This window comes from Phaseolus vulgaris, chromosome 7, assembly GCF_000499845.2.
Source record: "Phaseolus vulgaris cultivar G19833 chromosome 7, P. vulgaris v2.0, whole genome shotgun sequence".
Lineage (NCBI taxonomy): Eukaryota > Viridiplantae > Streptophyta > Magnoliopsida > Fabales > Fabaceae > Phaseolus > Phaseolus vulgaris.
In genome coordinates, this window is record NC_023753.2 from 20,702,672 (window position 1) to 20,755,532 (window position 52,861).

At 31.5% G+C, this 52,861-nt stretch overlaps 1 protein-coding gene across 1 annotated transcript; it reads left to right on the forward strand.

Annotated features, from left to right (window-relative positions):
* The first annotated feature begins 29,219 nt into the window (after nucleotides 1-29,219).
* LOC137828365 (uncharacterized) lies at nucleotides 29,220-32,532 on the forward strand. The gene is made up of 3 exons (XM_068634902.1): nucleotides 29,220-29,692; nucleotides 29,858-30,074; nucleotides 31,990-32,532. Exons 2-3 carry the CDS (start codon nucleotides 29,883-29,885, stop codon nucleotides 32,347-32,349), a joined length of 552 nt encoding a protein of 183 aa, XP_068491003.1. The 5' UTR covers nucleotides 29,220-29,692; nucleotides 29,858-29,882; the 3' UTR covers nucleotides 32,350-32,532.
* Nucleotides 32,533-52,861: the final 20,329 nt, after the last annotated feature.

A 52,861-nucleotide genomic window follows, 5' to 3' on the forward strand; every position in this document is an offset into this window, starting at 1 on the left:
TAAGTCTAGAATGAAATTACTTCGGGAAATACTTGATTAAGAAATCAGTTTGCCAAAACACAAAGCAAATAAGCACAACACCAAAAAAACAATCGGTTGTTTATACCAGTTAACAAAATATAAAACTGAAATTAAAGAGTTTTAGGATAGAGAGAATGCACACAGAGGTTTATACTGGTTCACTCTTAACCAAGAGCTACATCCAGTCTTCCCAGAAACCACTGGGGAATCCACTAAGCAATCAACCCTAGATTACTTACAACACCACCAAAGAAGTGACCTTGATCCCCTCAAGACACATACTTTCTTTGGCTCAGCACAACACCACTAAGAATGCTGATATTGACAACCTCAAGAACACACAACACTTCTCAGCTATACACACAAAGTTCTTTCAAAGGTACAAAGGATTACACTTGTTACAGAACAGATCTGAAATCAATACAAGATGAAAATCCTATATCACACTCTCTTTGATCCAAGCAATCTCAAAGCAATCTCTAACTCTTTCAAAAGCAAAATAAGTGAAAAACTCAAATCTGTTTTCCTTTGATTAAAACTTAGTTGTTGGTTACAAAATCTGAACAAACTATTTATTGCGTTCAAAGCGTGGTCAAAGCATTTAAAACTGGAGCGTATTCAGTTATAAAAATCATTTAATGCTCAGTCAAAGCACAAAACAGTTTTCTGTTATGGTCGCAAAACAAACAATAGGTTGTTTTCACGAATCAATCGGTTGTTTTAGTTTGACAGCAAGTCAACCATCAAAAACAGTTTTCAACCTTTCTAAAAACACGTAAGTATAAAACAATCAGTTGTTTCGACAAAACAACAGGTTGTTTTTCACTTAGTTTGAAAAACACTTTTCAATTAAAAGGTTTGAGAGTGCTTAAGATTTGGATTCAATCAAGAGTGGATTTACACATAAAATCTACCCAGATCCTATTTAAAGATAGCTCAGCAACAGCAAGCACATCCAACCTTACATCAACCTTCAAAGGGTTTGGATTCTTCAAAGCTTAAACACACTTGATTTAACAAAAAGGATACTTGTTCTAGCCACTCTTGGCTTGATCCAAAGAATACTGACTTTTATCCAGGAGTGGTTGTGTCTAAAGAATACTCATTTTTAGCTAGGAGGACTTGTGATCCAAAGAATACTTTTTCTTTAGTTAATAATGACTATGGTCTAAAGAGTACTCATTTTTATCTAGGAGTGAATGTAGTACAAAAAAATACTCATTTTAGCTAAGATTGGTTGTTGTCCAACGAATACAAATTTAGCCAGGAGTGCCTGGATTCAAACAATACTCAAGGGGTTAGCCAAAAGTGGCTAGTAGCCCAAACAATACTCAAGGGATTAGCCAAGAGTGGCTAGGAGCCCAAACAATACTCAAAGGATTAGCTAAAAGTGGCTATGTGCCCAAAGAATACTTGTGTTGTACTTTGTAGCATTAGTATGCTTAGTGGAACTCAATTTATTGATTGAAATCTGGATGTAGAATGTTATGTTAGGTGAACCAATATAAAAGTATAATGTGTATTTCTTGTTCCGTTTATCCTTTTTACTTTGTATATTGTTAACATTTATACTAATCTAAGAGGAAGATTCACTATAAGAACTATCCAAGAATTTCAAGATTTTTATGTTTAGTTCTTTCGAGATCAATGGGGTGATTTGTAATATGTGTAAAAAAAAAGTTCACATCTACCACCATCTCCTTTTCTACATTTTGAAGAGCTTATACTTTTGTATGAGATCATGTTTCCTAACACGTTTAACATATGAAGTTCCTTCATGAGTAACTTCAAGAATATCCAACATATCTTTAGTTGATGAACATTGTGATACCCTGAAAAATTCATCAAAATTCAACGCAGAGGTTATGATATTATTTGCTACACAATCATATTGAGGGTTTTTTTTCAACATCAGACCAGTTAGCCCATGGTTTTTTGATGACTTTTTATGGCAAGTGCACTGCATTTTCAGAAGTAATAATGTGTCCCTAAGGATGGATATCGATCTCACAAGGAACAGTCGAATATTCAAGTAAAAGATTCACAAAATATAAAAATAAAATAATAAAAGTTGGTTTGAAAATTGTTATAATGGCAAAAATTAACAAGAAAATAAATCAAAGAGTAATTGCTTAATTGGAAAAATAGGGATTGAGTTTCAACTTTCTCAATCTTTGGTGTTTAGATTAGCTTGATAATATTATGTCCTTTGATTGATATTGATGCCCGTATAAAAATCATTTATATTGATTCGTCGCATATAAAATTATTAAGAATGTTTCCTAAATATCAATTCCTCGCATATTTATAAAAACAACCTATAATCAAGTTCATACGTTAATAACAATTAACATTTCAAGTTTATTCCTAGCACTCAAATATGTTAAGTATTTTGTTTAGGTTAGAACCCTAAAAATACTTTCCAGTCTTCTAGATCAAGAGTTATAAACAAAACAACAATACAAATAATCAATCAAGAACATAATATTATGTTCAGAGATCACCTTAATAGATAAGAGTTTGAACAGATTACTCTCAATCCCAAAGGGTAGAATTAGCTATTAGGAAAATTCAGAATTAATTCTCCCTGTTTAATGTAGATACAAGATGGACACTTACAGAAGTAATAAGTAAATAATAGAAAATAGAGCAAATAGAATAATGACACGTAAAATTTTTAACGTGGGAAAACATTCCTCAACATGAGAAGTAAAGCCCACGGGACCTAGTCCAGAAAATTCCTCCACCATGAAAGTAGGATTACAATATTTGTTTCTTCTCACTTTGTGAGGATAACACTCAATCTCATCCAACAATGATGGAATACAACAGCTCTCTAGCATCTCACTAGGATTTCTAATCTCACCATTATGGTGAAAATGCCTCCACTATGAAAGTGAGATTATAATATTTGTTTCTATCACTCTGTGAGGATAATTCTCAATCTCACCCAAAAAGGATGGAATACAAAGTCTCTCTAGCATCTCACTAGGATCTTTAATCTCACCATTATGGTGAAAACGCCTCCACTATGAAAGTGAGATTACAAAGACTCTCTAGCATCTCACTAGGATTTCTAATCTCACCATTATGGTGGATATCTACTCTCTCTTTTTCTCTATGTTGCTCTTCTCACTACTTCATTGCTTCATGCTTCTCTTCCTCAAAAGTTCATTACATTTTTAAAAAAGAGTAACAATTTCAAAAAAAACTTTTAAATGGCCATCACTAAATATATTCAATGATTGGTTACCAATATTAATTGGTCATAATCTTCTATTAAATTAAAGAGTCATTCTCAACAATTCTCCCCTTTAATTGACTTAATTGAGGGGAATCAATAATTCAGGTCCCCCACAACAGTATTACCAATATTCATTGGTCATGGTCTCCCATTAAATTAAGGAGGGATCTCTAACATTAGCCACACATCTTCAAACACCTTTGATTCTCCCAATTAGGTTACAAGTCACTCAATGGTGTTTCCCTCTCAATCTTGCACCTAGGGTTGTGCCTCCAGCCCCCTATTTAACCTATTTTGCTAGAGTTAAGTGACTTCTTGTGTCGAGCTGATGGGCTTATTGATGAAAATGTAAAATGACCCAATTTGTCTGACGCATTCTCGCTCAAGTGAGATGTAGGTCGCTCAAGCGAGAAAGGCATCGATTTTCGAGAATGCCACTGGAGCCTTCTCGCTCAAGCGAGAATGGGCTCACTTAAGCGAGATTCCTTGTTGACAAAACTTGGGAATAAAATACTCTTATTCAAATAAAGATCATAAAATATGTAAAATGGTATAAATTCATAATTAGAGATTATTTTATATGTAAATTAGAAATTACTACTCATAAGTGGCTATATTTTAATATGAAATATTACTGAAATTAGGCACTTGTCATTTTTCAACATGTTCCTTGTCTACAACATGTATAGGCACAAAATGTCCATTTATAATAGCATCCTAAATACCCCAATCAATTAATTTTATAAAAATCTTCATTCTAACTTTCCAAAACTAATAATTCAGTCCACAAAATATATGTGGTCTATTAATAGAGGAACCTTCAACAAAAGACAATTTGTTCTTAACCATTTTTTAAAACAAGAAACAAGGACCGAATCCTGAGTAAAATTCAAGAACTAGCTCAAGATACCAATTGTTACAAACGTTGGCTGAGTTCAAGAGGAATGTAATGTAGTTAAACGAAAAAATGAATCAGTTAAATTTTGTCAAAGCAATTAATCAATCAGTTGAATTTCTGGATGTTCAAGAAATACTACATGAAATCTGAATAATGCAGAAACGTAAAGAGAAAGAGAATCACACGAAATTTTTATACTGATTCACTCTTTCTCAGGAGTTACATCCAATCCCTAACCACACCAACAAAGAATTCACTAAAAATAAATATTAATACAAATCAAGACAATCAAGGAAATAACTCTTGAACCCTATAAGAACTTTTTACAAACACATACAGCAAGAACCACTATGAAACTTAGACACCCTATATAATTTCATATGACACCACACTTAGAGTTTTTGAATTAAGAATGAATACACCTGAGCTTTATGCAGCATAAACTTTCAGATTTTGGTAAAACACATAAATCAATCTTCTCCAAGAAGGCTAAAATGTTTTCTCCAAAATTCAAGGGCTTAGTAAAAAGTCTTTACTTTCTCTTAGAAGCATGAAAAATCTATTCATTTTTCTATCCTTAAAACTTTTCTGAAAACCATATTTAAATTATAAAAATAGTTTGGATTTAAAACTAAAAATGACATTTTTAAGAGATTAGAACTTTTAAATAATCTATTGATTTTACTTAAAAATAAAAATAGTGAATTTAAGTCAAGGTTTTAAAATCAACACTATTTTGTAAAACAAATTTTAACTTTATGAGAAAATGTTATTTTTGATAAAAACATATTCCTAAACTTCACTTGTTATATCACCTATAATAAGTTCTAGAAGTATAAATCACATTATTTCATCAATGTTTGAGTGATCATGTTATCGATTGAGAATTAACACCTAATTGCATGGTCTCACATGTTCAAGAAACCCATGCACTACCACTACAAGTCAATGTTTGAGTGATAAATATATTCTTTGAACATCATCACTTTCAAAGAAAAGAAAATTATCTTGGTCTCTCTCGCTTAAACTATAAAATTTCACTTAAATTATACACCATATCACTTGAAAATCAATATTTTCACTCAAACAATAATCAACAATCACTACAAGAAAATCATTGATTAAAAACCAATTTTAGAAACTAAAAATAATTAGTTGCTATAGTGACCAAATTAGAGACTATTTTGGAGACTAAAAAAAACTTTTGGTTTCTAAATTAGTTTCTATTATTGTTAAACGGTTTCTAAATTGGTATCTAATTAGCTACCAAAGTTTTAACTACCAATTATTTAAATTATAAATTTGGTAGCAAAAATTTTGGTAGCTAATTAGATAACAATTTATAAATCATTTAACAATAATAGAAACTAATTTAGAAAACAAAATATATTTTAGTCTTCTAAATGAACTCTAATTTGCTCACTATAGCAACTAATTATTTCTTGTCTCTAAAATTAATTTCTATTTAATGATTTTTTTTGTAGTGAATGTATATAATAATGACTCATCACTTGAGCCGTATTATATCAAATAGGACAATTTTCATAAAATCACTATTAAAATTCCATTTTCAAAGATTAATATTACATAAAACTACTCTAATATGCTAGTTAAAATACAACATATGTATATCATGCATATACTCCACAACATTACTCAAACTCTTACCATTCATATACATATTTATACAATCTCCTTTATATAAAAACACATATCTAGATAATCAACATCGGATTTTTATTATTTCACCTTTTTTTATCTTTTATTCTTATATAAATTGAGTTAACTAATAAAGAAATCATATACAAATAATTATTTGTTAATATTAAAGTCAAAAAATTGGAGCATTGAAATTCAATATTTAACGAAAATATTATTAATTTTATTAGAATTTAGTTACTTCTCAAATTTAACCAATCTAAACTAAAACTTATACTAATAGAATATATCCATGAAAAAAAAACAATATAAAATTACAATATGTAGTACAATTTTGGAAAAGGGTCTAAGGTAGAGATGTGCGTACCAGTAATGTACCATGCAAGAAGCCTATCTATTCATTTTCTTATTTTCTTTGCATTTTGAACTGTTGAAATGTTGGGAATTTATTATTCGCTATTGATTTCATATATCACACCAAATATAAACCAATTTTTAGAAATCAAAATAATTAATTCTAATAATAACTAAATTAGAGATTATTTAAAAAAAAATAGTTTTTAAATTAATTTTTATTATTGTAAAATAATTTCAAAATTGGTATCCAATTAACTACCAAAGTTTTAAGTACCAATTATTTAGATTCTAAATTTGGTACCAAACACCTTAGTTGCTAACTAGATGAAACCATTTAACAATAATAAAAATTAATTTAAAAACTAAAAAAAATTTTAATTCCTAAAATGATCTCTAATTTAGTCACTATAACAACTAATTATTTTTTTTATCTAAAATTAGTTTCTATTTCTCTTGTAATATATATATATATATATATATATATTATTTCAATAATTTAATATTTATATTTAAATAATATATTATTATATACTAAAAATCTATAATTTATAATTTGAATGGAAATAATATTAAAAAAATAATATATATTAAAAATTTACTTGAAAAAAGTACAATATTATGAAGTAATCTTTTTATGTTGATATTATATCTACTTTTTTATTTATTTTACTGTTAGCTATTTAAAATACTTATAAGATTTAAAATATTCTAATTTTAAAATATAATTAAAAATTAAATTTAAACATCAAATTTATATCTAAAATAAAGTATTTCATTATATATTATAAATAAATACACAGACATAATAATTATTCAATTATTTTTTGGAAAATTGGATTATTTGTTTACAGTAATATCCTATGCAATTGTGGTCTCCATTTTTCTTTCATATACACGTGGTATTGTCAGGATGAATTTAAATAAGTACAGTAATACTTTGAGTATTGTTTTAGAAATTAATTTTAAAAAATTATACAAAATTTGAAGTTTTAAAATATCTAATTATAAGTTTTTAAACATGATTTTTAAATTTAACAACTTTTTTAATCATTTATTTATTTTGTTGAATTTCATTTCACTATTAATAAATGGTTCAGCAAGATTTCTTTTTTAAATATATCTTAATTATTTAATTTTTAGTACAATTTAACTTAAAATTGTGATGGTAATTAGTGGTAACAATTTAAACTATAACTAAAAAGTTGCTGCTAATTACCGATAATAGTTTTTTAGTGACATTGTCCCTAGATAGAGTCTTAAGTTAGTTTAAAGGGATTATATTAAACTGAATATTGATTTTAAAAATAAGAGACCTAATTGAATCAATTTAAAATTAAAGAAGAATCATTTACTATAGTGATGGACCAAAAGATAATAAAGCTAACTATTTTAAATGGAGACAAAAAAGACACATTATCTGGAATATTAGTTTGTGTTAAAAGCAAGATGTAAATATGAAATTTATATTGAGTAAAGATAAATAAGTTCAACAATATATACAAGTGATAAACAAATTTAATTTCTTTTATTAATTATGATGAGTTTAATTATACGGTGTAATATTAGTGAAGATTCCTTTTATCACTAATTATCTTTTTAAATAAAATTAAATACTTTAAAATCATAAATATACATTATAAAATATCATTAAAAATCAATTAATTTAAAAATAAAAAATAATTAATAATTATATTAATTAAGTTAGATATTATTTTATAAAAAAAACTATTGATACCTAAAGTAATTTATATTATTAATATAAATTTATAAAATAGTTTTTAAATTAATATTTAATATTAACTATCAAAATTTTAGTTATTAAATAGTTTATGTTTTAAATTATTTTAAATAATTTAAGCAAAGATTAATTTAAAATTTAAAGTAATTAATAACTAAAATTTTAATATTTAATGTTAGATATTAATTTAAAATTTACTTTATAAATTTTTGTTAATAATAAAAAATATTTAAATATTAATAATCTATAGTTTACAAAATAGTATATTTTTTAGTTAGTATAATAATTAATTTTTTAGTTTCTAAATTAATTGATGTATAATATTTTATAAAAAAAAAGTATTAATATCTAAAATAGTTTATTAATATAAATTTATAATAATTTTTAAATTAATATTTAACATTAATTATCAAGATTTTAATTAATAACTATTTTATGTTTTAAATTAGTCTAACTTATTTAAGTAAAGATTAATTTAGAATTTAAAATTATTAATAACTAAATTTTTTATATCTAATGTTAAATATAAATTTAAAAATTATTTTAAATATTAATAATTTATAGTTTATAAAATAGTATATAGTTTAGTTAGTATAATAATTAATTTTTTAGTTTCTAAATTAATTGATGTATAATATTTTTTTAATACTGATATCTAGTAAAAAGGACCTTGTAAATTAAAGGTGAATCTTATCCATGCCTATGAGATAGGGTGACCTAGAAGGTTAGCATAAAATAAAATTTGAGTTGTTGGTGATAAAAGAGTTGGATATTTTTTTTTTCTAATGCATAATATATAGTGATACAAGTTTATAAAAGTACAAAATATTAGTTGCTAGTCACTTACGATAAAATAGAATATATTTGTGAATCTAGTAAAGTCTCAGCGTAGATCACTGCCTTTCATCAAAATAAAGAGAGGTGATCTTAAACATTCTTCAGCATCATCATAGATATTATAGTAATAATAAACTATACATTAATCTATATTCTCTCTTTTGTTTCTTTAACATCATAGGTTAAAGAATCATAATTAATATATTAAAAACCTTGACATAAAAAATGAATATTTTTCTCAATATTGTTTATAACCAGCTTATAAAATTTCAGTGACAGCATTTGACATTGGTTTTGCGGATAAGTATAAAAAAATATTTGTAGAAATGGGTGTGTCTAAGATATATAAATTTTCAAAATATAGTCAGAAGATATGGGACATTAGTAGTGTAAATTTTTTATGATATATCTAGAATTTTCAAACTTCAAAGATATGTCACTGAGATTTATTTTCTGATTATTGATGTATGTTAAAAAAATGAACAACTTGCATACATGAACTAGCTAATAACAGCAATCCATATATATTCAGTGTATATAGGAATTTAATTATGTTTCCCCAGACACGATTAGTGTAATTTATTCCAATGAAGATACGATTTAAAGTCTTGAAGACAATGAAAAGGAAAGAAATAGCATAAGAGATTCAGATTCAAAAATACTATAATATGGACATTAACAATTCAGAAGTTAGGGTTCATACACACAAATGTGTGTATATATATATATATATATATATATATATATATATATATATATGTATGTGTGTGTGTGTGTGTAAGATGAGGTGCTACATAACTGACATGTTTGTTATTGCCATAGCTGGACAATGGCTGTAATGCATAAAATAGTCCATCCAGATGGTGATCAAATCTATTGAGGGCTCTTATTTTCGGATAAATATCTTCTTTCATCAATAAAATATATTTGTAGTGCTAACATAATAGGATTGTGTTATTTTATTACTTAGTAATGTATTTCTTATCTTTGTTATTTTCATAAAAAAATTAAATCAAAATGAAATTTTAAAGAGAAATTGACGTTTGACCTAATTTTATATTATGTTTCATCACCTCATTTTTGTCTTTGGGTCATCAAACTTAAATTATGTGTAGCTAATTACAATAATAAATAAATATTATATTACACAATTCATACAATATTACATTACAAGAAAACGAAAAAATAGCTATCAAATATTTGTGTGGACAAAATGTGGATACAATTTTTGTTTGGTTTTTCTAGATTGTCCCGTGTAAAATCGACGCAGCAACAAATTTTGAAAAGAAAAAAAATAATTTTGTGTTTGTCATGACCGACGCATAGTTTAACCTTTACGCCTGATTGACAGAAATCTAAAACACACATTTTGCGGCAGATATATATTTATTTTTTATTTTAAGTTTATTTAATGTATAGTATTATAAGAAATAATTTAATATTTAATTTTTTATTATATTTATTTTGAAATTTATTTTTTAATATTATAAAAAATTATTTAATTTTAAAAAATTTAATACAATTTAGTTAAATTAAATTAATTAAGTGTTTGATTTTAAAATTATTTGAAGAAATTATCTTAAAAAGTTTAGAAAGAATTAAAATAAATATAAAAAATAATAATTTATTAAAAAAAAGATGTATTTTTTTTAAATGTTATATACAAATTCTTTAAAGATTATTTATTTTAAATTTATTTAATATTTTAATAAATATTTTAATTTTGAAAATTTTGATATAAATTAGTTAAATTAAATTTATTAAATTGATTAAGTGTTTACTCTTAAAAGAAGTTATCTTAAAATGTTTGTAATGATTTAAAAAATGTAGAGAAATAATAATTAAGTAAAAAAAGTATGTATTAAATTTTGTAAATATTGTATAAAATATACATAAATTTAGGAATATAAATTTAATGTAAAGTAATTAATTCATGTAAAATGTAATTGATGTATTTAAAAATAGAAAGTCAATTTTATCTTAAAATGTGAAAGTAAACTTAAGAGAAAAAACATTACATAAAACTTTTGATTAGTAACTTAAATAAATTTGAATGTCATATCTCTGTAATGGATGAATGAACTAGTGATTTTACTTTGATATCCATTGTGATTTTAAAGATGTTACTTCTCATAAATGAAGCATAAGATCATCTTAAAGATTTATCGATAATGTATATGGTACAAACATATTAAGACTAAGTGTGTGAGTAAGTAACTTATTCTTAATTCTTAGATTGCTACAATACCCAAAGTGTCCCAAACTTATCACATATAAATGCAATCTTTATAGTTATTTAATATGATCTCCAAAAGAAATTGATGTTTTCCAACTAAAGCACATAATAATGTAGTAAGTTTTGAGTCACGAGATGACACATTTGCAATATTCCTTATAAGTGTGTTAATACAATTTCCAAATGCACTAAATAATAGGTCTTTGACATAGTAATTTTACTACACTTAGTTATTAATAAATGTAACATATATAAGTCCATTTCGACTAGGTCTGATATAGAATGAACTTAGAATCATATAATAAAGTTTATTATTAGATTTTGGATTATAAGTTCATAACCCTATCCCATTGCCATTTTGATTGGAGCATATGTACTTGTTTTTTTATTGCAGTTAGTAAGGTAAAAGTTTGACACAATCCAAGTAAACCAGGAGATGACCAAGGCCTCAAGAGACCATTCACACTATGAGCAGTCATCTCAACAATCAAGTCAAGACCCCACCAAAGATCTAGCGGACCTCACCAGAAGAAGAAGTTGGCATAGACCAGAACATCTCATCCATCACCATAAGCTTTCTTTCATTCATTTCCTTCTTCCATTTTTCATACACCATTGTTATTGTGTTTTGTGTTCTTGTTTTTGTTTCCATTTTTCAATTTGGTTCCATCTATTTCATTTGTTTCCTTTTCATATCATTCCAATTCCACAACATGCATCATTCACACCTTATAATGTGTTTTTCCTTTTACCTTTAGAAGCGAATCTTCACACTTACTTAACCACTTGGTTAAGTTTGTGTCCAGTGGGGATCTTCCCTAAGTCTCACCATATATTTGCTAAAATCAAAATCATAAGTAAAGTGTCACCCCTAAAATAGACAAATCTAAAATCACTTCACATCAGAGTTGAACTAAGAAGTGGATTGTAAAGGTTGAAAGAGGGTATCATGAGAAATTTGAAAATAGGACCCGTTGATATTCGTGGTAGTATATGGAATTAACTCAGAATCATGGAATAGAGTTGATCATTAGATTTTGGATTATAAGTTCATAATCTTAGCCCATTCCCATTTTGGGTGGAACATTTGTACTTGTTTTTTTATTACACTTAGAAAGGTAAGAGTTGAACTAAGAAATGGATTGTAAAGGTTGAAAGAGTTGAAAAATATGACTCGTTGATATTCGTGTTAGTATATGGAATGAACTCCAAATCATGAAATAGAGTTTATCATTAGATTTTGGATTATAAGTTCAAAACCTTAACCCATTGCCATTTTGGGTGGAATTTTTGTACTTGTTTTTTTATTACACTTAGAAAGGTAAGAATTGAACTAAAAAGTGGATTGTAAAGACTAAAAGAGGGTATCATGAGCAATTTTAATAATAGGATTTTTTTATATTCGTGGTAGTAAATGGTATGTCACATAGAAATTATACTTAATTTGATGGAATTTTTTTATTTGAAAGAAAACCTTTTTTTCAATATACCTTAAGAGTTATTTTTTGATTTCGAAAAGACATTAATAAATTGATTATTTTTACATAATAATAGATAGAAAGAACATTTGTAAGGATAAATGATTTTTCAAACCAAAGTTTAACTAAATTATATATTTAATTTTGTTGTATAAATTAAATTATTTTTTGTTGTGTAAATTAAATTAATTTATTTTTCATATAAATTAAATTTATTTATTTTTGTATAAATTAAATTAATTTAGTTTTTATATAAATTAAATTTATTTTTTGTTGTATAAATTAAATTAATTTAGTTTTTATATAAATTAAATTTTTTTTTTGTTGTATAAATTAAATTAAGTTTTTGTTGTACAAATTAAGTTAATTTTATGTTGTATAATTTTTTTTGTATAAATTAAACTATTTTTTTGTTGTATAAATCAAATTAAATTATTTCGTATAAATTAAAGTAAATATTTCTTGTATAAATTAAATTAGTTTTTAAATATTTAATTTATTTTTAAATTAAATTAAAATAAAGTTTTTAACATATGCATCGGATGTGGCCGACGCATAGTGGAGAAAATTGTTGCCTCGCATTCACAATTTCCCCAAATCTCAATCTGAAAACCTAATTTCCCTCTTCTGACTTTACCTTTGCCTTCGCGTCTCTCATTTTCAGTTCACCTTTGCTGCTACTCACTCGACGCTCCCCTCCGCCGTTTGCGGTGTCGTCGTCGTAGTCTCTGCTGCACTGCATTGTTCACCGATTGTCTTTTTTTCCTTTTTTCTTCTATTTGGTCTTCATATTTTTCTTCTTCTCAACTTCCGTTCTAAGCTTTTTGTCTTCATCGTTTTAGCTTCAGTCTTCGCCGAGAGGTCCAGCTCCTACTCCACGAGGGTCAGCTTCCTAAACCCTAAACTTCCTTCACCATCGTTGTTGCAAGAGGTAAATTGCTTAAATGTTCAAAAAAAAATTATTACTTTTTTTGGGATTAGTGGTTTGTTGTTGTGTTGTTGTATTGTTGTGATATGTAATTGCTCTATGAATGTAATAACACACATTTTAACTTAAAGACAGAAAACATAAATTTGTAATGTGGGTCAAAACATCCACATCATTGTCGTTAGAAATGTAAATATAGAAATAATTGTTAGAATGGATGACTTTAAACTAGAGGGGGAGGTGAATTGTTTAAAGAGGGTTTTCGAAAACTTTTAAGTGAAGAATGAAATTATCTCAAGAAACAATTGATAAGGAATCCAGTTTGCCAAATCAATAAGCAAAAACAACAGCACCAGAAAAACAATCGGTTGTTTCGCAGAAACAATCGGTTGTTTATACCAGTTTGCAAATATCAAAATTGAATTTAAAGAGATTAAGGATAGAGAGAATGCACACAGATGTTTATACTGGTTCACTCTAAACCCAGAGCTACATCCAGTCTTCTCAGAAACCACTGAGGAATTCCACTAAGAAGTCGAACCTAGATCACTTACAACACAACCAAGAAAGTGACCTTGATCACCTCAAGACACACACTTCTTGATGGAGGAGGGCCAAGCACACCTCACCATGGAGGCCAAGACCCAAGACTAGACCGTGATGAGCGTCTAGACTCAAGGAGAGAGCGTCTAGGACATGATGAGGGAAGGCTACACATGGAGCGTCTAGGAGGAGGCCTAGACCGTCTAGGCCCTATTACAAGGTCAATGGCTAAGCATATTCACGCCCAAATGGACCTAGCCACGGATGGAAGAGAGAAGACCTTGTATATGTTACATGGAGGCCCATTAGGGGTGGCTTAGTAATTAGGGTAGTGTTAGAAAGCACAAATTTGTCTTATATGTGATTTACCCTAGATTTGTGCACTTTCTAGAACCTTAGCACACATGACCGGCCATGTGCCATGTGCCTTGTCATTTCCATTTCATGTGTAATTAGCTTAGCTTTTACGGCCCATTAACCTATAAAAGGGAAGGCCATCTCTTGTATTTTTCAAGATTAATGAGAGTAAAGTTATGCTGCCAAAATTGTGTCATACTTTGCTTTTCCCTAGTTTCTAGGATCTAATCTTCATCTTCATCACCTACCATAGGGCTGGCCGAACCTCCCTATTTCCATACACATCATGCACCTTCAAGATCACCATATCTCCTAAGAGGATCTTGCACATTACCATCCATAGCTTCCACACCCATTTTTCACATGATTCCGAGAAGTGCTCCATGAATTTGCCATCACTTCTCTTGGCCAACACACCAACACTAAGAATGCTGATCTTGATCCCCTCAAGAACACACAACACTTCTCAGCAAACACACAAGCAAACTTGTTTTACAGAATACAAGGATTACACTTGTTACAGAAGCAAATCTGAAATCAATACAAGCAGAAATCCTATCTCACACTCTTTGATCAATCACAATCACTAAGCAATCTCAACTCTTTGAAAAACTCAAAAACTTGTGTTCAAAATATTATTACTCAAATCTGTTTTTCTGAATATATTCAAAGATATTGTTTGTTATCAAATCTTAACAAACTTATTCATTGCATTTAAAGATTGGTCAAAGCATTTAAAGACTGGAGCGTAAACAGTTAAAGCATTTAAAGCTCAGTCAAAGCTAAAACAGTTTTTCTGTTATGGTACCAAAACAAACAATTGGTTGTTTCCTCGAATCAATCGGTTGTTTTGGTTTTAACAACTCAACCATTTGAAAAACAGTTTTCAATCTTTTCTAAAAACATCTAAGTATAAAACAACCGTTTGTTTCGACAAAACAATCGGTTGTTTTTCACTTAGTTTGAAAAACACTTTTTCTTTTAAAAGATTGAGAATGCCTATGCTTTGGATTCAATTTAGAGTGGATTACAAAACTCAAACTACCCCAGATCCTAACTAAGACAGCTCAGCAACAGCAAGCACAGCCAAGCCTTCAACATCCTTCAAAGGGTTTGGATTCTTCAAAGCTTGAACACCACTTGGTTCAACAATAATCATAACTGAACTTTTGAAAAGAAAGTGTATAAGTATCTTAGCTCTTCATTCATAGGGATAAACCTGTTATGATATCATGTCTTCTCAAAATATTATCACAAACAACACTTTAAATGTAGAATTTTGGAGACTTAATTAATAAAAATATAAGTAATTAATAAAAGGATAGCAAATTAATAATGTTTTAGTGACCACCAGGGCCATCATTCTCTATTCCAACTTACCATTAGAGTGTCCTTGCACCACGCCACCAGACTTAGAGTTTTCCACTCCAACCTATCTCTGGTACATTTGTGCAGCCCACCCTTGGTACATTTGTGCAGGCCACCCCTGGTACATTTGTGCAGACCACTACTTATCTCATTGTCCACAACACATCTTCTTCCTCTATCCCAACTACTATTGCCTTTGTGCAAGGCCTTTATGACCATGTTGACAATGGTATCGTTGCTGCTTCACATCACGACCTCCCCCCTGAGGAGGTCCAGCGTGACCTTACCGGTAGGGTCATCATCCGACATTTTGGTAGAGGATAAGTCATCCTAAATTTATAATTAATTTTATCTTCATATTACAATGTCTGTAATTTGATTTGTTTCTATTATAGTTGGGCACCAAATCATTTTGCTAGTGAGGTCATTGGACATTTCATTCGATCTTAATTTAGAGGTCCATATCATCATTATGATGCCATGCATGAGGAGGACAAACTGAAATGGTGGACTGACTTTTAGGTAATTTTAATTTTTAATTACAATTTCATATAGATAAACCAAAATGGGAAAACTGAAACGAACTATTTTCTTGTTTTTAACAGAGTAGAGTCACTTGGGCACCTCAGGATGAGTGACAGATTAAAAAGGTCTATGAGTCTAAAGTCAGAAAATGACTTTGTGACATGTTGACCAAAGTCAGGGCAAAGGGTGTCCGACCTACATGGATAGGTGAGTAGGCATGGACTGATCTTTTGAACTATTGGGATTCACAACAGTTCAAAGATAAATCAAGTCAGAATAAACTCAATAGGGGTTCAGCTCGTGGTGGAGCACTGGACTCCACAGGTCGAAAATCATATACAGATATTGTAGTGACCTTGGTAAGTACTTGTCATTGCCTTACATGAAATTCATTTTACATTTCCAACCTATACTGCTTCTAATTGTACAACATTATTAGGAACGTCAATATAGTCGTTCTCTAGAACCTGATGAATTATTTATGGTCACCCACACAAACAAGAAGGGTAAATAGGTTGATACTCGTGCTCGTGGAACTTATGTAAGTTATTCTTTTAACTTTTTTTATATTTATATTTTAATTTCTTAACATTTTCATCTCCTAATGACCTATGTAGGAAAACTATCATGAGCACTTGAGGGCCCTTAAAGTAAATAGTTCTCAGGACTCTAGCACGGATGTCCATCAACTCGATCCTGCTACAAAGCTTAAAACTTGGAAGGAAGCTGTCAGAGGAAAGACTAGAGGTCGAGTGTATGGTACGAAAAACTTGGCTGCTAACTTCTGCCAAGGAGTCTCTTCCCCCACTCAACCTTCTGCTTCCGACACTTCACAATTTGATCATGTGATTGAAAATCAAATGCTTCGTGCTCAACTTAGTGTGTGGGGTCAAAAGTATGCCCACTTGGAGGATGAATTGAAGGTTATAAAGGAAAGGCTTATCTCAATGGAACATGATAAAAATGATTCCAAAAGCATAACTCAATTCGACCACGAGTAGGATCCAGAACAGGATGACCAGCCTGTCCCATAAAGTGCACCCCAAACTCTAAGTTAATTATTTCAAATTTTCATTATATACTAAGTATTTTAATTATTTACATTTATTTATTCATATTGTTTGTATTTTTTTACAGGTTTTCACATATCACATCACTATGGGATCCATCTTATATTTTTGTTCACATACTACTATGTAATTGATTTATCTAACAATTTAAGTTTTAGTACTTTTAGTTAAATTTTAGAGTACAATTTTAATTTTAAGTTTTGTTTTAAATATTTATATCCACTTTAAATATTTGGATGTACCAAATTATCGAAATGACTTTGTTTAAATATTTGAATTATTTTTGTAGTGTGAATGTGTTGTGAATGATATCAATTTGATATGTGAATTCTGAATGTGATTTGGTTGGTATTTGTTGTCTTACATGTAAAATGGCTAGAACAAAAAATAAACGATTTTTTTTCCTCCCATTTATGTGTCGGCCAAGCCCACACAAGCTTTTATTTTTTATATTAATTATTGTATGCGTCGGCTTTTGTGTGGTTGGCTCATGCAAAGTCTTATGCCAATTTTTGCTCTTTTGTCGGCCAAACTGACGCATATAAATTTGCGTCCATTTGTCCAACGCAAAAGCCGCCGCAATTGCGTCACTTTTACGTTGGCCTAGCCGACGAAAGTTTCGTTCGTTATGCGATCGCTTGGCCCACACAATCTCCATCCCATTCGTTGATCGACGACAATTTCTATTTGCTTCCGTGGTTTTTTCGTGGTATTGTTGATCCACGTAAATCCGACGTTTGTGTCCATTTTTGCTTATTTTCATTAATGTTTAGCACATGAAACAACATGTTTTTCTTGCAGTGTTATTTTACCGGAAAAATAAAAGGAAAGAGAATTTCAACATTCTTCCATCAAATGGTATATATCAATATCTTACATTTTCAATGAAATAATTTAAAAATGCTTTATTTGAGTTTACCTTTACTAGAATATTAGCTAATGGATCATTTTGAAAACTAATAACGATAACTCCACAAATTTTTCATAACTTTTTTCTTATATTTTTTTATTTACTTCAACATATTTTGTTTAATCGTGTAGTGTATTGTAAACAATAGGATATTATTAGATACAATAAGTTATATGGATAGGTATCCGAATCTTCCAAGAGAATTCTTAGCCATTAACTTTCACAAATTCTAAGTAAGTCTCTAAACTTTGTTTTTGCAATTAAGTGAGAAAATTCATTTTTTTTATTTCATGCAACAAAAATACTACCAACAAATGTAAAATAACTAGAAGTTGATCTTCTTCCGTCATGATTTGTGAAAGTACCAATAATACTACCAATAATCATAAGGAGAATATATATTGTGATGATTTGTTAATTTTTTAACAATAATATACATTTTAGATGTTAATTTTGAATCTTTTGACGAGTATAATTTTACTTACACAAAACTTTAATAATAGATTCTTGAACTCTAATTATAAATAAATTCACTATTTTAATTGAGATTCATTTAATTGGGTTTTAATTGTTATTTCGTTAATTTTGTGTTTTAGACATAGTAGACGGTCTAACATTTCTCATAGTAAACAATTTGACTAGAAGATGATGTAATCCTTGGTTGCATCTTCATGCTTATTTGTGATTTCCTTTGGTTTATGGAGGAGAATCGTGATTTCCATGGATGAATTTCATATTTTTATAAAGTGAATTTGAAGGTGAAAATAGAAGTTTAGAGGAGGTGAGACCAACTTCTAAAAGGATCCAAGCTAAACACTCACAATGGTGCAAACTAGGAGAGAGCTAGGAGACAATTGAAGCTGAAGTTTGACTTCATTTCATTAGTCATATCCAAGCTAATTTTACATTATCTAAGCACCTCTATTTATAGCCTAATTGGTGCCAAATATTCAGATTTATTCCTCCACTCAAAGCTTGACAAATGACTCTCTATAATTGGAGCAAATGCTCTCCATTCTTAGCTTGACAAGTGGTGATTTAGCATTGGATGAGGATGCTCTCAAATAAGGTGTTGTCCTGTGGAGAGGCCACACATTCCATGTCTTATCCATTTGTATTCCAGTTGGCTTTACGCCTTCCTCATGCCTCAAAGTCATGCTCCAAGTGTGCCTCCCAAACCCTAGATAGTCTAGGGTTACTTTGGGCTCAAAGAGGCACAAAATGTAACCCTAACTAGACTCTTTTATCCTATTTACTTCTTATTCTACTAGGAAAAATTCATGACCCAAAAATAAACCCAATATAAAATCCAAATACAAGCCCAAACAAGGCCCAAATAAATCCTATACTATTACATACAAATTTACAAGACTGGAGAATTTGGAAGAATAGTCAAAAAAATAATTCTCCATAAACATAGATTCTTCTGAGCTCCTTTTCTTCCAATCTTCTAGCCATGGTCCGTGTCAAAGGCATAACATGAATCCTTCCAAATTTTCCTCCACAAGAATGTCTAGTGGTTACATGGATAGACGATCTGATGGAAATGTCTACCACTATGAGTGGGTCAAATTATATGAAAGTCCAAGTTGCTTCTTGGATTATGGAAAAGGAAATCAAAGTAGAAAAATTTGAGAATAAAATCTATAATATCTCAGAGATAGAATTGGACGTAAATTTTATGCAAAATACAAAGAAACAAAGTTCATGATAAAACTTGAAACAAAATTTGAGAATTTTGGAAAGTTAGAAATTGAGAAATTGTAAACAATATTTGAACTTAAATATATTTTTGAGATCCTTTGAGAAAAGAAACCTATAAAAAGATGGAAGCTTCAAGGAGAAAAAGGAAAGAAAGCTTTGTAGTGGCATTAAAAAATAAAGTATTTCCCAAGCTTTCTTTAATTTCTTCATTATAATTATTTTGCCTTCTTTCGTATGTGATGGAGTTCATGAAGAAGAAGAGAATGAGGTTGAAGTTCAAGATTCTCAAAGACACATTAGCTCATCATCCTTTATACGTCAAAGGATTACAAGGAGCAAAGCTAAGGAGTTAGGTAGTAGGCTTCAAATGTTTTCTCTTTTTATAGTTTCTTTTGTATAAAAATTGTAAAACATATAGAGTAGTGTTTAGGAAGGTGCTAAAGAGGGAAACCTAAGACACCTCCATTGTATAGTACCTTTAGGCGCTAGTTTTAGGAAAGATCTAGAAAGGTGCCTCTTCACACTCCTTTAGGCGCTAGAATAGGAAGAGTTAGAAGGTAACCTTTCAATGTTTCTCTTGTAAGCTTCTCTTGTACTTATGACCGGTCCTCCTCATTATAAAAGGAAGGATTAGGTCTTTAAAATAATAAGATTGATTTTGTGAGTAATGAACCTCTACCAAATTGGTGAGTGATTGAGAGAGACTTGTGTCTTCTTCTCTTCTAGTCTTATCTTGAGTGAATTCTTGGTCTCTCAAGTGGCAACAACACTCATCTTGAAGGCAACCATCCTTCAAGTGGCGTGCACATTTCCAAGAGCTCCAACCACATAAGTTTTCTTGTCCTTTTCCACATAAAATCCGGGAGCTTCTTTACCAAATCGTCCTGTATATAGGACCAACCCAAGTGAAACTAAAGAGATTCGCCAACAAGTTGAGGAGTTAATTGCCAAAGGGTGGGTGCAAGATAGTATGAGCCATTGTGTTATGCCTATCATACTTGTCCCTAAAAAGGATGGGTCATGGAGGATGTGTTCGGATTGTAGGGCCATAAACAACATTACCATCAAATATAGGCATCCCATTCCTAGGCTAGATGATTTGTTGGATGAATTGCATGGATCACAAAATTTTACCAAAATTGATCTTAAAAGTGGGTATAATCAAATTTGTATTAAACCGGGAGATGAATGGAAAACCGCTTTTAAGACCAACTTTGGCTTGTATGAGTGGTTAGTTATGCCATTTGGTTTGACTAATGCACCAAGTACATTCATGTGTCTCATGCATCATGTCTTAAGACCATTCATAGGCAAGTTTGTGGTAGTATATTTTGATGACATTCTCATTTATAGCTTGTCTTTGGGTGATCATGAAATGCATGTTAGACAAGTTTTGGAAACCCTTAGGAAAGAACATTTGTATGCTAACCTTGCTAAATGTATGTTTGTGCTTGATCATATAGAATTCCTTGGGTTTGTTGTCAGTAGTAAAGGGGTGCATGTAGATCAAGCAAAGGTTGTAGCAATTCAACATTGGCCAACACCCACCAATGTGAACGATGTACGAAGCTTTCATGGCCTTGCTTCTTTTTATAAATGGTTTGTGAAAGACTTTGGTACAATTGCCGCACCTCTCAATGACATAGTAAAAAAGGATGTGGTTTTTAAGTGGGGAGAAGAGCAACAAAAAGCTTTTGAGATTTTGAAGGAAAAATTAACTAATGCTCCCATCTTAGCCCTTCCTAATTTTACTAAAACATTTGAGATAGAATGTGATGCTTCTAGTATAGGCATTGGGGTTGTTCTCCTTCAAGAGGGTCACCCCATAGCTTATTTTAGTGAGAAATTGAAAGGAAGTCATCTCAATTATTCCACTTATGATAAAGAGTTATACGCACTTGTTAGAGCTTTGTATACTTGGCAACATTATCTTTTTCCTAAAGAATTTGTGATTCATAGTAATCATGAATCTCTTAAATATTTGAAAAGCCAAAACAAGCTTAATAAGAGGCATGCTAAGTGGGTGGAATTCCTTGAGCAATTCCCTTATGTGATCAAACACAAGCAAGACAAAATTAATGTTGTTGCCGATGCGCTTTCTAGACGCTATACCTTGTTAAACCTTTTAGATGTCCAATATCTTGGGTTTGATCACATCAAGGAACTTTATCATAATCTTGATTTTTCTCTCATCTTTCAAGAGTGTGTTAAAGGTAGACACAAAGATTTTTTCTTACATGATGGATTTCTTTTTAAAGGTAAACGACTTTGTGTTCCCCATGGATCTATAAGACTATCTCTTGTTAGAGAAGCTCATGAGGGTGAGCTTATGGGACATTTTGGGGTCACTAAGACTTTAGACACTTTGCATGAACATTTCTTTTGGTCTCACATGTGCAAATCTGTACATAGCTTCTGTGATAAATGTATATCATGTAGGAAGGCTAAATCTAAAGTCCATCCCCATGGTTTATATACCCCTTTTCCTATCCCAACAATGCCTAGGGTTGATATTTCTATGGATTTCATTTTAGGACTACCCAAGACATCGAAGGGTAAGGATTCCATTTTTGTGGTAGTGGACCATTTTTCTAAAATGGCTCATTTTATTCCATGCCACAAAGTGGATGATGCGTGTCATATTGCAAATTTCTTCTTTAAGGAAGTTGTTCGTTTACATGGACTTCCTAGAAGTATAGTATCCTATAGGGATTCCAAGTTCTTAAGTCGCTTTTGGAGGACCTTATGGGGGAAACTTGGCACAAAACTTTTATTTTCTACTACTTGCCACCCCCGAACTGATGGTCAAACTGAGGTGGTCAATAGAACTTTGGGCCAAATGTTGCAATGCTTTATTTCCGGGAATCCAAGGGTTTGGGAGAATTTACTACCACATGTTGAGTTTGCTTATAACAGAGTAGTAAATTCTACCACATCTCACTCTCCTTTTAAGGTTGTGTATGTGTTCAACCCCTTAACACCTCTCGACCTTCTTCCAATACTTGTACTTGATTATGTATTATGCAAGGATGGTTTTGAAAAGGCTTTTTTTTTATAAAAGATTTGCATAATGACATCAAGTTACAAATTGAGATGAAAGTTGGCAAGTATGCTGAACATGGCAACAAAAGGAGAAAGGCATTATTGTTTGATGTTGGTGATTGGGTTTGGCTTCACTTGAGAAAGGATCGTTTTCCTAGTCAAAGGAAGTCCAAACTTATGCCTCGTGGAGATGGACCTTTTCAAGTCCTAAAGAGGATTAATGATAATGCTTATGAGTTAGATATGCCTGATACGTTTCTTGGTAGTCATACTTTTAATATTAGTGATCTAACTCATTTTTCTGTAGGTCTTCAGAATTCGTGGTCGAATTCTCTCCAACTAGGAGAGTATGATGGAGATCAAGAAGAAGAAGAGAATGAGGTTGAAGTTCAAGATTCTCAAAGACACATTAACTCATCATCCTTTATACCTCAAAGGATTACAAGGAGCAAAGTTAAGGAGTTAGGTAGTAGGCTTCAAATGTTTTTTCTTTTTATAGTTTCTTTTGTATAAAAATTGTAAAACATACAGAGTAGTGTTTAGGAAGGTGCTAAAGAGGGAAACCTAAGACACCTCCATTGTATAGCACCTTTAGGCGCTAGTTTTAGGAAAGATCTAGAATATGATTCCAATAGCACAATATGAATGATTCTTGACATTCTTAGGAATCAACTTGAGTTGGATATGAGATAGGCACTTTTTGATAGAATTGGATCAAGGTTCTATTTTCAAGAACTCACCAAGACTAGTACCAAAACCCAAACTCACATGGAAGATCCATGTATTGTCAATTGAATCAAAACAACAACTAGAAATGAAGAAGAAGCAAAGAGGAAAAGCAAAAGTAAAATGACCGAAGCAAAACAACAAAGGAACTAGAATGCCGAAACTGAAAATGCAAAGAACACAAGCTAAGACATGAACATAAAAGAAGAAGGAAGGAAGGAGAAGAGAAAGCTCATGAAGATGGATGGATTGGTTGGATGATCACGCCACTTAGAGGATGAAGACTCCAAGATGAGTGTGCTATGCCGCCACTTGAGGTAACCAAGAACACTCAAGATAAGACTAAGTGAGGAAGGCACAAAGCTCCCCAATTCTCTCTCAAATTGAGTAGAGTTTCTCTAATTCAAAATTCAAATCTGAATTTTACAAGAGCCCACACCTCTATTTATAGTGTGAGGGTGCTGGAAAATAGGTGGGAAAATTCAAATAAAACTCATTTGAAATTCCCACAAAAAACAAGTCACATGGGAGGTGTGACCTTTTTCTACTATGACACCTCCTAAAAACTACACCTACACCTACTCTCCTAAGTCACATGGATAATGTGACTTTATTTTACATTTTCACACTTCTTTATTTAATATCCACACCTCCTAAGAGTGATTCAAATGATGCTCTTTTATTTAATGCTTGGTCTTGCCCCTCATGGGTTGGACTTGGGCTTGTTGGGCTTTGGCCTTCTTGGGCTTGGGCTTGGGCTTTGGGCTTGGGCCTCATCTTTATTTTATGTCTTCTTTTAATTTTGAGAAGACTAGAAGGAAGAACTTCAAATGTGAGGGTGGATGTCCTCTTCCTTCATTAATAAAAGCCTCATTTATTTGATTCTCATTATGTCTCTTCACACTCCTTTAGGCGCTAGAATAGGAAGAGTTAGAAGGTAACCTTTCAAAGCTTCTCTTGTACTTGTGACCGGTCCTCCTCATTATACAAGGAAGGCTTGGGTCTTTGAAATAATAAGATTGATTTTGTGAGTAATGAACCTCTACCAAATTGGTGAGTGATTGAGAGAGACTTGTGTCTTCTTCTCTTCTAGTCTTATCTTGAGTGAATTCTTGGTCTCTCAAGTGGCGACAACAACACTCATCTTGAAGCCAACCATCCTTCAAGTGGCGTGCACATTTCCAAGGGCTCCAACCACATAAGTTTCCTTGTCCTTTTCATCTTCTTCTTCCATTTCCATTCCAAAACATGTCTTTGTTGTTTCTTGTTGATTCAATCGGTAGAACTTGTTTAGTTTGTGTTTATGTTCGGTAGTTTGCTTTAGTTTTCTTTTCTTGTGGTTTTAATTGTGTTTCTTGGAGTTTCAATCGATGCTTTTGTGTTCTTCCTTGTTTCAAACGGTTCATATGACCGAAAATGGATTTCTATGTGAGTTTGGCTTGGTTACTTTTGTTTTGGTGAGTTCTTGATTGATTAAGAACATTGATCCTATTCTTAAAAAGTGCCTAATCATATTCCAACTCTTATTGAACCCATAACATGTTCATATTATATCTCTATCATGTTATTGGGTTCATATCAGTATGAAAGGCTAAACTCCTTTCGGTTGATTCTCTTGTAATTTCACAATGAATTCTAAGGTTTGGTGCAATTAAATTTTTGTTCTTCGATATCTTAATGTGTTAAATATATGATATTTTTTTTAGTTTAATTGTTGTTTTGAGAATTGTGTTGTTTTTTAATGCATGTTGATAATTCAATTCTATTTTTGTTGAAACACTTGTTTATTTTTTTGAATAATCTCTTGGACGCATGATTCAAGAGATAAAAGATTAAAAACCTTATGAGTAGACAGATGGAGACGAGTAAGTTACTAAATAAATTAGTGGACGCATGTTTTATTAATTAGAATCAATTGTCTTTGCCTAATACATATTTTCTTAATTTAGTTCTGTTTAGATGATTGAATTAATGATACAAGAAAATTTGTTATTACCTACTAATAATTACCTACGAATTTGGATCCGTAGGTAAATTTGGACTTACCTACGGATTATTATCTATAGGTAAAAATGAGTTACCTATTGATTTGTCCATATATAATAACGAAATAGTTTGGCGGAAAAAATTTGTAGGTAAATTTCATATGTAATTTTGACAGACTGATGCGGGAAATTGTTGCCTATAGATATTACCTACGGATGGTTACCTAAGGATATTACCTACGAATTTATCCACAAGTAATTACATACAAATTCAAATCCGTAAATATTAATGTACGAATTAAAATCTGTAGGTAATTACATACAAATAAATTTGTAGGTAATTTACCTAAGGATTCAAATTTGTGAGTAATTACATCAATATTAGTATTATTACTATTATTAATTATAATAAATATGATTATTAATATTATTAATAAGGTATAATTACCTTTCTGGTCCGTACATTTATGGTCAATATCAATTTACTACAGTGGTTATTAAAAAATCAATTCGGTCCCGAGGTTTTTTAGAAGTATGCAATTTGGTTTCTTCTGTTAAACTTTTACCAACGACGTTAACTTTTGACGATGTGACACACAATGTGGGACAATTGTGCATAGGTGGAGTCCACGTGTTATCCACATAAGAATTCTAACCCTCTCCCCCTCTTTGTCACCCTCACTGTAACAACCCTGCACCTCAACGTTGTCGACTCAGCTCTCGCCGTCGACACAACCATCGTCTACGCACACTCATCCTCTCTCACCATGTGCTCTCTACCTCTGAATAGCTCGACTTTGTCCATCATCTTTGTTGCAGGATGCACCGCTGCCACGACCTTGTTCTCGATATCGTCAAAATCTCCAGTTCCAGTAAGTCTTTATCCACTTACACCTTTGTTGTTATCTATCTTTTTTAATCTTTCCTTTTGTTGAATGTTCTACAATACCCCCAAAATCAAATTCCTAATGTTTTGCAATACCCCCGATGTTCCTATAAGCTCATTCGTCTTGCCATCGAAGAGTGAGGGTTTGTGGAGATAGCAAATTTATATTACAACAAAAAACAAAAGGAGGATTGAAGAAAGAGGGAAATGAAAGGGTGAATTTGAGGGAAGAGTTTGACGGTTCAAAAAGAATATCAGAATTGTAAAAAGTGAAGGTAATGACTTTTTTTGAAGTGACCATCTCCAAATTCAAAACAAAATTATTATATTTATTGTTAAATATGATAAGAAGGTTGTTGGATTATACGTGGAATCGACGTGTACATAGCTTTGTGTGCCAATAATGATCAGTTAACGTTGTTCATATTAATTTAACGGAAGAGACCAAATTGCATACCTTTTTAAAAAACTTAAGATGAAATTGATTTTTTTCTTTTAAAACCACAAGACCAAATTGACTATTGGCCCTTAATGTTGGGAGAAAAAAAATAATTAAACCTATTAATAACATTATTAATACTAATATTACTATTGTTATTAACTTGACTATTGTTACTATTATTATTAATATTAGTATTAACAATATTAATAATATTACTATTAATAATAATAATAAATAATAATAATAATATTAATATTATTATTAATATGATTATTGTTTGTTTATTATTAATATTACAAATATTATTATTCTTATTATTAATAATTTATTGTTTCTTTTAATAATAATAAGAATAATTATAATAACATTATAAGAATAATAATAATCATCATCATAATATGATTGAAATGTTTATCTGGTGTAGTGGTTAAAGGTTCTAGGTGTTATGAGATTTGTATGTAATCTATACAACATACAAATTTTTGTTTGTAGATAATTTGTATGTAACACTGTTTTACTTACGAACTTTCTTTGTTACCTACAAATTTCTTCTTTAGGTAATTGTAAATTTTCTTGTAGAAAGCTTGAGAGTCAACATGCTTATCTACTACTTTTTTATTGTCTACTCTTCTACATAAAAATTTAAAAATCCATTTTTATTTTCTTGTTATTGTTAATCTTATTGTTTGCAGATAGTATTGAACATTGTTTGACAGAAATTTACTTTTGAATTTGTTGGGAGACGACTTTGGATCATTTGACCACAACTATACTATCATTTCTTTTATATTACATGGTCTAGCACTACATTAGACTATCAACACTGAAGTCATTTTAATTTAACTGCAAATTGTTATCATCTCTGGTAGAGAAAAATTCATGGTCTTGATTAAGTGTTGAAAGTAATTAAGTGCAAAAAATGGTCATACTTCGTCTGAAAGATGATAGCTTTAACAAACAAATTATATAAGACGTAAATATTTCATCTTTTAGATGATACAACACTGTGATGTTTTTGTATGTCTCAAAACGATACATTCCATTAGAATTAAGTTAACATTGCATCATACGAACCCACATATATGCTTATTCTTTGATTGCAGGAAATATTTGTTACTTTCGTCTGCCAAGAAGATTCATTCAAGTACAAGTCACATCAATGGTCTCTTAGATGAAAAACTAAATTTGTTTTTCTTTAACAACATCTTGACACAAGCTTATGTCAACTTCGGTCCAACTATCTACCCAATATGGCATCTACTTTTATCATATTTTGGTGTAAAAGGCTTTACAACCCAAGGAAATAAGTATTGTTAACTATGAAAGGCATTGCGTAAAGAAGAAAAGAGAAATCAATGCCTCATGAATTGCATTTAATACATCCTTCACAAACAAGTTCATTAGACACAAGAAAGACATTCAAGTGAGTTGAAGTTGCTCAATGACCAGAAATGGTTTTTGCAACGACTACATTCTTCTCCATTGCCTATATAAAGCCATTACTCAAGAAGAAAAATAAGCTTAATGAAGTTGAACATTGCTAAAACTTTGACAAAATCTTCTATAGCCCAAAAATCTTCATAGATAACAATGTGAGTGTTCTCGTCATGAATTAGAAGAGTTCACACACCTCATATACGTTGAAAGATGTTGTTCCTCTCTAGTGGGTGGCCTACTTATCAATTTGATCACTAATCAAATTATTTACCTATCCTAGCCAAGGGTGTTTGTTTGGAAAATAACATTGTTTTGGCCAAGAGTGGTTACTTTCAAAGAATACTTGGTTTTAGTCAGAGGTGGACGATTCAAAGAATACTAGATTTTAGCTAGGAGTGACTGGCTTCAAAGAATTCTCAATTATAGCCAAAAGTAGTTGAGTCCAATTTGTATTCAAAGAATTTTCGTTTTAAAACAATCCTCAGAGGGTTGGCTAAGGGTGAGTACATTCTCAAAAAATACTCAAGGAACTAGTCATGAAATATATTTGAATGCCAAAAACAACTTATGCAAATCCTATTTTACCTTTAAACTGAATTCACTAAAAAAAATGTGACCAAATCTAACAAGTAAATTTTATCTTATATCATTAACGTAATCCAGATAAAAGAAATCAATTTTACTAGGTTTTCTTATTTTTCAAAGTCATTATTAACCAAATGTGACTTGAACCTCCTTTTTAGTTTCAGTGTTTCAATCTTCTTATTTTGTTAGATTCATATCTTTGATATTATCTATTTATAAGTTTGTACGGGTTTCTCTAACTTTGTTGTTAAAAAATATCTCATTAAATTTAGAAATCACTGTGGTGATAAATTATCATAGTCTAGATAGCCTAAAATAGCATAGTGAATGTACTTTTCTAATATTTTAAAACAATATAAAAAAGGAAAATAAAAAGAGAAAGATAACACAATTAGATAAGTGATGATTTTTGTTAACAGAAGATAAGTGATAACTCTTTAAGGAACAAACTTTTGTTTGTAAAAAAAAGTAACAACTCTTATAAGTAATTACATTTTTTTTTTATTAAAATAATTGGTTATGGATGACGTGTGTGGGCACTGACATTCATTATAGGAAGCCTCAATGTTTTTAATTGTTTGTATTCCTTTTCCTTCCATTCTGAAAAGTAAAAAAAAATACAAAAGAAAATTGAAAATTCGAAGTTGGGGCTCTCACGATTTCAATTCCCCCTTTCTCCCACAGACTCCGATTCTCCTTGTAAACAGCGGTGCCAGGTTTGATCTTTTCGTTCTGAAACTGTGAATGTATTTTGCACGTTATATCGATCTGTTAACTGTATAATTGATCCAACGCAAGTTTGTCTCTTTTTTGATCGAAAATCTGATTTTTCAGATACCTTTGTGTTCCCATTTGATGGGGTTTGTCTGTTGATTGTATAGGGATTCTTTTAGCAGTAGATAGAGGATGGGGGCAATGATGTCCAGGTTCTGGTTCATGTTATTCCCTGCAAAAGAGTATAAGATTGTTGTTGTTGGATTAGATAACGCTGGAAAAACCACGACCCTTTACAAATTGCATCTGGGTGAGGTTGTAACTACCAACCCCACTGTTGGTAGCAACGTCGAAGAGCTCGTTTACAAGAATATACGATTTGAGGTCCGTTCTCCTATCACTTTACTAGTTTGTTTATTCATGTATTTTGTTTCATTGTGTTGATCTTGCTAGGAGGGTTTTATGTTATCTTTGTTGTTGCCGAATATATGTATGTGAGTATGGGAACTTGTCTCTGCTTACTGTCTTATTAATCTTTATTAGTAAATCATAGGTTCTAAGTAGATAAATTTGCCAGCACTCCAATTTAGCCATCTAGAGGATTCAACAGTCATAGAAAATACAAAAATTAGCCATTTGACTTCTACCACGATGACTGTTTGGGTTCCATATGTCTCTGTGCCCTTGGACCAGACATATAGCTTTGTCCTGCTTCTATTTTCTAATGTGTTTTTGGGTGAGATGTGTCAAAAAGGATGCGTTAGGGTGAGTTCTTGCAAACATAATTTTGAATGACCTTGATTTTGTTAAAAGTGATTTTGAAGTGAAATGATTTTGATAAAAAGCATTGTTTGAATTGTTGATAAAAAACACTTTTAGATGTGTAATTATGCAACAGCAATAACTACTAAGCCTTCTCCCATTGCATTGAGTTGGCTGTATGAATCATACCGCCCCCCCATAACGTTCTGTCATTTATTAAGTGGAAAGACAGGCCATTTATTTCTAAATGTCTCCCCATGATTTGATTTGTAAATTTCTTCATACATTTAAGCATTGGGTTATCTTGCATGAGCGGTCAACCGCCTCCTCATATGCCCAAACCATCAAAGACAAAGTTGTACCAATTTTTCTACTATGGGAGGTCTCTACTTTGGGTGACCACTTATTCATTGTAGCATTCTCATTTTCCGTCATTAAACTTCCCCACCCTTCTTAATATTACATATAAAGGCTATTACACACTGCTTGTATACCATTTAGCAAGGATGGATATGAAAGGATTTGAGAGGATCAGTTGAGTTTGTTTAAGCTGATTTGCAGGGATTTGAAAAGAAAGAGTTGTAATCCTCGTTGCTAATGAGAGAGAAAGATGAGAGAACCTTCAACATAATCGATTATGTTTATCGATTACATTGCAAACATAATCAATTATGTTTAATGTATTACGCAGCAAACATAATCAACTATGTTCCTAAAATAAAAGGTGTTTTTGTATACATAATTGGTTATGAGACATCCTTAATTGATAATGGTGGTTTTCACTTTTATTATTATTATATAATAAGTAATTAAAAAAATAATAAATACAATTATTAATGGCAAATAAAATCATCTTACTTTTTTACTTATTTACACTTTCTTCCGACTCATCCAAATAACCTTACTTTCAACTCTAATTTTCTTTCTTTTTGCTCCTTCACTTTCTTTCACACCATTTAAACAAAGGCTTAAAGTAACATAGTGATATTGAATTATGAAGTTAGGGGTTTTGCTTTTCACTGCGAAAGTGACATGTCAAATCCGTGGTTTGAAGTCCAAAATTGATTGCGTACAATTTTGCTAGAAGTGTTGGTACATAACAACGCTTGTTTGCATCCACTGAAATAGCTTCTATGGATGTCAACATTTTTCCAATGCTGGCTGATGTTTGGCTACCTTGATTCTTTACAAACTCCGACCACAATTTGGCATTTGATGATTTTTGGACGCCAGTTGTCTGTATGAACAGTGGATAATCACATAAATTAACAGTCTTTGATTTTGTCTTTGTAACAAGTGTTTTGGAGGGAGTGAAAGGGCATTTATTTCCATTTCTTCAGGTCTTGGTGTGGGCCATCATTTTAAACCTTTTTTGAGCCTTTGTTTTCTATTTTCTTTCCTTCCTGGTGAAAGGATGGATCTGGTTTTGGTAGCAATCCACATGAATGTTTTTAAACTACATTTGGTATTGAGTGTTCTAATTTTTACTACTGCGCAGGTTGAAGCATTACTTACTCCACTTCGTAATTCATTTCAGGTCTGGGATCTTGGCGGACAAGAAAGACTGAGGACATCATGGGCAACATATTACCGAGGAACACATGCTGTTATTGCGGTGATAGACAGCAGTGATAGAGCCAGGATCTCTGTCATGAAGGATGAACTTTTTAGGTTGCTGGGGCATGAAGATTTACAACATTCTGTGGTTCTTGTCTTTGCTAATAAACAAGATATCAAGGATGCTATGACTCCTGCTGAGATCACTGATGCATTATCTCTTCATAGTATCAAGGACCATGATTGGCATATACAGGCTTGTTGTGCCCTCACCGGAGATGGGCTGTATGATGGTCTTGGATGGATTGCCCAGCGAGTAACTGGCAAAGCCCCAACATGATGTTGATCTGCGGGAAACCTGGGATATTCATTTTTCATGTATTGAATTTATATGACGAGGGACAAAACTTTTATGTATCATTTATACTTCAAAGAGTCAAGCCAAGATAATGTGTTTGATTTGCTATGATATGAAGAAAAAGATTATTGAATAATCTAATTAAGACACGTTTTTAATCCTCAATCTAGTTTATTATTCAAGTGAGATGAATACGTGAAAGGAGTGAATTTTAGTCATGTACTTAAATTGCTGGTTTAAATATCAGAAGAGCCATTTAAAACAATTTTTATAATTCATATGGTTATATGGTTAATTTCCTCCTTTTGTTCGTCGTACGCTCTGTCCGCGTGCTTGCATGTGTTTGATGGAAGTATTTAATATTACAAAATTATTCAAGCTATTGTTTGGTTTGAAAACTTTATAAAGAATGTATCAAGTTTTCCTTTCCTATTTTGTATAACTAGACGCTCTGTGCACTGCACAACTGCAAACTGCAACTCCTGTGCTGTCGCCAATTTCTGCTACTGCTATAATTCCGGCCTATTATTCGCCCTCGTATTTTCTCAGTAAATTAGATTATTTTATGCAATGAAAGATTGCATTAAACTTACAATAATGAAATTTATATGGTACAAAACTGCAATATGTGAATGAATTTAACTCAACCAATTATAACCAAGACCAAAAGTTACTCTAAAACTAAGGGAGATCTGTAAAAAACATTTCCTCTTTCACTACAAAACGGATTCTGCATATGATACATTTAAAAGTGTCCTTTGTTTATAAAGAGAGTTTGACCCTAAAATGGAAAGTCTCCGAAAGTGAAGACTTTAGGATCACATGATCCAGATTAATTAAAATATTTAAAGAAAGCCCTTTCCCAGAAAAAATTAAAAAAAGTGTACGAGTAAATACTAGTGTACATGACTATCACTTAGAACGGTTCTCTAAACAAATTAAAGTCATGGTTTACACCAATAACGATGAGAGAGATTGAAGTTCAGTTTTTAAATTTAAATCCTACTCCATTATGTTAAAATAATCGTTTTTAATGCAGTCACTACTCTGTCATCAGTCTTATCCGTAGGCAAAAAGAGCAAAAGGAGCACCACATTTTGTTGATTCCTTCATACATAGCTCACGAATGCTGAGGCAGTCTAGCACGTGGTCTATATATGTCTACTAAAGGCTTAGCATGATAACATATTCTATACATATCAAACTTGGCGCATCTGCAGTAGGCATGCCATCCCTGCAACTAAACAACTGAAGCTAGCCAGATTCACTAGGCCAAGCTAATGGTTTAGATGCAAAATTGTCTCCTGAAAGCAACTCTTCCCTAATACGTTGACAAGATTGAAAGATATACTAGAAAGAATTATGTTACCATCATAGTTACTTTAGTGATGTACAAGTAAAAAAGTGAACCATTATTTCCTACCCATTTTCATTCTCCAGTCCTAGATGGCCATGCCCTTTGGAACCATTTTGTTCTTCATCCACATGTAAACTGAAACTAGTACATAGTAAGTAGCTGCAATTGTACCAAGAATGAATCCCGAAAGAAACAACAATGGATTTACTGGCTTATTTACTCTGCCTTAGGACCAAGCTGCATTATTCACAGCCACACTTCAAAATTGCACTGAACATAAAAAAAAAGTAGGGAAAACAAGCTTCCAAACAAGGTAAACATAATTCTTATAATGTCTTAGGGTGTATATAGCGGATTCAAGGACGTAATGCTGGCTGCTAAAGAAAATGTATCAATAGAAATATCCCAGAGCTACATCATTAGCCAGGTAAAGTAACAAGTCTAAGGAAATATTTAGAAGAGTTTGTTTGTAAGGAGCTTATTGAACTTGTAAAATATCTTATAATTTCCATAAATTTTTAATAAGTTTCTTGATAGTTTATAACTTAACAAGAGTTTTATTAAATAAACATTTAATTGAAGTGTTTATCCAAACGCATCTAAGTCACTGGCACACAATATTCGTTGAGAAAATCAAATTTATTCCCTTATTAATTAGTACTCTGAAGTCTGAACTGCTAAAACATAGGGTTGCTTTCTCAGTTAATTGTGCTTTTTAATTAATCCATATTAAGAGGCAATTCCTTCTGTTTTCATTGTTGCTTCTACAAGGGAATCTTGAAGGGCAGCGAAAAAGTAGCTGCGATGCACAACAAAAGTTCAACACAAAAGCACAATCCTTGATGAAGGGTGACTTCAGACCTCAATATCCTGTATGCGCATCATTTCTAACTGAAAAGATTTCGTTTCTTCTCAAAAAAAAGATAATTCTTCTGGTTAGCTTCATACAGAAAAATAAAATAAAAATCCCAACGGAATCGGAAAGCTTTTAATAAAAATCTATATCCTACTTGTAAACCAATTATTTTTAACAAGGTGCTGAATTTTAACTCTTTAAGTAGCATCTTAGACAAAAGTCCAATTCCTCATCAACAATACACTGATTAGCATAATATGAAGGCTTTCGGGAGATTTAATGCTCTGAATCTTGACAAAAAATTTGAACATATAAGGAAAAGTACATTGAGCGGGGCAAATCCTCTCTGCACCATATAAATTCCAACCTCCACTCTATCTGTCATTGAAATGATGAAGATGTTCCTGTGAAACAACAAAAATAACTTTAAATGAAAGGTGGGTGGATAAAAAAATACATTTTTGGATTTGTATTTTTGAAACATATTTTTGAATTTCGAAAATTCTTTTTCAGAATTTTCAACTTTTGTGTTTTGGATTTTTTTTTTTCATAATGTATTTTTTTATTTCGGATTTTCTTTTTCAGAACAAGATTTTAAATTTTGAATTATATTTTTTGAATTCCAGGTTTTCAAATCCATAATAAAGAGTAATTTCGAAAATTCTGAAAGATGATAGATAAAAGTTGAAATTGATATGGTGCAAAAAGAACTTGCCCCAGAGTGGAGAGTGTGAGGACACGACCCTACAACATAGGCAGACCCAATAGACAGAAGGAGTAGTCTCATTGGATGAAAGATATAGGGTATTTATATTTTTTGAAATACTCAAATTATCATTGACAATTTTTTGGTGGTTCTGAAATAGGGGGTGTTTCGTAAGCAAAATATGTTTTTGGAGGAAATCCAAAAGACAACAAAAAAAGATTCAAAAAAATATTTTCTAGGACACATTTTTTGACTTCCAAAATGGTAAATCCGAAATTCATAAAATATGTTTTGGAAAGGGTATTCCAAAATGGTTATGAACAGCCTTTTCGGGAATAAACTATGGACTACACTTTTCAGAATAATATGCATGGACTCCCCTATTTCATTTTGGATTTGTCATTTTCACAAATATTACGGATTACCCATTCTGTAAACAAAAAAAAAATAATTAACCTTACCTTTCTTCTTCGACGAACAACGCTTTCAAAACCAACCACTAACTAACGCAATTCTGTCAGAAATCACACATGTCTGTCTATGTCCATTGAGAGCGCACTAGAATCACCAAAAATCGCCCAGAATAATCATTGTCACTTACTATAAACAAGGACAACAAAAATGGTAGAGAAGAAGGAAATGTCGTGCTTGGGTTTTTAAAACCTCTCAGGATTAATTTTCTCAATTCATATTTCTGATGGGGTGCTGGAAGCAAAATGTAGGGGTGCAAGAAAAAACACTCAAGATTGTATAATGTAACACAGGTTTATTTTTGGTAGTAAAGGGGTTTTCGTTTAGACCCAAAACTATGTAATCCCAAAAATATCACCTATTTACCCTAGTTTAATATTCGTGTTCCCTTTACATAAGTTAATTCTTAGTAGAATTGTAGCGGAAACCTAGCATTGGTGCTTTCATTGCTTACTTCATGCCTCCCAAACCCCAACCCAAAAACCTGGAAGACATTCTTCAAGCTATCCAAGACCGCCTCGCGACCATCCAAACCCAAATGGAGGCCAATGAGACTCGCCATACCAATATTGAGCACAAAATGAGTTCCTCCAATCCTTTCTTAGCTCGTTAATGGACCAAGTTTCCTTTAGTCCCCTTCTTGTTTCCTCACCATTTATCTCTACACAAGAGCAAACCACCACTCAACCACCCCCACTACCCACTAACAGACCCCTAAATAGTAACTCGCATTGTTTGAAGGACTAGAACCACTTGACTGATTATTTCAAGTAGAACAATATTTTGATTTTTACCAAATCTCTCATGAGCATATCATATGAACGAAGATGTTCTTAGCTGGTTCAGATGGATGCACCACAACCACCTCATTACAGGCTGACCCTCTTTTACCCGTGTCTTAGAACTTTGTTTTGGCCCATCTTCATAAACCAACCACCAAGTAGAACTCTTCAAACTTTAGCAATACACTACCGTCACATATTATCATGCTAGAATTGAAAATCTATGCAACTGTGTTCGCGATTTATCCCTCATAGACCATCCTCAATTGCTTTATATCAGGTCTTAACCCTCAGATTCGTAGATAACTCATCATACTTAACCCATATTTTATTTCTCAAGTTATATGGCTCACTATGCTCATAGAAGACAAAATTTGTGACTCTAAAGCCAAAAACCCTTGCCCCCTCCTACATCCCACCACATTTAACCACACTACCACCAATAATCCACGTCCTCACCTCACTCCTACACCAACCTCTACTCTTCCCATTAAACTCCTTAACTTCTACTCTTCCTCAACATTTTTACTACTTCTAGAGGACACAAAGACCCCTTTTGAGCTTAACAATGACCCCAATTACCTTACCCAAACTGAAGATGTTATCCATTTCCACCTATCACCACACGCCTTTACAAGAAACTTTTAACCACACACTTAGAAATTCACAGGTGTCATCCACAACTTACCAGTCTTTATCCTTATTGATTCAAAAAGGTCTCACAACATATTCCAACCCCAAATTGCAACCACCTAAATCTACCCCTTCAACCAATCCCATCTTTCACAGTAACAATTGGCAATGATGTTTTCATCACTTGCCAAAGAATCTATCCTTCATTGGATATATCCCTTCAAACCTTTTTTTTTCACCATTCCATTCTACCTTCTACCTATCGAAGGAGCAGGCATGGTTCTAGGTATTGAATGGTTGCGAACACTGGGTCCTATTCAAGCATATTTTTCCATTTCAAGTATCGCCTTCACTCACCTTAACAAACAAATCACCCTCAAATCCACAACCACACCTACACCTACACCGACACAAGTTATTTATCATCAACTTTGTCAAATACTATCCACCCATGCCATGGCTTCCTTACATTTACTCTCTGTTGAGACCCCCTCTCCATCCTCTCTTCCAATAGAATTCATCTTCCCTCGAGGTGCGGTCAACCTAGCCAGTGTCATAAAAACACCCTATTCCCCTCTTTATCATTTACCTTTTTTCCATACAATGCATTCTACGCCAATATCAATCCATATTCAAAATACCTCATGGCCTACCACCACAGCGAACCTATGACCATCACATTCTTCTCCTCCCAAACACTACCTTTGTCAATGTCAAACCCTATCATTACCCCATTTTCAAAAAAGTACCATATCACACCTAATTGCAAAGAGGCTTTAGGAAGGTTTCATTAAACCTAGTACCGGCCCTTTTTCTTCCCAGACCTACTCATCAAAAATAGAGATGGCACATGGCGATTTTGTGTGGATTACGGAGCTCTAAATGCAGTCACCATATGTGATCATTTTCCCATGCCCATTATAGATTAATTTCTAGATGAACTAGGTTCAGCTACAATTTTTACTAAGATTAACTTATACTTAGAGTATCACCAAATCAAACTCAACCCAGATGTCACTCGCAAAACAAATTTCAGGACCATTGATTGACACTAAATTTCTGGTCATTCAACGTTTCAGGAAGCTATGAATGACCTCCTACGACCCTATCTTAAACGGTTTGTTTTAGTATATTTTTATGTCATTTTGGTATACAGTTCTACATTTCAAGATCATCTAACTCATTTAGAGCTTATTATGGATTTGTTAGAAACAAAACAATTTTTTGCTAAGTTATCTAAATGCAGTTTCACTACCACACAAGTTAGTTATTTGGGTCATGTAATTTCCTCTACAAGAGTTGTCCCTAATCTAGACAAAGTAAAAGTAATAATTGATTGGCCTCAGCCACGTTCACTCACATATCTACGCAGATTTCTTAGTCTCAACGATTTTTATTGAATTTTCGCTTGCCACTACACCATTCTCGCCTCTCCTCTCACTGATTTATTATACTACCAGAAGTTTACATGGACACCTATAACACAACAAGCCTTTGCAACACTGAAATTAATATTGGAATAGGTTCCTATACTACGCCTTCCAAACTTCACTCAACCCTTCATTGTAAAACAAAAGATGCCTCCGTAGTCGCCATAGGTGTTGTGTTCAACCAGGCCAATCATCCACTCTCCTTTAGTAAAAATATGTGTCACCTGCTCCAAGCAACATCCGTATGTATGCGTGAAATGTATGCAATCACAAAAGACATAAAAAATGACATCAATACTTGTTGGGAAATCAATTTAAAAATTTTACAAATAAAAAAAAGTCTCAACACATTCCTCTCTCAAACAAATCAAACACTAAAACAGTAGAAGTGGGCAACAAAATTACAGGGGTATGATTTTTAAATCATATACAGACCTAGCACAACCAACGTGATAACATACTCTATCTCACACTAGGAATTCTCACCTCCCACCCTATTGCTCACTATCTCATCCCCCCTTCCAGCCATTTTCAAAGAACTACAACAATTCTTCTCTACAACTAAAAGCCGCCAAATCATCCAGACTTACACACATAATCAGTCATTTCCCAATCAATTATGCACTCACAAGGGCTTTCTCTTCTTTCGCCATCAAATTTTCCTTTTTGTAGCTAACAACTTCTTCCACCACATTCATGAATTCCATGAATCCTCACAGCAAGACACTCCATTCTGAAACCCACATTAGCAAGGGTGACAACTTCCTTTTACTAACCAGGATGGTCTTGGGACGTCAAACACTTCATTCAACATTGTTATGCGTGTCAACACCATAAATACTTGCCACAAAAACCCATTGGATTAATTTATCCCCTCCAAGACCCAAATCAAGTATGGGATGACCTCTCTGTGGACTTCATAACTCACTTACCACCAGTTGGCCACATGACAATTTGGGTAATATGTGATCGTCTAACCAAATATGCTCACTTCCTTACATTTACTCATTCACTACACAACTCAGAGCCTCCCTCGTCGATTCTCCAGTGAAATTTTCCCTTCATGACCTTCTTAAATTCTTTGTCTCTAATTGTGGTCCCATTTTCATCAGCACCTTTTGACATAACATGTTCAAAGCCCAGGGAACAACACTCAAGTTTAGTGCATCTTTCCATCCTCAAACGGATGGTCAAACAGAAGTTCTCAGGAAAGCGGAAGAAGCTTACCTACGTTGTTTCACCAATGACTACCCTCACTCATGGTTTCAGTACCTTCATCTAATCGAACTATGGTACAACACTTTGCACCACTCCGCCATTAACACCTCCCCTTTCCAAGCACTTTATGGTCGACCACCCCACACCATTCTGGGCATGTTTCATACATCTCGAACTAGAACCACAATTCCTAATCTCCAACATCAACACACCCTCATCATCCATGCTATAAAATAGACCCTCCACTTAATGCGCCAAAGCATGCACGATCAAGAAAACCACCATCGCAACGACCGCTCTTCAACATTAATGACTGAGTGTAGCTTCGCCTCCAACCATAACGGCAACACTCCATCAAGTGACGACCATCGCGTAAACTCCTTCCACGCTACTCGAACCCTTATTCGTTCGCCATATAGGCACGGTGGCATACAAACTTTGCTTGCCCCTAACCTCCTGCATCCACGTAGTTTTCAACATCTAACTCCTTCACCATTTCAAAGGAAACCCATTCTTAACCTCTTTCACTCCAACCTCATCAGGAAATCCACAAGTACCTTTAAACTCACCAATAATCAAACATCACCTATATTACCTGGAGTTGTTACTAATGTGCCTCAGTTTCCCTTGACCATTGTACCCGTCAGCTCGCTCAATCTCTAGAACCTTCTGCCCACAATGGAAGACAACCCTAACCTAATACCTCTACCCACCACCCAAGAGCCCAACCAAAACAGAACACAATTCCCACTTTGAGGACAAAGTGACTAGTCCAACGAATGGCATTGTTAGGACACAAACACACAGGTTCAATAGATAAAAGGAGTAGTCTCATTGGATGAAAGATTATATAATGTAACACAGACTTATCTCTAGTAGTAAACGAGCTCTCGCTTAGGTCCAAAACTATGTAACCCAAGAAATATCATCTATTTAGGTGATACTGTTTTCTAATAATACATGAGAAAGTTTTTACCTTGTTTAATATTCTTGTTCCATTTGTATTTGTCAATTCTTAGGTGAATTGTAGCGAAAACATAACACTTTGCCTCCTATTTTTCAGCATTTTATATGCTTCTTTAATGCTACGCTGCGGGTCAGGCCAATATTTAACACTGAAGAATGTTATCATATTAGATTAGCCAATTTGTAAGAGTTACTAATTAACATTTTATCATGAAAACTAGTGTTTTTTTTATCTGGCTAATGATCATGAAGTTACATATTTAGATATAGAGTAAAAGATGCTAGCAATCATGGTTCAAGGAGGTTAATATTTCACTGTTTTTGGGATCTGACCATACACTACAAGAAAATTATTAAATAATAACTAAATTTATAAAGACAAAAAATAATTAGTCATTATATTAACTAAATTAGATACTAATTTAGATACTAAAAAATTATTCATATCTAAAGTGATTTCTATTATTAATAAAAATTTATAAAATGATTTCTAAATTTGTATATAAATTAGTTATCTAAGTTTTAACGAGTAATATTTTAGATTCTAAATTAGTTTCTAAAAGACTATTAGAAATTAATTTATAATATAAAGTAGTAAGTAGCTAAAATCTTGATAACTAATGGTTAGATACAAATTTAGAAACCATTTTATAAATTTTTATTAATTATAGAAACTATTTTAAATATCAATAATTTTTTTATATTATAAAATAATTTTTAATTTAATTAAATAATAATTAATTATTTTGATTTTTAAAATTAGTTTTTATTTAATAATTTTTTTTATAGTGTGAAGATATTGTTTCTAGACTTTTAATGCCCGATTAGCATCAACTATCCTACTATAAAAATGGCAAAAAGTAGTAACAGTTTTTAAAAGCAAAGTTTACGTTAATCGTTCAAAAGCATGACTTATTGGTCCAAACTCCAAACCATGGCAAGAACTCAAAACATTAACTTAATAGTGAAGTTACCCACCAAGGGAAGCTTAGCAGTGAGGGGTTCACATAATTTGTATAAAGTCTTAAATTCAAACCTTATTATCATCGTGCACACAGAAAAACAGTAAAGTTATCTCACTATCACTTGAGACAAAATAACCAAACCCCAAATCTTAATAGCAGCATAGTAAGTGGTGAATGCAGTTCCTCCCTCAACATCCACCACTCTCAGTTTACGGTCATAGAGATCAGAAGACTCCAGTGGCAAGGGTTTATGACATGATCATACACAATAGTAGCCAAAACCTTGAAGAACCTGAAGGCCTCCTTTTTGTGTTGGATGAATCCAGTCAGAGAAGCAGTCCTCAATGATGAGATGCTGCATCTGGGTGTCATGTAACCATAAGACACAACATCTTCCTGTAGAAGACCCTCTTCTGAAACTTAACCTAGTGAGCTTTGTATTTTCAGCTCCACTGAGCATTAAGTATGCCATGAAGGTCAACTGTTGGAGATCTCACATGGATTAGAGATTAGAGCCTTTCATTATATATAAGTGAGTGCAAACCTCAACTTTATGAACCGATTTTATGGGATTAAATTAGACTTAAAGTTCACTTCATAATAATAACAATTAGAAAAGTTGGAGAATTACTTTGGTTTAGGGCTGTATTATATCATAGAAATTCGACAAGGATGGTTTGGAAATTGAAAGTGACTAGGAAATAGTAAGGCTTATTAAGGCTTATGCAGCGAAAGATAAAGACACGGAACTTGATGCTGCAGCAATAAATAACTTAACAGAAGCTAGCTGATCAGTTTTTCCTGGCAGTACTTGTTAATCTCTTGTTCTTTTCACCACTCAACTGTTGCCATCGTCTGAAACCTCAATTTCTTGGATTTTTCAGTTAATTTTTTAGGAGATCTATTAAATCATTTGCGTTCCTTATTTATTAAAATTAATGTAAATTCTGTTTAATAGTATAAAATACAGAATGCTGATATTTCTGTATTGTTGTTGACATACTAAACAAAACTATGAGGGAGAATATTAGTAATAAAAATGGGTTTATGAAAAGCTTTACTCGGGTAAAATTATTTTTTATTAATGAAAAACTAGGCTTTTTACTTCTTAATGAAGCATAGGAAAAAAATTACTTACTGATTTAATTATGTTAATAGTTAACTATTCTTTAAAGGAACTGGACTATAACATTCAATATGCATCATAATTCTCACAAGCCTAGGTACTATTGAGACCCAAATCATAAGTATTAACTGAAGTCAACATGTATAATAAAACATTTGCGTGAGGTTAGCATATCATATCTTAAGTAAGACTATACTAATTAAGACAACATATATTTATGGTCAACCTTAAACTTTAGTGTATAGAACAAATTTTAATAAAAAAAATTAAACAAGACAACATATAGTTACGTATATGAGACCCTAAGTAGTCAACCTTAAACTTTAATATACAACAAATTTTAATAAATTTTTAAACAAATATTTTAATCTAAAAAAATTATTTTGATGACAGTAATTATTAATTCCTCCTTTCTCTCACAGTCTCTGTATATGTTTTTTTTTATACATTTAATATATATATATATATATATATCATCATCAGTTGGTGAGATTTTTATTGACTAATGGAGTGTCTTTATAAACACTACACTCATTCACTAAGGAGTTTAAGGTGGATCAAAACCTTAACCAATTTTAAAGGAGTTCTGACTAGTAAACCTCCCTCAATTTGCACAAACTCTAATCCATCTTGGCTTCAACAATTTATTCCAAATTTACCAACCACATTCATTTTGGACAGATGAATTTTCAATTAATTTTTTTTATCTTTTTGTTTAAAATATTACCAATAAGAGGCAGAGTTTTAGAAAGCTGCAAGCAGGCAACAGCTACATAACAAGAATTGTAGCCTTCATGAAAGCAACATGGGGAAGAGTGAGAATCTACTCCAGCTAGTCCAGTACGAATCTGTCCATGACAACTATCTGTTGATGATCATGAAAAGCAGACACAATAATTAACTTGAAGAAAAGTTCATCCCAAGCAGCACATAATTTCTTTAACATTTTACACTTCAATGCACATGTTGTGTGCATGTGACTGAGCAATATGCACACAAATAAATTGAAGGCAGTGATAGCTAATCTAATCTAACCCCAGTGTAATGTTGAATGAGCTTCATATCCATTTACATATAATTATCAAGAGTGAGTAATAGGAGCATTAGTCAAAGACAGTAATTATAAAGAACCAAGAAAAAAACATTGGAAAAGCTTAGAGCATGATGATGTAAAAGTCAAATTAAAATAAGGACAAACATTTAATTATAGCTTATTAGGCAGTTGGAATAATAAGGAGAGCAATCAGCTGCTGCTAGCTGTACATTTTCATATAATGCTCAATGATGGAGATGAGATTATTGCTTAAAATAAAACCTAATGAATTCATAAGGCATCTTAAAAGGGCCAAGCCAAATCCACTCCACAACAGCCATATACTACTAAAAACATTTTTCTTTTCAAAAAGTGTGCATTTGATTTTACATAAAGCAAAAGGAAGGTAGAAAGTGTGCTTCCCTGTGCAGCAACATGCTAAGGTTAGCCAAGAAAATGTCTTGAAAGAAAGTTAAAGAGAAGGGTGTCTCACATTGAAGTATATATTGCATTGCATGAAATGATACATATTTGTGATGAGGACAATGGTAGCGCAGACCAAGGTAATCACAACAATCCTAGATGAAGGGCTTTTTCAAGAAAGGCTACAACTGTTTGACTCAATTTCAAAAGTTGGTTTTGTTCCTACTTTACCATCTCTATGTGCACTATATTACACTCCCACCGTCTCACTTTTACACGTGGGATAAAGCTCAAACTCTCAAATTCAAAAGTTAAACCATTTTTTTAGTCTAAGTTGGGTCCAGTGAGATAAACACTCACAAATTCCAATTTTATTGGATTGCTATTGGTACTCTTTCACCTAATGCATTTTGTTGTTAAGATGGAGATGGATTAGTTGCTTTAGTACCTAAAGTGTCACGCGTGGTTTTTGTTCGTTGACCACCAAAAGGGGAATTAACAATACAATTATTTTTTACCTTTTTCTTGTTAGTACCATAACTATGCTTAAACTATCATATATTCCCTACCTATATACATACACATATACTATCCTTAGGACTCAAAGATACTCAAAACAATTATACATAATAAAAAATGAATATCACAAATCTAACTAATCATTCAAAAGTTGGTCCACTTCCATCACACCTTACAATAAAATTTATTTTTAAATCCTACAAATGCATAATAACATGTATAATACAGTTTATAAAATATCGAAGGACTAAAATATCGAATGATCAAATATAGAAGAACAAAATTAGAATATGGAAATTTATATATCTTAATGTATAAAAAAGTAACTTAAATGAAAAGGTGAATTAAAAATGATAAAATTTTCATTAATCAGTCTTCAACTCTTAAGTGGTTAGGTTTGTATTTTTGCTTAACTCACTCATGCAAACACTCACTACCATAGGCTTAATAAGATTCTAATATCTACAACAATTGAATAACATTCAAACAAAGATCAAGATGACTTCAAAAGGGAACGATGTAATGAAACCAACGTTAAGGTAGGTAGACTGAGGGATAAGAGGCTTATACCATAAAAAATATAGAGGTAATCCAAAGAAAAATGTAAGTAGAGTACATCTTCAAAGTTGTAATTATACTCCTCTTTTATTTCAAGACATCATTCTTTTTTATTGCTTTTTCAAGTAAGAGACAGTCTAACCTATGTATTACACGGTCTACACTTCTGTTCTTTTATTTTCTTTCCTTTTGGTTGTCTTATTCCGTATGTAAATGCAAAAAATATATATTTATTATTATCTATTTTAATTATAGCCGATTATTATTATTGGGAGCAAACTGCAGCAAGCAGAAATTGAACCTAAGACCCTTCAGAGACCAAGGAAATATCAACCACTAAACCAGACAAGTTCTTTGGTCATATTACCATTTTTATTATACTTATTATTATTAATACAATTTATACATATTATTATTAATACAATTTATACATATTATTATTAATACAATTTATACTTATTATTAATATAACTTATACATATTATTATTAATATAACTTATACATATTATTATTAATATAACTTATACATATTATTAATATAATTTATACATATTATTATTAATATAATTTAAACTTATTATTATTAATATAATTTATACAATTTATAATAATAATAATATAAATTATATTCATATTATTAATATTAATTATATTCAATATTCATATTCTTAATATTATATTCATATTATTAACATTATTCATAATATTAATAATATATTTTATATTATTATTATATTTATATTATTAATATTATATTCATTTTATTAATATTAGTAATATTATATTCATATTATTAGTATTATAAAATATTATTAGTATTATTAATATTATTTTTATTATTAATATTATTAGTATTATTAGTATTATTAGTATTATAAAATATTTTTAGTATTATTAGCATTATAAGTATTATTAGTATTATAAAATATTATTAGTATTATCAATATTATTAGTATTATCAATATTATTAGTATTATCAATATTATAAATATTATTAGTATCATTAATATTATTAGTATCATTAATATTATTAGTATTGTTTTTAATAATAAGTATAATAAAAATCATAATAGTACTTAAGAAGTTGATTGTTGTAGTGGTTAAATTTTACCTAGTCAGTGAAGGAACTTGTGTTCAAATCCCATTTATTAGGAACTTGTAGTGGTGCCAAAGTTACATGTAATGTTGATTTTACATGCTTGTTTCCTTTTTCATTGGCAGGAAAGGCTAAAGAATGGCTCAAATCACATCCAAATCATAGCCTCACTAGCTGGACGGATGTAGAGGAAAAAATTTGCAAAGATTTTTTTCAATCTCTCACTACATCAAAGCAAATTCTAAAATCTCTATGTTCATACAAGGAGCAAATGAAGCATTATGTGAGACATGGGAGATATTCAAAATGATGCTGAGAAATTGCCCAAATCATGGATTTGAAGATATTTCTCAATTGAGCATATTCCTTAATAGTCTTAGATCTGACACTAAGATGCTCCTAGATGTTGCAGTTGGCGGCACAATAATGGTTGTTGATGTAGAACAATCAACAAGGATTGTTGATGCATTGGCATCAACTAATTATCAAGTCCAACATGGTAGACAAGGTATTCAAAAGAAAGGGTTGTTAAAGTTGAATACCTCAGATGCACTCTTGGCTCATAATAAAATTCCGACACAACAAATTGAGACATTAACTGCACAAATGGCTAAATTGTCTCAACAATTGCAAGTCGTGCAATTATCTCAGAGCCAGAGTAAATCAATCAAGTGTGGTTTTTGTGGAGGTAATCATCACAATGGTCATTGTTATTATCAAAACAATTCATATGAAGAAAAGGTAAATTACATGGGTAATTAGGGAAGGCAAGGTGGTTTCTCCGACAACAATAATTATTCTCAAGGTTGGAGAAGCAATCAGAATCAAAATTTTGGGTAGAATCAAGATAGTGGTTCATCCAACAAGTAAGGTCCTTTCCAACAACAGCGACGACAACCCTTATATCCTTTAGTGACTCAAAGACTGAATAAATTTGAAGATACCTTGGAAAAATTCATGGAAGCTACTATGGCCAGTCAAGAAAATAATATGGTGACAATAAAAAATATAGAAATTCAGGTGGGACAGATTTCCAAACAATTAGCATATAGACAAAGGGACCAGTTTTAAGCCAATGCCCAAACCAACCCCAAAGAGCATTGTAATAAAATTGTCTCTAAAACATGGTAGAATAGCAGGAAAAAGGGATGGTAATAATGTAGTGGCTGAAAAATAAAGAAAAAATGAGACTAAGGGAGAGAGAGATGAGAAAGAAAGAGAGAGAAAAAGGAGTGAGGAAGAAAAAATTAAAAATAAGGAGAGAGATGTTCTTAAAAAAGATTTATCATATCCTCATGCTCTGTCAAAAAAAGAGAAGGAAAGATTTTTTTTTTTAATAATTTGCTCTCTAAAAACTATTTTGTAGGAAATCAGAAGTAAGATTCAACCTTTGAGAGATTTATGAAGAATAAGAGCTATATTGAAGAGAGAAATGTAGAGTTAAAGGCTAGATACAGTACCAATATTAAAAAAGGCTTGCCTCAAGCATTCAAGGACCTGGGAAATTTTAATCTTTTCGTGTCTATAAGTGCTTTATCCGTGGACAATGCCTTACTGGAGGCAAGCATAAATCTAATTCTTATGGCAATGCTGAAGAAAATAGGTAATTTGGAGATTAAACCCACCAAGATGACATTACAGTTGGCTGATAGTGTAACTAAGTATCCATATGGTGTGATTGAAGATGTTCTCGTTAAGGTGGATAAATTCTGATTTCCTGTGGATTTTGTTGTGATGGACATAGAAGAAGACGAGGAAGTTCCCTTGATCCTTGGAAAACCTTTCATGAAGACTGCTAGAATTATAATTGATGTTGATAAAGGAAAGCTTAAAGTAAGAACTCAAGATGATGAGGTAACTTTTAATCTTTTTTATGATTTAAAAAGTTATAATGTAGGGAAGGAATGTTTACAAAAAAGATACAACAAAGGAAGCCTTTTCTAACATTAAAGAGCAATTAGACCTCTCAAATTTAATTGAGTAAGTTATACATCATCATGTTCCAAAGACAGTTGTCCACCTTGAGATAAACAGGCGTCAAGCTAGATGACATTAAATGAGCGCTTACTAGGAGGCAAACCAGTACATATTTAAGTTTTATGTTGATTTGTTATTTTTCTTTTGATTTTACTTCTACACATTTTAGTTTTATGAGTTTTTAATTTTTATTTTATTTTACCCTTCAAAAACCATGTTTATATGCAGAGGAACTCGCTCAGGCGTCATCTGTCTCCCCTAGGCGAGGTTGTCGATGTTAACTCAATATTTCTTGTAGGGATTCTTGCCCAGGCAAGTCCAATCTTGCCTGGGCAATTTAGGAGGACAAACAAGAGGTGCTCTCTGGAGTCATCTCGCTTAGACGAGTTTAACGACGTAAAATTGAGTTTTCTTGCGCACAAAAAAAAAAATCCTCAAAGGCAACCAATCCTTACATGTCTCCCGATCAGTTTGCAACTTATGTATCTTGGCCTAGGTACATGTTCTATTATTCAGGGTTTAGGGTTTAGGAAGAGAGGATTGAGCAAAAATATGGTTTTATCTTTCTAATTTTCTTTTCTTTTTAGCTATTTGAATCTTGTTTATTTTTTTCTATTTATTTTATTTTTCAGTTCTTTTTTCTATTTATTTGCTTATTAGATTATTTTGTGTTTTTATTTTATTTTATTTTATTTTATTTCCTTTTATTGTTTGAATTGTTATTCTTGAATTATATGTTTGATTTATTTTCAATTTTAATTTAATTGGTCTTCTAGTTTTATTTTTCTTAAATAAAAAAAAGAACTGCAATATTAATTTTGAATTCTAGAAAAAAGGACTTTGTGCTTAAATATTAAATAGTGAGATAAATTAGACATGGGTTATAAAAGAAAATATGAATGAATCCCTATTCAAATGTAGTTAAAATGGTGATACATGAAATTTAACAAGATGATTAATTAGAACAGATAATGACAAAACAATAAGGAATGAGACTAATTAAATCAATTGATTATGTGATCCTTAAACAGTTTTGAGTGTTTTATGGATGAATTGACAGTTGTGGTTGCTTAATTTTTACTTTTTTGTTACATCATAAAAGAGCATGAAGATGACTAAGGCATTTGTGTTAATTAGAAAACCAAGGCCAAATACACAACCTTTATCTTATTAGAATTCATTTTTTTATATATCCCTTTTGAGCCAAGAATTTTTGTTATTATTGCACCCTAAACCTTTCATGATATATTTTCCTACCCTTTGGCATGTTTAAGGAATGAGAACATAGATGCAATATACATAGAAAAGGGAATGGTTGGTTTTGATTGTTGAAAGATCGAAGAGTTGAAAAATAGGAAGAATCTATTCCTATTGATTAAAAAAAAGAATGAAAGAGAAAAAAAGAAAAATTCATGTTGAAAATCATGAATAGGTAAAAGAAGAAAATGAGGAAAAGTGTGAACTCAAAAGAAAATGGTATTAGATAACACATATGTTCTCTATAATTGGATTGTAGGTATGTTCTTCTTCTTTAAGATGTGTATTTTGTTATTTGAAAAACCAATACTTTTTGCAAGCACAACCTCATTATAACCCTAAAAAAGACCTCAAGATTCATGTTTCTAATATGTTTGTGATATGAATATGAAATGAAAAGCAACTGTGATTTGTTATGATTCAGTGAAAATAGAGAAAAACACTTACATGTGAGCATGTGAGAAGAAATTTCTTTATATTTGTAATTTAATTGATTTGATTTGATCTTGGAAGTTGATTGTATCTATATTTTTCTATATTTGAATATAGAAGCATCATAAGTTTCTAATTTAATTTGCTGCTTAGTGAATTAAGCTGTTTTGATATTTAAATTCAAATATATTCATTTACTTTGCTTAAGGTCAAACAAGATTCTAAGTTGGGGGAAGTTGATAAGTGCCTAATTTCAGTAATATTTCATATTAAAATATAGACACTTATGGGTATTAATTGATAAAATAAGCATGAAATAACCCCTAATTTATGAATTTATACCTTTTTACATATTTTGTGATTTTAATTTAAATAAGAATGATTTATTCCCAAATTGATGTTAATTTTAGGATTCTAGGAAAGAATGGACATAACTGGGAAAAAGGAGAATATACAAAGCTAAAAAAGGGAAGTTGAATGCATCAACTTAACCAAAGCTGCCCCAAACTCACAAAAAGCCAAGACGTCACCAATGAGCGAGATTGTTCCAGTAACGTTGGGCCTTTTTATGTGAAACTCACCCAAGCGAGCCCTTTAGCGCCCAAGCAAGAAGTCACTTAAGCCCAAGCAAATTAGGTAAAATAGGAGGTTTGAGGCACAATCCTAGACATTGGTGAGTCAGTGATTGAGAGGAAGACACCATTGAGTGAATTGTAATTCAATTGGGAGAGTAGGAGGTGTTAGAAACCCTAGAGGAGGCAGCCGTCAAGGAGAACAATCCATAATCTTCTTTTCTTGCTCTCCCTGTTTGTAACAATCATCGTGTGTGGCTAATTCTATCCTTTAAGATTGGGAGTAATATGTTCAAACTCTTATGTATTGAGGTCATATATAAACATAATATTTTGTTCTTCATTGATGATTAATATTATTGTTTTGTTTGTAATGCTTGATTTTCCATGATCTCAAAATTTAGATTTGACTGGAAAGTACTTCTAAGGTTATGACCCAAACGATAATGCTTAACATATTTGAATGCTAGGAATAGATTTGAAATGTTAATTGTTATCAACGTCTAATCTTAATGATAAGTTGTTTTTATGAATATGCGAGGAATCGATATTTAGGAAGCATCTTAATAATTTTATATGCAAGGAATCGATATAAAAGATTTTTATACGGGCATCAATATCAATCAAAGGACACAACATTGTCATGCTAATAAAAATACAAAAGAGTGAGAAAGATGAACCACAATCCTTATTTTTCCAATTGAAACAACAAACTCTTTGACTTGTTTTCTTATTAGTCATTGTCATCATAACAAATCTCAACAAACTTTATTATTTTGTTTTATATTTAGTGAATATTTTACTTGATTATTCAATTGTTCCTTGTGGGTTCGATATTCGTCCTTTATTACTTTTGACAACACGGTGCACTTATCGTAAAAAGTCATCAGAGTGAAAGCACACTAAAAAGAGTATTAGACCGTCTATCAATAAGGTTTAAAATCGCACTAGGGACAATTTTATCACAAAAGATTCAACCCAAAATTCTCATAGCCAATTTATTTATCAATTTTTTTAGGAAAATTCACACACAAAAAAAAGATCAAGAAATCAAATTTTCAAAAAATTATGAACAATGTCAACCATTAGATGTTACACGATCCTAGAAAACTAATTTATTTTATTTTTATTTTAACATAATCTAATAGAAACTCAAAAAATAAAAAATAAAAGACAAAAATTATCAAACAAAAGATAAAAATTATTATTCTCTTCCGCTACACTTAAATGACACTTTATCCTTAATGTAAAAGCAATCAAATGATCATGTATGATAAAATGGGAAAAGAATAATTCCTTCATCCAGCTTTAAGGAAACTAAGAACTACAAATAATCTCCTTTCAATCATCTCCTCTACAATAAAAGTCAAGGTCCATTATATATTGTGGTGCAAAGATAATGTGGATGCCTGTTGGAAGGTCTAGTTAGGACTTATAAAATCTTTGTGTAAATGGTGAAACATTAGAAACATCTTTTGTGAGGAGCCTTTGTGCAACAAGATGGGACTGAAAGGGATTATGAGTGAAAATGTAGTGAGGATAGAAAGGTTTCCATGAATGGGGTGGTGTATAATGAATTGTTAGGAAGGGAAAGCTTATATAATCTAGATGATCTAATGGGGTTATCTGATATAAGACCTTCTAGGCGTGGCTATATATGAAATTTTTCTAAAGGTTGGGCAAGCGGTATGCTCAAGTGGATGTAAAGATGGTGAATGTTGGGTAAAGTGGTGATTGACTAAACGGTCTGGCTATGGTAGACGGTCTAGTTGTGGGAGGTGATGGGATGAGAGGTTGGTCAGGAGTTTATGGTGGTTGCACAGGAGGACGTCTACAAAACCTTAAAGACGAGAAAATAGTGTCATCTTCATTTAAGGTGTCATCATCTACATGGATTACTTGTAGTATTTGTGCCTCCTCCAGATGTTAGTTGCACAATAAAAACTAAAGCAGAGTTATCAGTAGTTATTGTGATGAAACTTGTATTTTCTAAGGCTTTGTTGACATTTCCATACCAAACCATGTATCAAAATCTTCATAGTTAATGGTTAAAAATTGATTTATTTTGGCATATATGTTACACATAGATGAATCGTAACATAAATCACAAGTGTAA

Coding starts and splice junctions, on each gene's coding strand:
- LOC137828365 (XM_068634902.1), top strand. CDS start 29,883: ATGGGGGCAATGATGTCCAGGTTCTGGTTCATGTTATTCCCTGCAAAA. Junction 30,075..31,989: donor ACAAGAATATACGATTTGAG/GTCCGTTCTCCT, acceptor AATTCATTTCAG/GTCTGGGATCTTGGCGGACA.